General features: G+C 41.6%; 2 protein-coding genes and 1 pseudogene across 2 annotated transcripts; 2 read left to right on the top strand and 1 right to left on the bottom strand.

The window, feature by feature from the left end:
• The first annotated feature begins 12,932 nt into the window (after nucleotides 1-12,932).
• Nucleotides 12,933-15,034, top strand: LOC117129814. Its single transcript, XM_033283051.1, has 2 exons — nucleotides 12,933-13,589; nucleotides 13,671-15,034. Exons 1-2 carry the CDS (start codon nucleotides 12,981-12,983, stop codon nucleotides 14,715-14,717), a joined length of 1,656 nt encoding a protein of 551 aa, XP_033138942.1. The 5' UTR covers nucleotides 12,933-12,980; the 3' UTR covers nucleotides 14,718-15,034.
• An 87-nt stretch (nucleotides 15,035-15,121) lies between these two features.
• LOC117129813 lies at nucleotides 15,122-17,973 on the top strand. The gene is made up of 2 exons (XM_033283050.1): nucleotides 15,122-16,130; nucleotides 16,212-17,973. Exons 1-2 carry the CDS (start codon nucleotides 15,522-15,524, stop codon nucleotides 17,301-17,303), a joined length of 1,701 nt encoding a protein of 566 aa, XP_033138941.1. The 5' UTR covers nucleotides 15,122-15,521; the 3' UTR covers nucleotides 17,304-17,973.
• Nucleotides 17,974-36,930: 18,957 nt separating this feature from the next.
• Nucleotides 36,931-53,492, bottom strand: LOC117129812 (annotated as a pseudogene).
• Nucleotides 53,493-58,176: the final 4,684 nt, after the last annotated feature.

Below are 58,176 nucleotides of genomic sequence, written 5' to 3'. Positions count from 1 at the left end.
TTGTTGAACCTGAAACATCACTCAAACTCTAGCAAAGATAAGTCACAATTGCATTGGGATCAATTCCTTGACTTCATCAAGTTTGATCACCAATGTCTCAAGCTTTATAACATTAGATAGAATCAAGACAATGTCAAGTTCTTATCTATGCAAAGCAACCATTCTCTAAATACTAAGCAAGACCTTATCAGATTCAAGTCAAAAGTATTTAGGCAATTTTATGCAACTTAGATTTTAATCTAAATGCAACAATACAAGGCAGTATGCATTAATCTTAATCAGTTTCTAACTCATGAAAGCAAGCATGATTAGATAATATAATCTATCATCTTAACAAGACAAGTTAATTTAGAACTGACATTAAGCATTTAACCATTTTCAGTCAGTAGTATGATGTCAAATCTTGATTAATAAATTATCAAGTTTGATTCCCAATATCACAAGCAATGCAACAGATAGACACAAGGCATTATCAAGTTCTATTCTTTGCAAGCTAAATCTCTAAGTACAAGTAAGATCCTAACAGATTCAAGACAAGTTACTTAGGCACTCTTAAGAGCTTCTTTACTCAGTACTTAGACATGAATCTAATACTTCAATGTAAGACAGCCACAAGACTATATGCAACAGCTTCAAATTCGGTTTCACTCCATGTATGCAAGCAGATTTAATTAATCACAACAAGCATCACTATGAACCGGAGCTAAGCATACTAAACAATTTCAATACCCAAACAAGACTCTTAAAGTATCCTGGGACAGATTCTAAAGCAACTTCATTTTAGCAATCTTTTAAACAATCCTCAGGTTTCCAATCACATCACAACCTGTTCATACACTCAAGCTTTATACAAGAGAAAGAGATTTCCTTACAGCCAAGGAACTAGTGTTAGTTCCTTGAAACTCCTTAGTACATGGGAAGATCCGAGCTGTTGGTGTCAACTCCTACATCTCCTTCTTTCATGGACCTTTCTCTTGAACCCACCATGCCTAAGACACCTCCTCTCTTCATTTTTGAGTCGCCATACCAGGTACAAGTTGAAAGCTTTCACCTTTCTTCTTGGACAGTGAATGGGAATGGCTTGGACATGCTTCCAATGGCCTTCTTTCTTCAGGACGACATGGAAGAGTGGAGAAACGACCAAGAAACAGCTTCTGGACGCCATTGATGAGCACACCTTCTTCTTGAAGAGGTTGAACAGCCAAATGACCATGAAGCTTCTTCTTGGTTTGGAAATGGCATGGGAGTGAGCTTTGAGCTTAGCAGAAGCTGGAACCTGTTGAGTTGAGTTGATTATATTGGTATGGAGAGAAGAGGAGTTGAAGAGGAGAAGAGAGAGAAGCTTAGGGGGTTTTGGTGGTGTGACTGGTACGGCGGCCGTACAAGGCCGTACATGGCCGTACCGTCCGTACCAATGGCGCGATCAAAACTTACCCAACTCGACCAAGTGAAACGGTAACAAGGAAATGTTACCTTGGGAGCTTAAGGAGAAGGGATCAGACCATTGAGTGGATAAGGGAAGAGCGTGCCAGGCTGGAACAGGCTGTAAAGAGGCAAAGCGTGTGAGCCTTATCATCCAATCATCCGGAAAGCAACCTTGACTCTACATGCTTCAATAGTGCCCATTTCGCCTCTTGTAAACCCTTATGCTTTCCATATAAATATGTAACCTCACTCATTAATAAGATCATTCAGTTCGAGCCTCTCTAATCTCTTAGACACTATGATTATCTCTTAGACTCTAAACGGCTCTATCTAATCACTTAATCTTTCACAAACTTCTCTTAATCACTTCTTAAACACTCTCCTTATTCTGATTACTCTAAGGATCTCTTAATCTCATATGGTATCAGAGCCAGGTTCATTTGAATTTGGGGTTTGATCTTTAGAGAGTTACAAGCTAAACGGCTTTGAAGCTACACGCGAGTAGCCTTGAAGGTGTTGAAGCCGTGATACGTTCTAGTTGAAGCTGTGCTACGTTCTGTGTGTTTGCGTGATTCTAGACTCAAGGTTGGTGTGTACGAGATTCAAGATTCAAGTTTTCAAGTCAAGCAAAGATGGAACATGGGATGAACATGAGGATGAAGGTAGCGGTTACTTTCAAAGGTAGCAACTACCTTGTGTGGTCTCGGATGGTGAAGACTGCGGTGGGAAGTAAGGGTTTGTGGGGGCACATCACAACAGGGGAGGCTCCGAAACTCATTACTCAGGGAGGAGATCAAGAAGAGGTCTCCAATGAAGCGGCTGTGGAGAAATGGCAACAAGAAGACATGCTGGTGATGACGGTTCTACACGCATCCTTGGACCCAGCTATCTTGGATGCCTACAGCTACTGTGAATCAGCCAAGGAGCTGCGGGACACGCTGAAGAAGGTATATGGGAACATTTCCAACCTCAGCCGTGTGTTTGAAGTAAAGCTAGCGATCAACCGTCTTGCACAAGAGGACATGGAGTTCACTAAGCATTTGGGGAGGTTCAGGTCCTTATGGTCAGAGCTGGAGATGCTGAGGCCGAGCACAACTGATCCAGATCAGTTGAATGAGAGGCGCGAGCAAGACAAGGTCTTTGGGTTGCTTCTCACACTGAACCCGGCCTACACTCACCTCATCCAGCACATGCTAAGGTCAGATAAGCTTCCGGACCTTGAGGAGGTATGTGCGCAAATCCAAAGGGAGCAGGGATCTATGGGGTTGTTTGGAGGAAAGGGGGAGCTCTCTCTTGCCAATCAAGCAGCTCATGAGGACTCAACCGAGGCTCCACAAGCAAACAAGGCATCTCACGGGAAGTATGAGGACAGGAAGTTCAATGGCAACTGTGATCATTGCAAGAAGCATGGTCATAAGAAGAGCCAATGCTGGATACTACACCCACACCTCAAGCCGGCCAAGTTCATGAAGGAGCGTGAGGGAAGGGCAAATGTGACTGAAGGTTCAAATGGAGCTGGTACCAGCAAGGCGAGTGAAGCGGATGGGCTTGGAGGCAATGATGGGAATGGGAAGTCTCTGGTGGCTTACACAGGCGCCTCAAGCTCACGCAGCAATGATGACTACATCAAGAGATCAGACCTTGATGCTCTCTTCAAAATGCTAAAGGAAAACGGTAACACTTATGGTTATTCCTTTGGAGCCTCTATGATTGCATACAAGGATGATCACTTGATTAGAGAACTAGTAGAACGGTTAGAAGCTAGGCATGAGTATAGAACTGCTCACATTGCTAGAACTGATAGGATGCATCCATTGCTTAGTAATCTATGTCTTAATGCTAAACAAGTAGGTAAACCATTGATTGTTGATTCTGGTGCATCACATCATATGATAAGTGATGAGAACTTGATTAAAGATATAGAACCTACGCATGGGCATGTGATGATAGCAAATGGGGATAAGATACCTATTAGAGGAATAGGAAAGCTTAAGTTGTTTAACAAAGAATCTAGAGCCTTTTACATGCCTGAATTCACATCAAACCTATTATCTGTGAAGAAATGTACTAATGATTTACAATGCAATGTTATCTTTAGTCCTAATGATGTGAAGTTTCAGGATATTGAGAGCAGCAGATTGATTGGGAAAGGAGTGACTAAGGGAGACCTCTATATGCTTGAAGAGCTCACTTCTGTTCCTGATTATAGTTGTTCATTTACTTCTGCTTCTTTATTGAATAAAAATGCATTGTGGCATGCTAGAGTAGGACACCCTCATGTTAAAGCTTTGAACTTAATGGTACCAGGTGTTGTGTTTGAGAACAAAGATTGTGAAGCTTGTATTTTAGGCAAGCATTGTAGAACTGTGTTTCAAAAGTCTACTACTGTTTATGATAATTGCTTTGATCTAATTCATTCAGATGTGTGGACTGCTCCTTGCTTATCTAGAGATAGTTATAAGTACTTTGTCACATTCATTGACGAAAAATCCAAATACACCTGGTTAACCTTAATTCAGACCAAAGATAGGGTACTTGATGCATTTAGGAACTTTCAAACTTATGTAACTAACCATTATCATGCCAGGATTAAAATTTTGAGATCAGATAATGGAGGAGAGTACACAAGTCATGCATTCAAGCAACACCTATCACAGCATGGGATCCTACATCAAACAAGCTGTCCGTATACTCCACAGCAAAATGGAGTGGCTGAGAGGAAGAATAGGCATCTCATGGAAGTGGCAAGGTCACTTATGTTTCAGAGTAATGTCCCAAAAAGATTTTGGAGTGATGCGGTTGCCACTGCTTGTTACTTGATCAACAGAACTCCAACCAAGGTTCTGAATGAGAAGGCTCCATTTGAAGTTCTGAACAGGTACAAACCAGCACTTGATTACTTGCGAGTCTTTGGATGCCTATGCTTTGTACTCAAACCAGGAGAGATGATCAACAAGCTAGAAGCAAGAAGTACCAAGGCTGTGTTCATAGGATACTCAGCTACACAAAAGGATACAAATGCTATGATCCTATAGCAAGGAGAGTACTTGTATCTAGAGATGTGAAGTTCTTGGAAGATAGAGGATACTATGAAGAAAAGAACCAAGAAGACCTGAAGGACTTAACATCAGACAAGGCAACCACCTTGCGGATCATCCTTGAAGGTCTTGGAATCAGTACATCCCAGGATCCAAGGAATCACGCAACTACACCTCCTGAAGTGGGTTCACCATCCCACCTTGATCATGAGGGAGGAGAAGAGCATGAGGAACCTATGCAAGAGACTAACCAGGATGAAGGAGGAGTAGAGAATGAAGGAGAAGAGAGCATAGGCTCTGATGGTCATGGTCATGATCATGGTGTGAGGCAAACAACACCTTCTCAAGATGAAGTGGTAGAAGAACAACAGGAAGAAGAACCGGTTGTGCAGCCACTAAGAAGGAGTACAAGGATAAGGAAGGATCCTTCTAGCTGGGTAAACACGAGAGTGTACTACAATGCCCAAGCTGTGGAGCATCCTTCTCAAGCCGTGTGCTCCTTTGCTCAGTATCCAGAAGAACATTGTGCCTTCATGGTTAACTTAGATGAGAACTACATCCCAAGAAGCTATGAAGAAGCAATCATGGATACAGAATAGAAGGAATCAGTTGGAGCTGAGGCAGGAGCTATGATCAAGAATGATACATGGTATGAAAGTGAGTTACCAAAAGGGAAGAAGGCTGTGACCAGTAGATGGATATTCACAATCAAGTACAAAGCGGATGGAAAGATTGAGAGGAAGAAGTCAAGGCTAGTTGCAAGAGGTTTCACTCAAACTTATGGAGAAGATTACATAGAAACCTTTGCACCAGTAGCTAAACTACACACAATCCGAATTGTACTAAGCTTGGCTGTGAATCTTGGATGGGGGTTATGGCAAATGGATGTGAAGAATGCATTTCTACAAGGTGAACTTGAGGATGAAGTGTATATGCATCCACCTCCAGGCCTTGAACACTTAGTGAAGAGAGGGAATGTGTTAAGACTGAAGAAAGCTATCTATGGGCTGAAGCAATCACCAAGAGCTTGGTACAACAAGTTGAGCACTACTCTGAATGGCCGAGGCTTCAAGAAGTCTGAACTAGATCACACCCTCTTCACACTCACTACTCCCTCAGGTATGATTGCTCTCCTTGTGTATGTTGATGATATCATTATCACAGGGAGTGATAAGGAAGGTATCATAGCAACCAAGGAGTTTCTTAAATCCATGTTTGAGATTAAAGACTTGGGAGAAATGAAATACTTCCTTGGAATTGAGATATGTAGATCCAAGGAAGGTTTGTTCATGTCTCAAAGGAAGTATACACTTGATCTTTTGAAAGGTGCAGGTGCTTATGGTGGCAAGACAGCAAGGATGCCTATGGAGGATGGCTACAAAGTCCCACGAGAGGGGGAGATTGAAGACAGCAAACCTTATCAGGATCCTAAACTCTATAGAAAACTAGTTGGCAAATTGATTTATCTTACTATAACTAGACCTGACATTTGTTTTGCTGTGAATCAGGTGAGTCAACACATGCAAGTACCTAAGGAACATCATTGGCGCATGGTGGAGAGGATCTTGATGTATCTCAACGGCTCACCTGATCAAGGAGTATGGATGGGCTGCAATGGAAGCACTGAAGTGGTGGGATACTGTGATGCGGATTGGGCTGGTGATAGAGCAGACAGGAGATCAACCACAGGCTATTGCACATTCATTGGAGGCAACTTGGTGACTTGGAAGAGCAAGAAGCAGAAGGTAGTGTCATGTTCAAGTGCAGAAGCCGAGTATAGAGCCATGCTGAAGCTTACCAATGAGTTGGTATGGATCAAAGGCATCTTGAAGCACTTGGAGATTGATCAAGCAACTCCAATGACAATGCATTGTGACAATCAAGCTGCCATCCACATTGCATCCAACTCGGTGTTTCATGAGAGGACCAAGCACATTGAAGTTGATTGCCACAAGGTGAGACAGATGATTGTGCTAGGGGTGATCTTGCCATGCTATACAAGGAGTTAAGATCAGCTAGCGGATGTGTTCACCAAGGCTGCAAGGCAAAAGACTATGGAGTCCATTCACATCAGATTGGGACTCATAGATCTTGGGAAGAGAAGGAGCTAATCCCCTTAGCTGCAAGGTCTTTACTCTTTTTCCCTCATCAAAGTTTTATCCCATTGGGTTTTCTTTGGTGAGGTTTTTAATGAGGAAGATCTTGTAGCTTTCCAAGCTTAGGCTTAAACAAAGCTAAGCTTGAGGGGGAGTGTTGAGTTGAGTTGATTATATTGGTATGGAGAGAAGAGGAGTTGAAGAGGAGAAGAGATGGAGAAGCTTAGGGGGTTTTGGTGTGAATGGTACGGACGGCCGTACAAGGCCGTACATGGCCGTACCGTCCGTACCAATGGCCGCGATCAAAACTTACCCAACTCGACCAAGTGAAACGGTAACAAGGAAATGTTACCTTGGGAGCTTAAGGAGAAGGGATCAGACCGTTGAGTGGATAAGGGAAGAGCGTGCCAGGCTGGAACAGGCTGTAAAGAGGCAAAGCGTGTGAGCCTTATCATCCAATCATCCGGAAAGCAACCTTGACTCTACATGCTTCAATAGTGCCCATTTCGCCTCTTGTAAACCCTTATGCTTTCCATATAAATATGTAACCTCACTCATTAATAAGATCATTCAGTTCGAGCCTCTCTAATCTCTTAGACACTATGATTATCTCTTAGACTCTAAACGGCTCTATCTAATCACTTAATCTTTCACAAACTTCTCTTAATCACTTCTTAAACACTCTCCTTATTCTGATTACTCTAAGGATCTCTTAATCTCATAGAACCAAGTTCTAATGAACCTGGCTCTGATACCATATGAGATTTAAGAGTACTCAGGTTGTATGTGTGTATGAAACCCAAATGGGTAAAGAGAGAGAGCTTGGAAGCGATTTGAGAGAAAGGAAGTTTGATGAGTGTTTGTGTGTCTAAGTGTTTAAGAGATTAGTAACAAGACTGAGAACGTGTATAGAGATTCAGGATGAGAGACTAGAGAGACTAAGAAAGTGTTTCAGATTAGAGAAGGAGAAGGGAAACCCCCTTACTCACTTAAGAGTTACAAAACATCACTTATGAGCTTATATATGCTCTTTACAACTTGCAATCATAAAAATAAATCTAAGGGCTGTTATAACTTGAATTTAAATGAATGGATGAGATGGAGAGATGGTCTTGGTCGTGGCTGTGCTGTTCCTGATGGATAATTGGTCCATTTGAATCTGGTCAAGGGAAGGCTGGCTCCTTATTGGCTAGCTAAAGGCTCCCATGAATCTGCCCACTTCTTTTGCTAGATACATGGTCTCCTTTTGCTTTTACTTTACAGCAAGAGACTCTCCTTTCCAGCCTGTCACTCGCCAGCCTCTCCTTTATCTTCTTCTCTTAAGAGTTTCACCAGTGCCCTATTTTTGCACCAACTTCAAATGTGCTCAAATGGTTGACTGGTGAACTTTCGGGATGTCTCGGTCCGTACGGATCCGTACGGTCCGTACAACGTCCATACCAAATCCGTACAGCCAGTCCCTAAGTTTGCACACTCGCCCAAATACTCTTCTAAGTCCCTCCTGGACTTGGCCCTATCTTTGCACCACACTTCCATCTTCTCTCTAACTCCTTCAAAGCCCTCACATGATCAGTCTAAGTCTTTCCTAGACTTATCTTCACAAGATAACTTCTTCAGAACACTTCTGAAGCTTGATTGAACTCTTCTAGACATCTTCTAGAGCTTGCCCTATCATTGTACAAGCTCCATCTTCTCTTCAGTTCAACATGAACAAATGACTAGATCTTGTACTGAGAACTCACGCAGCTCTCCAGAACACACCTTCACTCTTGAGTCCTCAAATGAACCCTCAAAGTATCACCAAGTCACAAAGAGTCGACCTTGAGCTTGGAACTTCAAAGATATGAGATTTAAGAGTACTCAGGTTGTATGTGTGTATGAAACCCAAATGGGTAAAGAGAGAGAGCTTGGAAGCGATTTGAGAGAAAGGAAGTTTGATGAGTGTTTGTGTGTCTAAGTGTTTAAGAGATTAGTAACAAGACTGAGAACGTGTATAGAGATTCAGGATGAGAGACTAGAGAGACTAAGAAAGTGTTTCAGATTAGAGAAGGAGAAGGGAAACCCCCTTACTCACTTAAGAGTTACAAAACATCACTTATGAGCTTATATATGCTCTTTACAACTTGCAATCATAAACCTAAATCTAAGGGCTGTTATAACTTGAATTTAAATGAATGGATGAGATGGAGAGATGGTCTTGGTCGTGGCTGTGCTGTTCCTGATGGATAATTGGTCCATTTGAATCTGGTCAAGGGAAGGCTGGCTCCTTATTGGCTAGCTAAAGGCTCCCATGAATCTGCCCACTTCTTTTGCTAGATACATGGTCTCCTTTTGCTTTTACTTTACAGCAAGAGACTCTCCTTTCCAGCCTGTCACTCGCCAGCCTCTCCTTTATCTTCTTCTCTTAAGAGTTTCACCAGTGCCCTATTTTTGCACCAACTTCAAATGTGCTCAAATGGTTGACTGGTGAACTTTCGGGATGTCTCGGTCCGTACGGATCCGTACGGTCCGTACAACGTCCATACCAAATCCGTACAGCCAGTCCCTAAGTTTGCACACTCGCCCAAATACTCTTCTAAGTCCCTCCTGGACTTGGCCCTATCTTTGCACCACACTTCCATCTTCTCTCTAACTCCTTCAAAGCCCTCACATGATCAGTCTAAGTCTTTCCTAGACTTATCTTCACAAGATAACTTCTTCAGAACACTTCTGAAGCTTGATTGAACTCTTCTAGACATCTTCTAGAGCTTGCCCTATCATTGTACAAGCTCCATCTTCTCTTCAGTTCAACATGAACAAATGACTAGATCTTGTACTGAGAACTCACGCAGCTCTCCAGAACACACCTTCACTCTTGAGTCCTCAAATGAACCCTCAAAGTATCACCAAGTCACAAAGAGTCGACCTTGAGCTTGGAACTTCAAAGATATGAGATTTAAGAGTACTCAGGTTGTATGTGTGTATGAAACCCAAATGGGTAAAGAGAGAGAGCTTGGAAGCGATTTGAGAGAAAGGAAGTTTGATGAGTGTTTGTGTGTCTAAGTGTTTAAGAGATTAGTAACAAGACTGAGAACGTGTATAGAGATTCAGGATGAGAGACTAGAGAGACTAAGAAAGTGTTTCAGATTAGAGAAGGAGAAGGGAAACCCCCTTACTCACTTAAGAGTTACAAAACATCACTTATGAGCTTATATATGCTCTTTACAACTTGCAATCATAAACCTAAATCTAAGGGCTGTTATAACTTGAATTTAAATGAATGGATGAGATGGAGAGATGGTCTTGGTCGTGGCTGTGCTGTTCCTGATGGATAATTGGTCCATTTGAATCTGGTCAAGGGAAGGCTGGCTCCTTATTGGCTAGCTAAAGGCTCCCATGAATCTGCCCACTTCTTTTGCTAGATACATGGTCTCCTTTTGCTTTTACTTTACAGCAAGAGACTCTCCTTTCCAGCCTGTCACTCGCCAGCCTCTCCTTTGTCTTCTTCTCTTAAGAGTTTCACCAGTGCCCTATTTTTGCACCAACTTCAAATGTGCTCAAATGGTTGACTGGTGAACTTTTGGGATGTCTCGGTCCGTACGGATCCGTACGGTCCGTACAACGTCCGTACCAAATCCGTACAGCCAGTCCCTAAGTTTGCACACTCGCCCAAATACTCTTCTAAGTCCCTCCTGGACTTGGCCCTATCTTTGCACCACACTTCCATCTTCTCTCTAACTCCTTCAAAGCGCTGACATGATCAGTCTAAGTCTTTCCTAGACTTATCTTCACAAGATAACTTCTTCAGAACACTTCTGAAGCTTGATTGAACTCTTCTAGACATCTTCTAGAGCTTGCCCTATCATTGTACAAGCTCCATCTTCTCTTCAGTTCAACACTCCCCCTCAAGCTTGACTTTAGGAGATCCTAAGCCAAGCTTGGAACTCTGAAGAGTCTCCCTCATTAAAAACCTTATAAGGAAAACCCATTGGGACAAAACCTTGCAAGGGAAAAAGAGTAGAGCTCTCCAAAGCCTAGGGATTGGCCAGTGAGCTCTTGTGCCTTAGAACCAGTGTGGCTGGACACAAGAAGCTCTGGATCACGGCCTAATAGGTGCAGCAACTCTTCACAGCTTTGCGCACACTTCAGCTTCACCTCTTCATGGAACCGGTTTGAAGTCTCCCCCTCTCAACTGACTTCTCAGCCATCTTAGAGAAGCTAGGACACGACCAGATCATCTTCAAAACACCAGTGAGGTTGATCAACACTTCACACACGGCTTTCCCTCTTCATAGAACTGGTTTGAATCTCCCCCTCTCAACAGACTTCACAGCCACCTTAGAGAAGCTAGAAATGACCAGGAACACCTTTAGTGAGGCTCAAGCAATGGTACCTGATACATTATCCCAAAGGTGCATCAGTACCTATCAAAAACAAGAAAATGAATATCCTGCATCACACTTGATGCACACAATCTCACAATTCAATCATAATCATTTTACGTATCTTTTCAAGCACAAGCAATGAATAAGATGAATAAAAAGGTTTTAAAAGTCTAAGGGAACTTCCCTTGTGTTTTTGTGAGTTTCCTAACTCGGTCAATGCACCATCTTCATGGCATCACCAACTTCTTGGAAAGGCAGAATGGATTCATCAGCTTCTCCTCAATCACCTCTCATTGAAGCCGCATTGATGGAGAGCGTTCTTCTTCACTCGCCAAGACTGCTCTGAACAGCCTCTTGCCTAGACACGCCACTATCTTGGTCCGGTTGATGATCCTTGTAGAAGCCTGGTATGATAAAAACTATTTGCAGAGATAATGAAGGAGAGTCAGGAGGTAACACGTCCTTTATCAGGTTCATAACTGACCAGAACAAGCTGAGAAGAGATAAACAGGAACTGGTGGTGGTTAAAGAAAAGCCAGAACTGGAGGATGAGTATGGGGACCAAACCACACGACCACCTGACCAGAAGGATGTTAAACTGAGAGTACATTGTCTCATGCTCATGAGAAGGACGTGGGTAGGATCATCCTGGAGAGAAGCATTCAACTGCAAACTCAACAAAGTGGAGAAATCATCTGCCTTAGAAGCCACATGCAGTGAGGAAAGTTCCAAGATGTTGCTGAGACATGAAGAAGGACTGCAGAGCTTTGTGTTTCTTCCTGGAGGGACTAGAGAGGTGATGATATATCTCATGGCCAGGTCAGGAACTTTGGAGTTAAATTATCAAGGTTCTATCATCCTACAGAGCTTGGATTTGAGGACAAATCCTTTTAAAGGAGGAGGGGATGGTGTGATCCTGATCAGGATTGGAATCAATGGATTGAAGCCAATGTATGGGTCAGCTATACCACTGATCATGGTGCAGTTTAATGGACAGTATCATACTCTTATTGGCATGATCTATGAGGTTCTGGATAGAGAGAAGAGAAGAACTGTTGGTACTGCCTTGAAACAGCTTGAACAAAGAGGATTCAACCAACTGAGCTTAACAGGAGCTATGGAGACCATTCACCTCGTCCAAATATGTATGGAGAACAAGGAAAACATGTCAGAAAGTTTCTGGATTGGGCTACATTTGGATCTAGGCGAAATAAGGCTTTTTCGGTCCAGAAAAAGAGTTTCAGCCAGAATCTTGATCCACTTGCTTTCTAGCTGGCCTAACAGGACGTGGAGGATCTAAAGTTCATTAGGAGACACTCCAAATCAAGTTCAAGTCGTGGCCCATCATAAACCAAAGAAGAACCAGCTTGTTGGTTTGATTTAATTGTAATGTAATGGGTTTAGTTTATTGGGCTTTCATTTAATTTAAACCAAAGACAATTAGGAATTAGAGTAAACCAGATTTGGGTAGATTAGTATTTAAAATTAACCAATTTCGAATTGGATTAGGAGATTAAACCATCTTGGCTTAAATTTAGGGTTTTCAGTTTTATTCTTTTAACATATGTAGCCACGTTTTGGCATGGAGATCAATCAATCGACATTTTTTTCAACTTCTTTGTTTTGAGTTTTCTCTCAATTCAGCTGGTGTGTAATATCCAGCTTGGGTTCTCTGATTTGGTGTGTCATATCCAGATCAGAAGCCTTGGAGTATCAGGAGGCGAGCCATCTCTCTTGTGTCCCACATCAATCCACAAACCTTGATACAGATCGAGTCTTTGATTCTCTGTTTGCAAGGATTATCTCCGTGATCCATCCTAGACACTAAGCAGGGTGATCCTGTGTCTGTGGAGCAGAAAAAAACATCTTTATAGCATCCCATAGTTCTAAGGAGAAGACCATATCCATCACCTTTCATCCACCCACGCCCCTTCAAGTGATCCAGGGAGAGACAGCCATTCCAGGGCTGCACCAAGTGGTATCAGAGCCTCTTGAGGGTTAGGGTTTGAAGCTTTAACAAGGGAGCACGAAATCTATCAGTTAACAAACTGTATTCTATGTCTGGATATGAAGAAGAGCTTACAATTCCATTCTTCTATGGGAAGATTGATACAGAGGCATACCTTGATTGGGAAAAGAAGATGGAGTTTCTCTTTGGACTCCTATACTACACTGAAAAGAAAAAGGTATGTCTAGCAGTCAATGGACTCTGTGGAAGTGCATTCTCATGGTGGCAGAGGGTTTCTCAGACTAGGAGATTTGAAAAAAAACCACAAATTATTTCATGGGTGGAGATGAAGACCTTGATGAAGAAGAGGTTTGTCTCGCAGTGGAAACTTCCAAAACTAAAACCAGAAGCAGCAACAAAGCTTACTACTTTAGATCAGCCTGCCTATTGGTCTGAATTGCCATTAAAACCGGCTGAGAGAAGATCTGTGGTTCCTGTTCTATCATTGAAACAAGAGGAGGAAAAGCTGCAAGCTTCTATATTAGCTTCTCCAATAAAACAGATTGAGGAGAGTCATAAAACTGAACCAGAACCAACAACTCTTTGTTTAAAACTAGAGGAGGAGGCAGAAGTTGCAGAAGCTGAGTGTGGCCACGTGCCTGATCAAATAAAACAAGAAGAAAAAGTTCCTGGAGGGTCATCTAAAGCTCTTGAATTGGTTCTTCCTACTGTTGAGCAAGGTGATAACTTTAAGTCTTTAGCTTGTGAGTTACTAATCAGACCTTTGGTATGTCTTCAGCTCAGCTTAGTGGAACATCTGAGAGTTGTTAAGGGCCTGCAACAAGTTGTTTTTGAACCAGGAGGAAGCTTGTGTGTGGTTAGAAGAAATAAACAAATTTTGGATCAGAAAGCAACAGCATACAAGCTCAATTTCCAAGGTTCTTTCACTCTTGAAAAACAAGATTTGTGGTCAAATCTTTTTAAAGGGAGAGAGAATGGTATGATAAAAACTATTTGCAGAGATAATGAAGGAGAGTCAGGAGGTAACACGTCCTTTATCAGGTTCATAACTGACCAGAACAAGCTGAGAAGAGATAAACAGGAACTGGTGGTGGTTAAAGAAAAGCCAGAACTGGAGGATGAGTATGGGGACCAAACCACACGACCACCTGACCAGAAGGATGTTAAACTGAGAGTACATTGTCTCATGCTCATGAGAAGGACGTGGGTAGGATCATCCTGGAGAGAAGCATTCAACTGCAAACTCAACAAAGTGGAGAAATCATCTGCCTTAGAAGCCACATGCAGTGAGGAAAGTTCCAAGATGTTGCTGAGACATGAAGAAGGACTGCAGAGCTTTGTGTTTCTTCCTGGAGGGACTAGAGAGGTGATGATATATCTCATGGCCAGGTCAGGAACTTTGGAGTTAAATTATCAAGGTTCTATCATCCTACAGAGCTTGGATTTGAGGACAAATCCTTTTAAAGGAGGAGGGGATGGTGTGATCCTGATCAGGATTGGAATCAATGGATTGAAGCCAATGTATGGGTCAGCTATACCACTGATCATGGTGCAGTTTAATGGACAGTATCATACTCTTATTGGCATGATCTATGAGGTTCTGGATAGAGAGAAGAGAAGAACTGTTGGTACTGCCTTGAAACAGCTTGAACAAAGAGGATTCAACCAACTGAGCTTAACAGGAGCTATGGAGACCATTCACCTCGTCCAAATATGTATGGAGAACAAGGAAAACATGTCAGAAAGTTTCTGGATTGGGCTACATTTGGATCTAGGCGAAATAAGGCTTTTTCGGTCCAAAAAAGAGTTTCAGCCAGAATCTTGATCCACTTGCTTTCTAGCTGGCCTAACAGGACGTGGAGGATCTAAAGTTCATTAGGAGACACTCCAAATCAAGTTCAAGTCGTGGCCCATCATAAACCAAAGAAGAACCAGCTTGTTGGTTTGATTTAATTGCAATGTAATGGGTTTAGTTTATTGGGCTTTCATTTAATTTAAACCAAAGACAATTAGGAATTAGAGTAAACCAGATTTGGGTAGATTAGTATTTAAAATTAACCAATTTCGAATTGGATTAGGAGATTAAACCATCTTGGTTTAAATTTAGGGTTTTCAGTTTTATTCTTTTAACATATGTAGCCACGTTTTGGCATGAAAAAAATCAATCAATCGACATTTTTTTCAACTTCTTTGTTTTGAGTTTTCTCTCAATTCAGCTGGTGTGTAATATCCAGCTTGGGTTCTCTGATTTGGTGTGTCATATCCAGATCAGAAGCCTTGGAGTATCAGGAGGCGAGCCATCTCTCTTGTGTCCCACATCAATCCACAAACCTTGATACAGATCGAGTCTTTGATTCTCTGTTTGCAAGGATTATCTCTGTGATCCATCCTAGACACTAAGCAGGGTGATCCTGTGTCTGTGGAGCAGAAAAAAACATCTTTATAGCATCCCATAGTTCTAAGGAGAAGACCATATCCATCACCTTTCATCCACCCACGCCCCTTCAAGTGATCCAGGGAGAGACAGCCATTCCAGGGCTGCACCAAGTGGTATCAGAGCCTCTTGAGGGTTAGGGTTTGAAGCTTTAACAAGGGAGCACGAAATCTATCAGTTAACAAACTGTATTCTATGTCTGGATATGAAGAAGAGCTTACAATTTCATTCTTCTATGGGAAGATTGATACAGAGGCATACCTTGATTGGGAAAAGAAGATGGAGTTTCTCTTTGGACTCCTATACTACACTGAAAAGAAAAAGGTATGTCTAGCAGTCAATGGACTCTGTGGAAGTGCATTCTCATGGTGGCAGAGGGTTTCTCAGACTAGGAGATTTGAAAAAAAACCACAAATTATTTCATGGGTGGAGATGAAGACCTTGATGAAGAAGAGGTTTGTCTCGCAGTGGAAACTTCCAAAACTAAAACCAGAAGCAGCAACAAAGCTTACTACTTTAGATCAGCCTGCCTATTGGTCTGAATTGCCATTAAAACCGGCTGAGAGAAGATCTGTGGTTCCTGTTCTATCATTGAAACAAGAGGAGGAAAAGCTGCAAGCTTCTATATTAGCTTCTCCAATAAAACAGATTGAGGAGAGTCATAAAACTGAACCAGAACCAACAACTCTTTGTTTAAAACTAGAGGAGGAGGCAGAAGTTGCAGAAGCTGAGTGTGGCCACGTGCCTGATCAAATAAAACAAGAAGAAAAAGTTCCTGGAGGGTCATCTAAAGCTCTTGAATTGGTTCTTCCTACTGTTGAGCAAGGTGATAACTTTAAGTCTTTAGCTTGTGAGTTACTAATCAGACCTTTGGTATGTCTTCAGCTCAGCTTAGTGGAACATCTGAGAGTTGTTAAGGGCCTGCAACAAGTTGTTTTTGAACCAGGAGGAAGCTTGTGTGTGGTTAGAAGAAATAAACAAATTTTGGATCAGAAAGCAACAGCATACAAGCTCAATTTCCAAGGTTCTTTCACTCTTGAAAAACAAGATTTGTGGTCAAATCTTTTTAAAGGGAGAGAGAATGGTATGATAAAAACTATTTGCAGAGATAATGAAGGAGAGTCAGGAGGTAACACGTCCTTTATCAGGTTCATAACTGACCAGAACAAGCTGAGAAGAGATAAACAGGAACTGGTGGTGGTTAAAGAAAAGCCAGAACTGGAGGATGAGTATGGGGACCAAACCACACGACCACCTGACCAGAAGGATGTTAAACTGAGAGTACATTGTCTCATGCTCATGAGAAGGACGTGGGTAGGATCATCCTGGAGAGAAGCATTCAACTGCAAACTCAACAAAGTGGAGAAATCATCTGCCTTAGAAGCCACATGCAGTGAGGAAAGTTCCAAGATGTTGCTGAGACATGAAGAAGGACTGCAGAGCTTTGTGTTTCTTCCTGGAGGGACTAGAGAGGTGATGATATATCTCATGGCCAGGTCAGGAACTTTGGAGTTAAATTATCAAGGTTCTATCATCCTACAGAGCTTGGATTTGAGGACAAATCCTTTTAAAGGAGGAGGGGATGGTGTGATCCTGATCAGGATTGGAATCAATGGATTGAAGCCAATGTATGGGTCAGCTATACCACTGATCATGGTGCAGTTTAATGGACAGTATCATACTCTTATTGGCATGATCTATGAGGTTCTGGATAGAGAGAAGAGAAGAACTGTTGGTACTGCCTTGAAACAGCTTGAACAAAGAGGATTCAACCAACTGAGCTTAACAGGAGCTATGGAGACCATTCACCTCGTCCAAATATGTATGGAGAACAAGGAAAACATGTCAGAAAGTTTCTGGATTGGGCTACATTTGGATCTAGGCGAAATAAGGCTTTTTCGGTCCAGAAAAAGAGTTTCAGCCAGAATCTTGATCCACTTGCTTTCTAGCTGGCCTAACAGGACGTGGAGGATCTAAAGTTCATTAGGAGACACTCCAAATCAAGTTCAAGTCGTGGCCCATCATAAACCAAAGAAGAACCAGCTTGTTGGTTTGATTTAATTGTAATGTAATGGGTTTAGTTTATTGGGCTTTCATTTAATTTAAACCAAAGACAATTAGGAATTAGAGTAAACCAGATTTGGGTAGATTAGTATTTAAAATTAACCAATTTCGAATTGGATTAGGAGATTAAACCATCTTGGCTTAAATTTAGGGTTTTCAGTTTTATTCTTTTAACATATGTAGCCACGTTTTGGCATGGAGATCAATCAATCGACATTTTTTTCAACTTCTTTGTTTTGAGTTTTCTCTCAATTCAGCTGGTGTGTAATATCCAGCTTGGGTTCTCTGATTTGGTGTGTCATATCCAGATCAGAAGCCTTGGAGTATCAGGAGGCGAGCCATCTCTCTTGTGTCCCACATCAATCCACAAACCTTGATACAGATCGAGTCTTTGATTCTCTGTTTGCAAGGATTATCTCCGTGATCCATCCTAGACACTAAGCAGGGTGATCCTGTGTCTGTGGAGCAGAAAAAAACATCTTTATAGCATCCCATAGTTCTAAGGAGAAGACCATATCCATCACCTTTCATCCACCCACGCCCCTTCAAGTGATCCAGGGAGAGACAGCCATTCCAGGGCTGCACCAAGCCTTTGCAAAGACTTGTTACTGACCATGGATCATATGCATTAAGACTCCCCCTCAAGCTTAGAACCAAGACTAGAAGGAGCTAAGCTTGTGATGATCCTATGCATCTCCATGGTCTAATAACTTTCATCTTTTATGATAGCTTTCTTCTTGTGAGTTTTCTCTCTTCCTTAACCAGGAATTAGGGTGTTTGAATCACCATAGAGAGTCTCACAAGACACGCCTCTCATTGCATAATGACCCATGCTACACTTCCTGTAGACTAAGGACTAGATATGTCCAATGGTATTATGCAATGGCCATCTCTCATTGCATACTCAATCACACTACACTTCCTGTAGATTATGGACTAACATGTCCTAGTGATGATATGCAATGGCACAAGATCTTTGTCTTTACATTCTTGGTTGTTGGCGAGTTTCATGTATCACATTCCTTGTGTACCTAACACCACCACAACTCAATGCAAGATCAGATCATCCCATTGGGATCAAACCAAGATTATCCATCCTGTTTGATCACCAATGCCACAATAATATAGGATACTTGAGACAAGCTAGACAATCAAGACAATCAAGCAAAGACAATCAATTCAGTTTTGTTTTCTTCTTTTTTTTTTTAAATGCAACAATAGATGAATGCATTAGGTTACACACTAACTATATGAATGAAACAGATTCAATCCAAATGGAACACAAGTCTAGATGATACTTATGCAATCAAGACGACAAGAGTGACTCAATTCATGCTTATGCTCACTAGTTTTATCAAAGCCAATGATTCAAGTAGCTTAGACATACTACTATTTGCTTATAATACATCACTGATGGATTTAACTATGGCATAGCAACAATCAGAACTGGACTGAGTCAAGACAAGCAGATTTCAATTTCTAACAATGACAATGCAAGTTCTATACAGTTCTCTAAATGCAAAGCTTATATCAGTACATTTGCAATTTAGGCTCATTTTTAAATGCATTACTACATGAATGCACAATCTTAAAGCATTAGCTATATGAATGCAATAGGTTCAATCCATGAGTAATATTAAAGCTCTGCACAACAGTTTCAATCAGAACCAATGATGCAAGCAACTTAGACAATTTCTAATTGATGCAAGACTTTCATTGATGGATTAAACATAGGCAATAGCATCAGATAACACTAGGATTGAACTTAGACAGTATGAGATATGCTAAGTATGCAAAATAACTTATCAATCATGATGCAAGCAGCAGAGACATTCTACTCAATTCTACAACACATTCATGAAGATTCAAGCTATGACAATACTCAAGACAATGCAATAAACAGAACATGAGATTCTGGGACTCTAGACATTACTTACTATTAATAAGACAATGCAGCAGCAAAACAATCTCAGTGCAATTAGCCTAGACATTCTACTTAGAAGCTATAAACTCTTAATGGAATTAGGAAAAGCACATAGTATAATCAGGAGATAAACCTATCAAGACATATTAAGATAGATGAGACTAGGTTTACTCCCTTGTTTAAGGTGATGAGGAGTGGTCGTTGCCACTTGAATCCTCACTTCTTCTTCTTCTCTTATTGCAATCACCCTTCTGAATTTGCCACCATGATGGAATGCTTGTGGATGCTTCAGCTACTTCTTCAATCACCTCACAATAGAAGTCGCCTTCATAGAGTAGCCTTCTTCTTCACACAGCCAAGAGTGCTCTGTCTTAGTTTGAGCACCCTCTTGAATAGGCACGCCACTGCCTAGACCCAGTTAGCTTCTTCTTCAGGTACTTGCAATGTTAAGGAGAAGAACACCAGTGAGTTTTACAACCATCTGTGCTTCTCCCTTTTTGTAACACTTCTCCATTGTACACACAATGGGCATCATTCTTTCTCTTTCAACTCGGATTTGATGATGAACTAGGAACACCTTTTGTGAACCTGAAACATCACTCAAACTCTAGCAAAGATAAGTCACAATTGCATTGGGATCAATCCTTGACTTCATCAAGTTTGATCACCAATGTCTCAAGCTTTATAACATTAGATAGAATCAAGACAATGTCAAGTTCTTATCTATGCAAGCAACCATTCTCTAAATACTAAGCAAGACCTTATCAGATTCAAGTCAAAGTATTTAGGCAATTTTATGCAACTTAGATTTTAATCTAAATGCAACAATACAAGGCAGTATGCATTAATCTTAATCAGTTTCTAACTCATGAAAGCAAGCATGATTAGATAATATAATCTATCATCTTAACAAGACAAGTTAATTTAGAACTGACATTAAGCATTTAACCATTTTCAGTAGTATTGATGTCAAATCTTGATTAATAAATTATCAAGTTTGATTCCCAATATCACAAGCAATGCAACAGATAGACACAAGGCATTATCAAGTCCTATTCTTTGCAAGCTAAATCTCTAAGTACAAGTAAGATCCTAACAGATTCAAGACAAGTTACTTAGGCACTCTTCAGAGCTTCTTTACTCAGTACTTAGACATGAATCTAATACTTCAATGTAAGACAGCCACAAGACTATATGCAACAGCTTCAAATTCGGTTTCACTCCATGTATGCAAGCAGATTTAATTAATCACAACAAGCATCACTATGAACCGGAGCTAAGCATACTAAACAATTTCAATACCCAAACAAGACTCTTAAAGTATCCTGGGACAGATTCTAAAGCAACTTCATTTTAGCAATCTTTTAAACAATCCTCAGGTTTCCAATCACATCACAACATCACAACCTGTTCATACACTCAAGCTTTATACAAGAGAAAGAGATTTCCTTACAGCCAAGGAACTAGTGTTAGTTCCTTGAAACTCCTTAGTACATGGGAAGATCCGAGCTGTTGGTGTCAACTCCTACATCTCCTTCTTTCATGGACCTTTCTCTTGAACCCACCATGCCTAAGACACCTCCTCTCTTCATTTTTGAGTCGCCATACCAGGTACAAGTTGAAAGCTTTCACCTTTCTTCTTGGACAGTGAATGGGAATGGCTTGGACATGCTTCCAATGGCCTTCTTTCTTCAGGACGACCATGAGAGAGTGGAGAACGACCAAGAACAGCTTCTGGACGCCATTGATGAGCACACCTTCTTCTTGAAGAGGTTGAACAGCCAAATGACCATGAAGCTTCTTCTTGGTTTGGAAATGGCATGGGAGTGAGCTTTGAGCTTAGCAGAAGCTGGAACCAAGTTCTAATGAACCTGGCTCTGATACCATATGAGATTTAAGAGTACTCAGGTTGTATGTGTGTATGAAACCCAAATGGGTAAAGAGAGAGAGCTTGGAAGCGATTTGAGAGAAAGGAAGTTTGATGAGTGTTTGTGTGTCTAAGTGTTTAAGAGATTAGTAACAAGACTGAGAACGTGTATAGAGATTCAGGATGAGAGACTAGAGAGACTAAGAAAGTGTTTCAGATTAGAGAAGGAGAAGGGAAACCCCTTACTCACTTAAGAGTTACAAAACATCACTTATGAGCTTATATATGCTCTTTACAACTTGCAATCATAAACCTAAATCTAAGGGCTGTTATAACTTGAATTTAAATGAATGGATGAGATGGACAGATGGTCTTGGTCGTGGCTGTGCTGTTCCTGATGGATAATTGGTCCATTTGAATCTGGTCAAGGGAAGGCTGGCTCCTTATTGGCTAGCTAAAGGCTCCCATGAATCTGCCCACTTCTTTTGCTAGATACATGGTCTCCTTTTGCTTTTACTTTACAGCAAGAGACTCTCCTTTCCAGCCTGTCACTCGCCAGCCTCTCCTTTGTCTTCTTCTCTTAAGAGTTTCACCAGTGCCCTATTTTTGCACCAACTTCAAATGTGCTCAAATGGTTGACTGGTGAACTTTCGGGATGTCTTGGTCCGTACGGATCCGTACGGTCCGTACAACGTCCGTACCAAATCCGTACAGCCAGTCCCTAAGTTTGCACACTCGCCCAAATACTCTTCTAAGTCCCTCCTGGACTTGGCCCTATCTTTGCACCACACTTCCATCTTCTCTCTAACTCCTTCAAAGCCCTCACATGATCAGTCTAAGTCTTTCCTAGACTTATCTTCACAAGATAACTTCTTCAGAACACTTCTGAAGCTTGATTGAACTCTTCTAGACATCTTCTAGAGCTTGCCCTATCATTGTACAAGCTCCATCTTCTCTTCAGTTCAACAAAAGAAACCTTCAACGCACTCACTAGACCTCTCAAAGATTTCAACCTTGAATCTTTAAGAGAGCTACCAAAGAACTCAGATTGTAATCAACCTGGCTCTGATACCATATGACTTTTAGGAATATAAAGATTAATCTGAGTTTAGAATAAGATTAAGGAAGAGAATAAGAGATTTAAGAGACTGATTAGAGGCTAATGGAGAATCATGATGAAATGAGTAAAGAGAAAGATTGTTTAGAACTGTCTAATCTTTCATTAAGGACATGAGTTACAATATATAGTGTGAGCATACAAGGGTTTTCGAAATCAAGAGAAGACTAAAGCATGTGAGGTCAATCAGGAGAGGATAAGCTCATTTGGACTAGCCAATTAGCTTCTCCACATGCGCGGAGCATCTAGCATCTTGGACCGAGATGCTCTTGCCTTTCCAGCTGTTCCAGCCTGTCAAGGCGCGCTCTACCTTATCCCTAAACGGTCTGATGCATCCAGGTAAGTTCCTTCCCTTCACCTAAGTTACCGCAAGTAACTTCTTTACCCTTGTCAAGGTTTCACCCATCTTCATGTGTACGGTCATGTACGGATTGTACGGACTTGTACGGACCTTGCCCAAACCTTCCCAAGCTTCAACTCATCTCCTTAGTCTCAACTCCTCACTTGCTTCACACTTATACTCAACTCAACTCAACAGTTATCCCACTTTCAAATCAGGTGATTCCAGTTTTCCAGTTTGGGAATAGGACAGCTTCTTCGTCGTTCCAATCAAACCAGAATGAATCACTTTGTGAGAAGCTTGATTTGGATACATAAAGTGGTGGAGAATCACCAGGAAGTTGAATAAATCTCATAGGAGTTGGAAAGAAGAAGTTATCCCACTTTCAAATCAGGTGATTCCAGTTTCCCAGTTTGGGAATAGGACAGCTTCTTCGTCGTTCCAATCAAACCAGGATGAATCACTTTGTGAGAAGCTTGATTTGGATACATAAAGTGGTGGAGAATCACCAGGAAGTTGAATAAATCTCATAGGAGTTGGCAAGAAGAAGTTATCCCACTTTCAAATCAGGTGATTCCAGTTTCCCAGTTTGGGAAAAATACAGCTTCTTCGTCGTTCCAATCAAACCAGGATGAATCACTTTTTGAGAAGCTTGATTTTGATACATAAAGTGGTGGAGAATCACCAGGAAGTTGAATAAATCTCATAGGAGTTGGGATGAAGAAGTTATCCCACTTTCAAATCAGGTGATTCCAGTTTCCCAGTTTGGGAATAGCACAGCTTCATCGTCGTTCCAGTCAAACCAGGATGAATCACTTTGTGAGAAGCTTGATTTGGATACAAAAAGTTGTGGAGAATCACCAGGAAGTTGAATAAATCTCATAGGAGTTGGAAAGAAGAAGTTATCCCACTTTCAAATCAGGTGATTCCAGTTTCCCAGTTTGGGAATAGGACAGCTTCTTCGTCGTTCCAATCAAACCAGGATGAATCACTTTGTGAGAAGCTTGATTTTGATACATAAAGTGGTGGAGAATAACCAGGAAGTTGAATAAATCTCATAGGAGTTGGGATGAAGAAGTTATTCCCCTTTCAAATCAGGTGATTCCAGTTTCCCAGTTTGGGAATAGCACAACTTCATCGTCGTTCCAATCAAACCAGGATGAATCACTTTGTGAGAAGCTTGATTTGGATACATAAAGTGGTGGAGAATCACCAGGAAGTTGAATAAATCTCATAGGAGTTGGAAAGAAGAAGTTATCCCACTTTCAAATCAGGTGATTCCAGTTTCCCAGTTTGGGAATAGGACAGCTTCTTCGTCGTTCCAATCAAACCAGGATGAATCACTATGTGAGAAGCTTGATTTGGATACATAAAGTGGTGGAGAATCACCAGGAAGTTGAATAAATCTCATAGGAGTTGGCAAGAAGAAGTTATCCCACTTTCAAATCAGGTGATTCCAGTTTCCCAGTTTGGGAATAGGACAGCTTCTTCGTCGTTCCAATCAAACCAGGATGAATCACTTTGTGAGAAGCTTGATTTGGATACATAAAGTGGTGGAGAATCACCAGGAAGTTGAATAAATCTCATAGGAGTTGGCAAGAAGAAGTTATCCCACTTTCAAATCAGGTGATTCCAGTTTCCCAGTTTGGGAATAGGACAGCTTCTTCGTCGTTCCAATCAAACCAGGATGAATCACTTTGTGAGAAGCTTTATTTTGATACATAAAGTGGTGGAGTATAACCAGGAAGTTAAATAAATCTCATAGGAGTTGGGATGAAGAAGTTATCCCACTTTCAGATCAGGTGATTACAGTTTCCCAGTTTGGGAATAGCACAGCTTCATCGTCGTTCCAATCAAACCAGGATGAATCACTTTGTGAGAAGCTTGATTTGGATACATAAAGTGGTGGAGAATCACCAGGAAGTTGAATAAATCTCATAGGAGTTGGGATGAAGAAGTTATCCCACTTTCAAATCAGGTGATTCCAGTTTCCCAGTTTGGGAATAGCACAGCTTCATCGTCGTTCCAATCAAACCAGGATGAATCACTTTGTGAGAACCTTGATTTGGATACAAAAAGTGGTGGAGAATCACCAGGAAGTTGAATAAATCTCATAGGAGTTGGAAAGAAGAAGTTATCCCACTTTCAAATCAGGTGATTCCAGTTTCCCAGTTTGGGAATAGGACAGCTTCTTCGTCGTTCCAATCAAACCTATGACTTTTAGGAATGTAAAGGATTATCTGAGTTTAGAAAGGATTAAAGAAGGAGAATAAGAGATTAAGAGACAACTTAGAGACTAATGGAGAATCATAGTGAAATGAGTAAAGAGAAAGATTGTTTAGAACTGTCTAATCTTTATTAAGGGATGAGATTACATATATATAGGTCCATACACTTAGGGTTTTCGAAATCATAAAGCTAAGTAAGCATGTAGAGTCAAAGAGGAGCCTAAGCTTTAATTTGAACCGGCCAATGAGTGTCTTCACACGTTTGGAGCATCTTCTTGATCCAAGACTAGATGCTCTTCCTTTCCAGCTCTTGCCAGCCTGTCCTAGCTGTCAAGCCGCGTCTCCCTTATCCTCTCAACGTTCAGATAAGGTCTTGGCCGAGTGTAACTTAAGCTCAGTACATGGGAGTTATTTGGATAGTTACTTTGACCCCTTTTACCTTGTACGGATGATCACTTGTACGGCCTTGTACGGATGATCAACCCATTCCTCCTCTTCACCTCTTTGCTCTCTTTATGTTCTCAACTCCTTTGTGTCTTTACCTCAAACGTCTCAACTCATTTCAACACTCCCCCTCAAGCTTAGCTTTGTGAAAGCCTAAGCTTGGACAGCTATGAGATCTTCCTCATTAAAAACCTTACCAAGGAAAATCCATTGGGATAAAACCTTGATAAGGGAAAAAGAGTAAAGACCTCACAGCCAAGGGGATCAGCTCCTTCTCTTCCCAAGATCAATGAGGCCCAACCGTATGTGAATGGACTCCATTGTCTTCTGTCTTGCAGCCTTGATGAACATATCCGCTAACTGATCTTCACTTCTTGTGTAGCATGGCAAGATAACTCCTAGGATGATCATCTGCCTCACCTTGTGGCAATCAACTTCAATGTGCTTGGTTCTCTCATGGAACACCGAGTTGGAGGCAATGTGGATAGCTGCTTGGTTGTCACAATGCATGGTCATTGGTGTGGCTTGATCAATCTCCAAATGCTTCAAGATGCCTTTGATCCATACTAACTCGTTGGTGAGCTTCAGCATAGCTCTATACTCAGCTTCTGCACTTGAGCAAGACACCACCTTCTGCTTCTTACTTTTCCAAGTCACCAAGTTGCCTCCAATGAATGTGCAATAGCCTGTGGTTGATCTCCTGTCTGCTCTATCACCAGCCCAATCCGCATCACAGTATCCCACCACTTCAGTGCTTCCATTGCAGCCCATCCATACTCCTTGATCAGGTGAGCCGTTGAGATACATCAAGATCCTCTCTACCATGCGCCAGTGATGCTCCTTAGGCACTTGCATGTGTTGACTCACCTGATTCACAGCAAAGCAAATGTCAGGTCTAGTTATGGTAAGATAAATCAATTTGCCAACTAGTTTTCTATAGAGTTTAGGATCCTGATAAGGCTTGCTGTCTTCAATCTCCCCCTCTCGTGGGACTTTGTAGCCATCCTCCATAGGCATCCTTGCTGTCTTGCCTCCATAAGCACCTGCACCTTTCAAAAGATCAAGTGTATATTTCCTTTGGGACATGAACAAACCTTCCTTGGATCTACATATCTCAATTCCAAGAAAGTATTTCATTTCTCCCAAGTCTTTAATCTCAAACATGGATTTAAGAAACTCCTTGGTTGCTATGATACCCTCCTTATCACTTCCTGTGATAATGATATCATCAACATACACAAGGAGTGCAATCATACCTGAGGGAGTAGTGAGAGTGAAGAGGGTGTGATCTAGTTCAGACTTCTTGAAGCCTCGGCCATTGAGAGTAGTGCTCAGCTTGTTGTACCAAGCTCTTGGTGATTGCTTCAGCCCATAGATAGCTTTCTTCAATCTTAACACGTTCCCTCTCTTCACTAAGTGTTCCAGGCCTGGAGGTGGATGCATATACACTTCATCCTCAAGTTCTCCTTGTAGGAATGCATTCTTCACATCCATTTGCCATAAACCCCATCCAAGATTCACAGCCAAGCTTAACACAATCCGGATTGTATGTAGTTTAGCTACTGGTGCAAAGGTTTCTATGTAATCTTCTCCATAAGTTTGAGTGAAACCTCTTGCAACCAGCCTTGACTTCTTCCTCTCAATCTTTCCATCTGCCTTATACTTGATTGTGAATATCCACCTACTAGTCACAGCCTTCTTCCCTTTTGGTAACTCAATCTCATACCATGTATCATTCTTGATCATAGCGCCTGCCTCAGCTCCAACTGACTCCTTCCATTCTTTATCCATGATTGCTTCTTCATAGCTTCTTGGGATGTAATTCTCATCCAAGTTAACCATGAAGGCGCAATGTTCTTCAGGGTATTGAGCAAATGAACACACGACTTGAGAAGGATGCTCCACAGCTTGGGCATTGTAGTACACTCGCGTGTTTACCCAAGAGGAAGGATCCTTTCTCAGCCTTGTGCTTCTCCTCAATACTGGTTGTTCTTGCTCTTGAACCGGCTCATCTTGTGTAGTCGGTTCTTGTGCTTCACTCTGATGTTCTTCCTCTCCTTGGTCTTGCTCACCTTGATGATGAGAACCTGAGTTGAACTCTCCTCCTTCCTCACTCAAGCCGACTCCTTCTTGGCCATTTTCTTGAGTTTCAGGTTCACTTCCCCCCTCATGATCAAGGTGAGGTGTTTGAGCAGCTCCACTTGGTGCAGTTGAGCTCTCTTCTTGTCTTCCACTTCTTGTGGATTGGTCCTGGTTCATCTTGATACCGAGACCTTCCAAAATGATTCTTAAGACTCCAGCCTTATCTGATGTGAGATCCTTTAAATCTTCTTGATTCTTCTCCTCATAGTATCCTCTTATACACTTTTGTGTATTAGAGCATGATTCAAATAATCAGAGATAATCAGATGAAAAGATTAAAGAGATTAAGAGATTTTAGTGAGAGAATAAAGAGAGAGACTCAAAACTCCATTAATTAATAAAGATGAGGTTTACAACATACTTATATGAGAGAGACAATCAATTTCGAAATCAATAGATAAGGTAGAGGTTCAGGGCATGTGTAGTCAAAGAGAGCCATCCAAAAGCAGCCAATGGGAGTCTTCACATGCTTGATCCCTTTGGCATCTTTTACTAGATGCTGTCTACTTTACAGCCTGTCTCCAGCCTCTCTAGCTGTGAGGAAACCTTATCCAGACTGCTCCTCCCTTATCCATACAGCTCTTGGTCGTGGCTTACTCTCCAATGTGAGCCAAGGTAACTTTCCAAGCTTTAACTTAGTTACCACAGTAAAACCAAAGTTACTGTGGTAACTCCAAAGTTACTGTCTGTCTCAATCCTCTTTCTCTATCAATGTAGTCACTCTTTATTACCTCATCTCAACACTCCCCCTCAAGCTTGACCATGTGGAACAAGTCAAGCTTGGAAACCATGAAGACCTCCCTCATTAAAAACCTCACCAAAGAAAACCCATTGGGATAAAACTTTGATGAGGGAAAAAGAGTGGAGACTCCATGGTTAAGGGGCTCAGCTCCTGGGAGTAAGATCAATGAGTCCAAGCCTGGATAGTATGGACTCCATTGTCTTTAATCTCGCTGCCTTAGTAAACACATCTGCAAGCTGATCTTCACTTCTTGTATAACATGGCAGAATCACTCCTAAGATAATCATCTGCCTCACCTTATGACAATCCACCTCTATGTGCTTTGTTCTCTCATGAAACACTGAGTTGGAGGCAATGTGGATAGCTGCTTGATTGTCACAATGCATAGTCATAGGAGTACTCTGCTCAATCTCTAGATGCTTCAAGATCCCCTTGATCCACACCAACTCGTTTGTCAGCTTCAGCATGGCTCTATACTCAGCTTCAGCACTTGAACAAGAGATAACCTTCTGCTTCTTACTCTTCCAAGTAACCAAGTTTCCTCCAATGAATGTACAATACCCAGTAGTTGATCTCCTGTCCACTCTATCTCCTGCCCAATCAGCATCACAATACCCAACCACTTCTGTACTGCCATTACAACCCATCCAAACCCTTGTCCAGTCGTCCCACTCAGATACCTCAGTATCCTATCAACCATCTTCCAGTGATGGACCTTTGGTGCCTGCATATGCTGACTCACTTGGTTCACAGCAAAACATATATCTGGTCTGGTGATGGTCAAGTAGATCAGCTTGCCAACCATCTTCCTATACAGCTTAGCATCCTCAAACAACTGGTTCTCTTCAACCTCCCCCTCACGTAAGACCTTATACCCCTCTTCAAGAGGTGTCTTGGCTACCTTTCCTCCAAGTACATCAGTCTCCTTCAACATATCCATTGTATACTTCCTTTGACACATAAACAAACCCTCCTTGGATCTGCATATCTCAATCCCCAAGAAATACTTCATCTCTCCCAAGTCTTTGATATCAAACACAGACTTGAGGAACTCTTTAGTGGCTTTAATCCCAGCCTTATCACTCCCTGTGATAATCAAATCATCCACATATACCAGTATCACAATGATCCCTGATGGAGTAACCAAAGTGAAGAGTGTATGATCCAGTTCAGACTTCCTGAATCCTCTCCCATTGAGAGTTGTACTCAGCTTTCTGTACCAAGCTCTAGGAGACTGCTTCAGCCCATATATTGCCTTCTTCAATCTCAAAACATTTCCTGGTTTTACTAGATGCTCAAGACCAGGAGGAGGAAGCATGTATACCTCATCTTCTAGCTCACCTTGTAAGAAAGCATTCTTCACATCCATCTGCCACAAATCCCACTCCAAGTTTGTTGCAATGGACAACACAATCCGAACTGTGTGCAGCTTAGCTACTGGTGCAAAGGTATCAATGTAATCCTCTCCATAGGTTTGTGTAAATCCTCTTGCAACCAGTCTGGTCTTCTTCCTATCAATCTGTCCATTTGCTAGATACTTGATTGTGAAGATCCATCTACTAGATACAGCCTTCTTTCCCTTAGGCAGCTCACTCTCATACCATGTATCATTCTTGATCATAGCACCTGCTTCAGCTCCCACTGATTCTTTCCATTCCTTGTCTAACATAGCTTCTTCATAAGTCCTTGGCACATAACTCTCATCCAGACTAATCATAAAGGCATAATGCTCCTCTGGAAACTCAGCAAAGGAACACACGGCTTGAGAAGGATGCTCCACAGCCTGGGCATTGTAGTACACTCTCGTGTTTACCCAGTTGGAAGGATCCCTCTTTATCCTTGTGCTCCTCCTCAAAGCTTGCACCTGATCTTCAGTTTGCACACTAGCCGGCTCCACTTGCTCTTCTTCTGAACTGGCCGGTCCGACCTGTTCTTCTCCACTAGACTGAACCTCATCTACTTCTCCACTAGACTGAACCTCATCCACTTCTCCACTAGACTGAACATTGTTCTCAACTTGATCATGAAGACCTGAATCCTCTTGGTTTTGCTCTTGCTCACCAGATTCAGTTCCATTCCCCCTCTCATGATCAAGAGGAGTTGTTCTTCCAGCTCCACCAGTCTGATTGGAAGACTCTCTCCTGCCGGGTTCCTGATCCTGGGACACCCCTATCCCGAGCTTCTCCAACAACACTCTCAGTATTGTTGCCTTATCAGATGGAGCTTGAGACAAATCCTTCAGATTTTCCCACTCCTTTTCTTCATAATAACCTTTTGTTTCAACAAACTTCACTTCTCTAGATACCATCACTCTCCTTGCTTCAGGATCATAGCACTTGTACCCTTTCTGAGTGATAGAGTAACCAATGAACATAGCCTTAGTACTCTTTGCCCCCAGCTTGTTTCTCTGCTCTCCTGGAACCATGACATAGCACACACACCCAAAGACACGTAGGTGATCAATGACAGGTTTGCTCTTGTTCAACACTTCAAATGGAGACAGATTCTTCAATATCTTGGTTGGAACCCGGTTGATGAGATAGCAAGCAGTCTGCACAGCATCACTCCAAAAACGTTTTGGGACATTTGCATGAAACATCATTGATCTAGCAACCTCCATCAAGTGCCTGTTCTTCCTCTCAGCTACACCATTCTGCTGTGGTGTATAAGGACAGCTAGTCTGATGCACAATCCCATGCTTGGCTAGATGACTCTTGAAGGCATTGCTGATGTATTCACCTCCATTATCTGATCTCAGTACCTTCACAGTAGCATTGTATTGATTAGATACATATGCTTGGAAGTTCATAAATGCTTCTAGCACCCTATCTTTAGATGGAAGCAATGTAAGCCAAGTATACTTAGACTTCTCATCAATGAATGTCACAAAGTACTTCTGGCTATCTCTAGACAAACAAGGAGCAGTCCACACATCTGAATGAACTAGATCAAAGCAATGCTCATAAGTAGTTTCTGATGTTGGAAAAACAGTCCTACAATGCTTTCCTAATATGCATGCTTCACACTCCAAGTGATTAAATGACATATTAGGAATTATCAATTCAATAGCACGAGCATGAGGATGACCCAATCTAGCATGCCAAGTAATACTATCAATCTTCTCATAAGTACTACTCAAACACATAGAATCAAAGGGTTTAGAAATCTTAGCCAATTGGAGCTGGTATAGATTATTCTTGCTGTCTCCTCTCCCAATGACCCTTCCAGTCTTCAAATCTTGGAACTCAACATCATCTGGCCTGAATACTACTTGACAGCCAAGATCAATTGTGGCTTTCCTTACAGATAGTAGATTTGAAGCAAACTGTGGCATGTAGAAGGCATCTGAGTCTTTATCAAATAGCTTGAGCTTTCCAACTCCTTCTATAGGAATCCTATCACCATTAGCTATCATCACACCCCCAGTAGCTTTCTTTACATCACTCATTAAGCTTCTGTCACTAATCATGTGATGACTTGCTCCAGAATCAACAATGATGGGTTTGTTGGATGTGGATGCTTTGGCAGGAGCACCCTGTCTCCGGGTCGTAGCCAAAGCATACACATACTTGACAAACTCATCCCATTCCTCCTTTGTGACACGCTCATCCGCTCCTTTGGTCTCTAGCTTCCTCATAACCCCACTGCTCTCTACAGATTCTCCCATGTAAGCTGAGTAAGAACACTCTCCCATAAGAATCTGTTGTGCTTCTACTCTGCCCATCTTCATAGTACCATAGCTACCTTGATAACCAGACAGTATGCTTCTCTTCCAACACCTTCCTCTTCTGATCTGAGCCTTAGAACGTCGTCTCAGCCTTCCCTTCTTCCTTTTAGCACCCTCCTTACTCCAAGTTATCTCTTTGTTCTCTTCCATCACTTGATGAAGCCTCTGAACAAGTACACACACTTCTTCCATGTTGGGTAGCTTCTCTTCCTTGAGAATAAGCTTTACCAACCAGCCATAAGATGAATCCAAGCTTGCAAGGAGGCTGAAGACAACATCTTGCTCTCGCCACTCTTCTAGCACTCTCGGATCACAACTTCTTGGTCTCAAGCTTTGTAACTCCGACCACAAACATCTCAGCTTCTTCACATGCTGATTGAAACCTTCTTTCCCTTGTTTCAACTCACAGATCATCTTCCTGACTTCATACATCCTCCTTAGATTGATCTTGTTCTCATAAACATCTTCAATCTTCTCAAGAGATATACTTTCTTCAAGACTCAACTGATCTTCACATTTCAACCTTGCTGTCTGACCCCCATCAGCAGCTCTCTCCATTAAAGGTTCTCCCTTTACTTGATTACTCCAAATCTCACAGCTTCCCAAAGCTGTCTTTACCCATCTTGGCCAAACCCACTTGTTTTCTTCTTGAATCTTCACTGCTCCACTAGATTCGTGCTTCATATCCATGTTTCCACCAGAGAATCTCAAATAAACCCAGCCACAAAAGAATAGACAACACACATACCCAGAAACCTCAATAATCCCAAGAACACTCAAGAACACTCAAGAACACTCTGATTTTGAGAAAAAGAAATCACACTCACCCCCTTTTTGCCAACCTGGCTCTGATACCATATACACTTTTGTGTATTAGAGCATGATTCAAATAATCAGAGATAATCAGATGAAAAGATTAAAGAGATTAAGAGATTTTAGTGAGAGAATAAAGAGAGAGACTCAAAACTCCATTAATTAATAAAGATGAGGTTTACAACATACTTATATGAGAGAGACAATCAATTTCGAAATCAATAGATAAGGTAGAGGTTCAGGGCATGTGTAGTCAAAGAGAGCCATCCAAAAGCAGCCAATGGGAGTCTTCACATGCTTGATCCCTTTGGCATCTTTTACTAGATGCTGTCTACTTTACAGCCTGTCTCCAGCCTCTCTAGCTGTGAGGAAACCTTATCCAGACTGCTCCTCCCTTATCCATACAGCTCTTGGTCGTGGCTTACTCTCCAATGTGAGCCAAGGTAACTTTCCAAGCTTTAACTTAGTTACCACAGTAAAACCAAAGTTACTGTGGTAACTCCAAAGTTACTGTCTGTCTCAATCCTCTTTCTCTATCAATGTAGTCACTCTTTATTACCTCATCTCAACACTCCCCCTCAAGCTTGACCATGTGGAACAAGTCAAGCTTGGAAACCATGAAGACCTCCCTCATTAAAAACCTCACCAAAGAAAACCCATTGGGATAAAACTTTGATGAGGGAAAAAGAGTGGAGACTCCATGGTTAAGGGGCTCAGCTCCTGGGAGTAAGATCAATGAGTCCAAGCCTGGATAGTATGGACTCCATTGTCTTTAATCTCGCTGCCTTAGTAAACACATCTGCAAGCTGATCTTCACTTCTTGTATAACATGGCAGAATCACTCCTAAGATAATCATCTGCCTCACCTTATGACAATCCACCTCTATGTGCTTTGTTCTCTCATGAAACACTGAGTTGGAGGCAATGTGGATAGCTGCTTGATTGTCACAATGCATAGTCATAGGAGTACTCTGCTCAATCTCTAGATGCTTCAAGATCCCCTTGATCCACACCAACTCGTTTGTCAGCTTCAGCATGGCTCTATACTCAGCTTCAGCACTTGAACAAGAGATAACCTTCTGCTTCTTACTCTTCCAAGTAACCAAGTTTCCTCCAATGAATGTACAATACCCAGTAGTTGATCTCCTGTCCACTCTATCTCCTGCCCAATCAGCATCACAATACCCAACCACTTCTGTACTGCCATTACAACCCATCCAAACCCCTTGTCCAGTCGTCCCACTCAGATACCTCAGTATCCTATCAACCATCTTCCAGTGATGGACCTTTGGTGCCTGCATATGCTGACTCATTTGGTTCACAGCAAAACATATATCTGGTCTGGTGATGGTTAAGTAGATCAGCTTGCCAACCATCTTCCTATACAGCTTAGCATCCTCAAACAACTGGTTCTCTTCAACCTCCCCCTCACGTAAGACCTTATACCCCTCTTCAAGAGGTGTCTTGGCTACCTTTCCTCCAAGTACATCAGTCTCCTTCAACATATCCATTGTATACTTCCTTTGACACATAAACAAACCCTCCTTGGATCTGCATATCTCAATCCCCAAGAAATACTTCATCTCTCCCAAGTCTTTGATATCAAACACAGACTTGAGGAACTCTTTAGTGGCTTTAATCCCAGCCTTATCACTCCCTGTGATAATCAAATCATCCACATATACCAGTATCACAATGATCCCTGATGGAGTAACCAAAGTGAAGAGTGTATGATCCAGTTCAGACTTCCTGAATCCTCTCCCATTGAGAGTTGTACTCAGCTTTCTGTACCAAGCTCTAGGAGACTGCTTCAGCCCATATATTGCCTTCTTCAATCTCAAAACATTTCCTGGTTTTACTAGATGCTCAAGACCAGGAGGAGGAAGCATGTATACCTCATCTCCAGACTGCTCCTCCCTTATCCATACAGCTCTTGGTCGTGGCTTACTCTCCAATGTGAGCCAAGGTAACTTTCCAAGCTTTAACTTAGTTACCACAGTAAAACCAAAGTTACTGTGGTAACTCCAAAGTTACTGTCTGTCTCAATCCTCTTTCTCTATCAATGTAGTCACTCTTTATTACCTCATCTCAACACCTCTTTCTTCAATGAACTTCACATCTCTCTAGATACAAGCACCCTTCTAGCTTCTGGATCATAACACTTATATCCTTTTTGAGTTGTTGAGTAGCCAATGAACATTGCCTTTCTGCTTCTTGCTTCTAGCTTGTTCCTCAACTCTCCTGGTACTAGAACATAGCATAAGCATCCAAACACTCTCATGTATTCCAAGGATGGCTTGCGCTTGTTCAGAACTTCAAATGGTGCTTGATCCTTCAACACTTTGGTAGGCATCCTGTTGATTAGATAGCACGCAGTAGATACAGCATCACTCCAGAATCTCTTAGGTACATTAGCTTGGAACATTAGTGACCGAGCCACTTCCATCAAGTGCCTGTTCTTCCTCTCAGCTACACCATTCTGTTGTGGTGTGTAGGGACAGCTTGTTTGATGAAGGATTCCATGGTGATCTAGATGACTCTTGAATGCATAGCTTGTGTACTCTCCTCCATTATCTGATCTCAAAATTTTAATCCTAGCATGATAATGGTTAGTCACATAAGCTTGAAAGTTCTTGAAAGTTCTTGAATGCATCTATCACCCTATCTTTTGATGGATAGTGTTAACCAGGTGTATTTAGATTTTTCATCAATGAATGTGACAAAATACTTATGATTATCTCTAGAAAAACTAGGTGCAGTCCACACATCAGTATGAATCAAATCAAAGCAATTTTCATAGACAGTAGATGTTCTTGGAAACACATTCTTACAATGCTTGCCTAAAATGCAAGCCTCACACTTATTATTTTCGAAAACCACACCTGGTAACATCAAGTTTAAAGCCCTCTCATGGGGATGACCTAATCTAGCATGCCACAATGCATTTTTATTCAAACTAGAAGCAGAAGTAAATGAGCAGTTATAATTGGAAACAGGATCAAGCTTCTCAAGCATGTATAAGTCTCCCTTTGTAACTCCTTTTCCAATCAATTGGCTGCTCTCAATATCCTGAAACTTCACATCATTAGGACTGAATATAACATTGCAATTCAAATCAGTAGTGCATTTCTTAACTGAAAGAAGGTTTGATGTGAATTTCGGAATATAAAATGCTCTAGTGTGTTGAACTGAAGAGAAGATAGAGCTTGTACAATAATAGGGCAAGCTCTAGAAGATGTCAAGACGAGTTCAATCAAGCTTCAGAAGTGTTCTGAAGTAGTTATCTTGGGAAGTTAAGTCTAGGGAAGACTAAGACTGATCATGTGAAGGCTTTGGAGGAGTTAGAGAGAAGATGGTCCAAGGTGCAATTATAGGGCGGCCTTGTACGGCCTGGTACGGCCAAGGGCGAACCAAAGAAGATGGTGGATCGACCAAAGAAGTGAGAAAGAGTGTTGGGCAAATATAGGGCGAGTGGTACGGACAGGAGGTCCGTACCATCGACCGTACTGCCAATCATCTCGCCCACACATCCGGTTTAAGCAATGTTGAAGAAGTGCAAAGTCTGGGCGTGTTTATCTTGGCTATGAGGACCGTTGGGAGCTACAGGAAACAAAGGGAATATCCCTTAGGATCAGAGTGATCCAAGAGACAGGCTGGAAAGAGAAAAGCACTTTACCTTTCCAGCCACCTTTCCACATGAGTCCATCTTAGCCTTTCATTCAAAATGGATCAATCCCACCTTCCATTCAGTCAAGGCACGACCACACTTTCCAGCTAGCATCAAGACCAGTCTACTCTCATCCTAGCCATCCATTCTATCATTTATTTACAACCTTAGGATGTAGGGTTTATGAGTGTAATGTAAAGGCATATAAAAGCCTTGTATATGTGATTGTAAACACTTAAGTGAGTAAGGGGGTTTCCCTTCTCCTTCTCTAATCTGAAACACTTTCTCTTAGTCTCTCTAGTCTCCCATCCTGAATCTCTATACACGTTCTCAGTCTTGTTACTAATCTCTTAAACACTTAGACACACAAACACTCATCAAACTTCCTTTCTCTCAAATCGCTTCCAAGCTCTCTCTCTTTACCCATTTGGGTTTCATACACACATACAACCTGAGTACTCTTAAATCTCATATGGTATCAGAGCCAGGTTCATTAGAACTTGGTTCCAGCTTCCGCTAAGCTCAAAGCTCACTCCCATGCCATTTCCAAACCAAGAAGAAGCTTCATGGTCATTTGGCTGTTCAACCTCTTCAAGAAGAAGGTGTGCTCATCAATGGCGTCCAGAAGCTGTTCTTGGTCGTTCTCCACTCTCTCATGGTCGTCCTGAAGAAAGAAGGCCATTGGAAGCATGTCCAAGCCATTCCCATTCACTGTCCAAGAAGAAAGGTGAAAGCTTTCAACTTGTACCTGGTATGGCGACTCAAAAATGAAGAGAGGAGGTGTCTTAGGCATGGTGGGTTCAAGAGAAAGGTCCATGAAAGAAGGAGATGTAGGAGTTGACACCAACAGCTCGGATCTTCCCATGTACTAAGGAGCTTCAAGGAACTAACACTAGTTCCTTGGCTGTAAGGAAATCTCTTTCTCTTGTATAAAGCTTGAGTGTATGAACAGGTTGTGATGTTGTGATGTGATTGGAAACCTGAGGATTGTTTAAAAGATTGCTAAAATGAAGTTGCTTTAGAATCTGTCCCAGGATACTTTAAGAGTCTTGTTTGGGTATTGAAATTGTTTAGTATGCTTAGCTCCGGTTCATAGTGATGCTTGTTGTGATTAATTAAATCTGCTTGCATACATGGAGTGAAACCGAATTTAAAGCTGTTGCATATAGTCTTGTGGCTGTCTTACATTGAAGTATTAGATTCATGTCTAAGTACTGAGTAAAGAAGCTCTTAAGAGTGCCTAAGTAACTTGTCTTGAATCTGTTAGGATCTTACTTGTACTTAGAGATTTAGCTTGCAAAGAATAGAACTTGATAATGCCTTGTGTCTATCTGTTGCATTGCTTGTGATATTGGGAATCAAACTTGATAATTTATTAATCAAGATTTGACATCAATACTATTGAAAATGGTTAAATGCTTAATGTCAGTTCTAAATTAACTTGTCTTGTTAAGATGATAGATTATATTATCTAATCATGCTTGCTTTCATGAGTTAGAAACTGATTAAGATTAATGCATACTGCTTTGTATTGTTGCATTTAGATTAAAATCTAAGTTGCATAAAATTGCCTAAATACTTTGACTTGAATCTGATAAGGTCTTGCTTAGTATTTAGAGAATGGTTGCTTGCATAGATAAGAACTTGACATTGTCTTGATTCTATCTAATGTTATAAAGCTTGAGACCTTGGTGATCAAACTTGATGAAGTCAAGGATTGATCCCAATGCAATTGTGACTTATCTTTGCTAGAGTTTGAGTGATGTTTCAGGTTCACAAAAGGTGTTCCTAGTTCATCATCAAATCCGAGTTGAAAGAGAAAGAATGGTGCCCATTGTGTGTACAATGGAGAAGTGTTACAAAAAGGGAGAAGCACAGATGGTTGTAAAACTCACTGGTGTTCTTCTCCTTAACATTGCAAGTACCTGAAGAAGAAGCTAACCGGGTCTAGGCAGTGGCGTGCCTATTCAAGAGGGTGCTCAAACTAAGACAGAGCACTCTTGGCTGTGTGAAGAAGAAGGCTACTCTATCAAGGCGGCTTCTATTGTGAGGTGATTGAAGAAGTAGCTGAAGCATCCACAAGCATTCCATCATGGTGGCAAATTCAGAAGGGTGATTGCAATAAGAGAAGAAGAAGAAGTGAGGATTCAAGTGGCAACGAACACTCCTCATCACCTTAAACAAGGGAGTAAACCTAGTCTCATCTATCTTAATATGTCTTGATAGGTTTATCTCCTGATTATACTATGTGCTTTCCCTAATTCCATTAAGAGTTTATAGCTTCTAAGTATAATGTCTAGGCTAATTTCACTGAGATTGTTTTGCTGCTGCATTGTCTTATTGATAGTAAGTAATGTCTAGAGTCCCAGAATCTCATGTTCTGCTTATTGCATTGTCTTGAGTGTTGTCATAGCTTGAATCATCATGAATGTGTTGTAGAATTGAGTAGAATGTCTCTGCTGCTTGCATCATGATTGATAAGTTATTTTGCATACATAAGCATATCTCATACTGTCTAAGTTCAATCCTAGTGTTATCTGATGCTATTGCCTATGTTTAATCCATCAATGAAAGTCTTGCATCAATTAGAAATTGTCTAAGTTGCTTGCATCATTGGTTCTGATTGAAACTGTTGTGCAGAGCTTTAATATTACTCATGGATTGAACCTGTTGCATTCATATAGCTAATGCTTTAAGATTGTGCATTCATGTAGTAATGCATTTAAAAATGAGCCTAAATTGCAATTGTACTGATATAAGCTTTGCATTTAGAGAACTGTATAGAACTTGCATTGTCATTGTTAGAAATTGAAATCTGCTTGTCTTGACTCAGTCCAGTTCTGATTGTTGCTATGCCATAGTTAAATCCATCAGTGATGTCTTATAAGCATTTAGAAGTATGTCTAAGCTACTTGAATCATTGGCTTTGATAAAACTAGTGAGCATAAGCATGAACTGAGTCACTCTTGTCGCCTTAATTGCATAAATATCATCTAGACTTGTGTTCCATTTGGATTGAATCTGTTTCATTCATATAGTTAGTGTAACCTAATGCATTCATCTATTGTTGCATTTTAAAAAAAACTGAATTGATTGTCTTTGCTTGATTGTCTTGATTGTCTAGCTTGTTTCAAGTATCATATATTATTGTGGCATTGGTGATCAAACAGGATGGATGATCTTGGTTTGATCCCAATGGGATGATCTGATCTTGCATTGAGTTGTGGTGGTGTTAGGTACACAAGGGAAGTGATACATGTAACTCGCCATCAACCAAGAATGTAGAGACAAAGGTCTTGTGCCATTACATATCATCACTTGGACATGTTAGTCCATAATCTACAGGAAGTGTAGTGTGATTGATTATGCAATGAGAGATGGCCATTGCATAATACCATTGGACATATCTAGTCCTTAGTCTACAGGAAGTGTAGCATGGGTCATTATGCAATGAGAGATTTGTCTTGTGAGACTCTCTATGGTGATTCAAACACCCTAATTTCTGGTTAAGGAAGAGAGAAAACTCACAAGAAGAAAGCTATCATAAAAGATGAAAGTTATTAGACCATGGAGATGCATAGGATCATCACAAGCTTAGCTCCTTCTAGTCTTGGTTCTAAGCTTGAGGGGGAGTCTTAATGCATATGATCCATGGTCAGTAACAAGTCTTTGCAAAGACTTCTACAAGGATCATCAACCGGACCAAGTCAGTGGCGTGTCTAGGCAAGAGGCTGTTCAGAGCAGTCTTGGCAAGTGAGGAAGAAGGCTCTCCATCAATGCGGCTTCAATGAGAGGTGATTGAGGAGAAGCTGATGAATCCATTCTGCCTTTCCAAGAAGTTGATGATGCCATGAAGATGGTGCATTGGCCGAGTTAGGAAACTCACAAAAACACAAGGGAAGTTCCTTTAGACTTTTAAAAACTCTTTTCAATCCTTTTTCATTCATCTTAGTCATTGCTTGTGTTTGAAAAGATACTGAAAATGTTTATGATTGAACTGTGAGATTGTGTACATCAATTGGGATGCAGGATATTCATTTTGTTGGTGTTGATAGGTACTGATGCACCTTTGGGATAATGTATCAGGTACCATTGCTTGAGCCTCACTAAAGATGTTCCGGGTCATCTCTTAGCTTCTCTAAAGAGGCTGTGAAGTCAGTTGAGAGGGGGAGACTTCAAACCGGTTCCATGAAGAGGTGAAGCTGAGTTGTTTAGTGCGCAAGGTCTTGATGAGTTGCTGCACCAGTTTAGGCCGTGATCCAGAACTTCTTGTGTCCAACCACGCTGGTTCTAAGGCACAAGAGTTCACTGGCCAATCCCTAGGCTTTGGAGAGCTCTACTCTTTTTCCCTTGCAAGGTTTTGTCCCAATGGGTTTTCCTTGTAAGGTTTTTAATGAGGGAGACTCTTCAGAGTTCCAAGCTTGGCTTAGGATCTCCTAAAGTCAAGCTTGAGGGGGAGTGTTGAACTGAAGAGAAGATAGAGCTTGTACAATAATAGGGCAAGCTCTAGAAGATGTCAAGACGAGTTCAATCAAGCTTCAGAAGTGTTCTGAAGTAGTTATCTTGGGAAGTTAAGTCTAGGGAAGACTAAGACTGATCATGTGAAGGCTTTGGAGGAGTTAGAGAGAAGATGGTCCAAGGTGCAATTATAGGGCGGCCTTGTACGGCCTGGTACGGCCAAGGGCGAACCAAAGAAGATGGTGGATCGACCAAAGAAGTGAGAAAGAGTGTTGGGCAAATATAGGGCGAGTGGTACGGACAGGAGGTCCGTACCATCGACCGTACTGCCAATCATCTCGCCCACACATCCGGTTTAAGCAATGTTGAAGAAGTGCAAAGTCTGGGCGTGTTTATCTTGGCTATGAGGACCGTTGGGAGCTACAGGAAACAAAGGGAATATCCCTTAGGATCAGAGTGATCCAAGAGACAGGCTGGAAAGAGAAAAGCACTTTACCTTTCCAGCCACCTTTCCACATGAGTCCATCTTAGCCTTTCATTCAAAATGGATCAATCCCACCTTCCATTCAGTCAAGGCACGACCACACTTTCCAGCTAGCATCAAGACCAGTCTACTCTCATCCTAGCCATCCATTCTATCATTTATTTACAACCTTAGGATGTAGGGTTTATGAGTGTAATGTAAAGGCATATAAAAGCCTTGTATATGTGATTGTAAACACTTAAGTGAGTAAGGGGGTTTCCCTTCTCCTTCTCTAATCTGAAACACTTTCTCTTAGTCTCTCTAGTCTCCCATCCTGAATCTCTATACACGTTCTCAGTCTTGTTACTAATCTCTTAAACACTTAGACACACAAACACTCATCAAACTTCCTTTCTCTCAAATCGCTTCCAAGCTCTCTCTCTTTACCCATTTGGGTTTCATACACACATACAACCTGAGTACTCTTAAATCTCATATAGTGTTCTTATCAAATAGTTTTAAGTTTCCTATTCCCTTAATAGGTATCTTATCCCCATTTGCAATCATCACACATCCATTAGTAGGTTCTATATCTTTAATCAGGTTGGTGTCACTAATCATATGATGAGATGCACCTGAATCTATAATCAATGGTTTGGATGTATTGCTAGCACTATGGCAGATGCTAATTTGTGATCTATATGCATTCATCCTAGCATTTCTATCAATGCAATGCTCAATTCCAGTCTTACTATCAATCCTAGCAATCTCAGCCACATTAGGAGTCATTTCTATAGTTCTAGCAATCATAGAACCACCAAATGAATACCCATGAATGTTACCATTATCCTTGAGCATTTTGATGAGTGCATCCATCTCGGATCTCCTGATGAAGTCTTGATCATTGCCTCGGGGGTTGATAGCTCCAGTGTAGGTCACCAAAGCCTTTCCATCTCCTTCACGGTTCTCCACTTCAGCTCCACGGTTGGATGGCCCTGCTCCGCTTGATCCTTCAGTCATGTGAGCTTTTGCCTCTTTCTCCTTCATGAACTTAGCCGGCTTCAAGTGGGGATGGAGTATCCAGCACTGACTCTTCTTGTGTCCATGCTTCTTGCAGTGATCACAATTCCCATTGAACTTCCTATCCTCATACTTGTTGTAACCAGCTTTGTTGGCTTGTGGAGGCTCTTCCCGGTCAGGTTGCACAGCATTTGCAAGAGATAAGTCTCCCTTGCCTCCAAACAAACCCATTGAGCCCTGCTCCTTCTGTATCTTAGCGCACACCTCTTCAAGGTCAGGCAGCTTCTCAGACCATAGCATGTGCTGGATAAGACCACTGTAGCTTGCATTCAACGTGAGCAGCAACCCAAAGACCTTGTCCTGCTCGCGTCTCTCATTTAGAAGCTCTGGATCAACCGTGCTTGGCCTCAGCATCTCCAACTCAGACCAAAGAGACCTGAACCTCCCCAAGTGCTTAGTGAACTCCGTGTCATCTTGAGTTAACCCATTGATTGCCTTCTTGACTTCAAACACTCGGTTCAGGTTAGAAGTGTTTCCATACACTTTCTGTAGAGTATCCCACAGCTCCTTGGCTGTCTCACAGTAGCTATAAGCATCTAGTATAGCCGGCTCCAAAGAGGCATGAAGGACTGACATCACCATCATGTCTTCTTGTTGCCACTTCTCTACAACACTCTCCTCGGGACTCTCCGTTTCATCCCCCTGAGTAATCACCTTTGGAGCCTCACCAGATGTGATATGCTTCCACAAACCCTTGCTTCCCACAGCAGTCTTCACCATCCTAGACCAGACTAGGTAGTTGGTTCCTTTGAATGTCACCGCGACCTTCATCTTCATGCCACTCTCCATCTTGAACAGCTTTGACGTCTATAGCTTGAACAACCGGTTAGATCTTGTACTGAGAACCCACGCTGCTCTCTAGAACACAGATTCACTCTTGAGTCTTCAAATGAACCTCCCACGGACCACCAAGACACACACAAAACACCTTGAGCTTTTGAACTCTCAAGAAACTCTCAAACACACTCACTTGTTCTTTTAAAGTTTCAAACTTGAATCCTTAAGAGAATCACTCACGAACTCAGATTGTAATCAACCTGGCTCTGATACCATATGACTTTTAGGAATGTAAAGGATTATCTGAGTTTAGAAAGGATTAAAGAAGGAGAATAAGAGATTAAGAGACAACTTAGAGACTAATGGAGAATCATAGTGAAATGAGTAAAGAGAAAGATTGTTTAGAACTGTCTAATCTTTATTAAGGGATGAGATTACATATATATAGGTCCATACACTTAGGGTTTTCGAAATCATAAAGCTAAGTAAGCATGTAGAGTCAAAGAGGAGCCTAAGCTTTAATTTGAACCGGCCAATGAGTGTCTTCACACGTTTGGAGCATCTTCTTGATCCAAGACTAGATGCTCTTCCTTTCCAGCTCTTGCCAGCCTGTCCTAGCTGTCAAGCCGCGTCTCCCTTATCCTCTCAACGTTCGGATAAGGTCTTGGCCGAGTGTAACTTAAGCTCAGTACATGGGAGTTACTTGGATAGTTACTTTGACCCCTTTTACCTTGTACGGATGATCACTTGTACGGCCTTGTACGGATGATCAACCCATTCCTCCTCTTCACCTCTTTGCTCTCTTTATGTTCTCAACTCCTTTGTGTCTTTACCTCAAACGTCTCAACTCATCTCAACAAAACCAGAATGAATCACTTTGTGAGAAGCTTGATTTTGATACATAAAGTGGTGGAGAATAACCAGGAAGTTGAATAAATCTCATAGGAGTTGGGATGAAGAAGTTATCCCACTTTCAAATCAGGTGATTCCAGTTTCCCAGTTTGGGAATAGCACAGCTTCATCGTCGTTCCAATCAAACCAGGATGAATCACTTTGTGAGAAGCTTGATTTGGATACATAAAGTGGTGGAGAATCACCAGGAAGTTGAATAAATCTCATAGGAGTTGGGATGAAGAAGTTATCCCACTTTCAAATCAGGTGATTCCAGTTTCCCAGTTTGGGAATAGGACAGCTTCTTCGTCGTTCCAATCAAACCAGGATGAATCACTTTGTGAGAAGCTTGATTTGGATACATAAAGTGGTGGAGAATCACCAGGAAGTTGAATAAATCTCATAGGAGTTGGCAAGAAGAAGTTATCCCACATTCAAATCAGGTGATTCCAGTTTCCCAGTTTGGGAATAGCACAGCTTCATCGTCGTTCCAATCAAACCAGGATGAATCACTTTGTGAGAAGCTTAATTTGGATACATAAAGTGGTGGAGAATCACCAGGAAGTTGAATAAATCTCATAGGAGTTGGGATGAAGAAGTTATTATGATTTTAGAGAGTTGAACAGGTATTGAGAGATTTAGAGAAAGATTAAAGTGAGATGAGATGATTTATGAAATGTAGAAGAGAAACATGATGAACTAGAGAGAGAATATGATGAACTCGTGTTAATCATTAATCAAGACAGAGTTTACAATATATAGAGAGAGACATTAGGGTATTCAGAAGCACTAAGCATGTGAGGTCAAGGATAAGGTTGCTTTAATTTGAATGTAAACGAATGGGGATGATCACACGCTTAAGGCATCTTTGGGTGAGACTCCTTTTGCCTTTACAGCCTGTGCCAGACTGTCAGGATAAGCCGCGGTCACTCTATCCATCCAAACAGTCATATCTTCTATGGTAAATCCCCTTTGGCCGTTTACCTCTCTTACCCGGGTAACTTCTCTTCTTGGCCGAGTTATGGATCGACCCGGACAGTACGGACGGTATGGCCAGTACGGCCTCTTGTACGGCCTGGTCGATCCCTAACCTTCCTTCCCTTTGCCTCCACATTCTCACATCCTTAACTCCCTAAGCCATCTTCTCACATATTGATCAACTCATTTCAACACTCCCCCTCAAGCTTAACTTAATAACTTAGTTAAGCTTGGAACCACCATGAGATCTTCCTCATTAAAAACCTCACCAAGGAAAACCCAATGGGACAAAACCTTGATGAGGGAAAAAGAGTGAAGACCTCATGGCAAAAGGGGATCAGCTCCTTGGGGAAAGATCTATGAGTCCCAATCTGGTATGAATGGACTCCATAGTCTTTTGTCTCGCAGCCTTGGTGAACACATCCGCAAGTTGATCCTCACTCCTTGTATAGCATGGCAAGATCACTCCCAAGACAATCATCTGCCTCACCTTGTGGCAATCAACTTCAATGTGTTTGGTTCTCTCATGGAAGACAGAGTTGGTTGCAATGTGTATAGCCGCTTGATTATCACAATGCATAGTCATTGGAGTTCCCTGCTCTATCTCCAAGTTCTTCAAGATTCCTTTGATCCATACCAACTCATTGGTAAGCTTCAGCATTGCTCTATACTCAGCTTCAGCGCTTGAACAAGACACCACCTTCTGCTTCTTACTCTTCCAAGTCACCAAGTTGCCTCCAATGAATGTACAATATAGCCAGTGGTTGATCTCCTGTCTGCTCTATCTCCAGCCCAATCCGCATCACAGTATCCCACCACTTCAGTGCTCTTGTTGCATCCCATCCACACTCCAAGGCTTGACGTCCCATTCAGATACAAGAGAAGTCTCTCCACCATGCGCCAGTGATGATCCTTTGGGACTTGCATATGCTGGCTCACTTGGTTCACCGCAAAGCATATGTCTGGTCGTGTGATTGTGAGGTAGATAAGCTTCCCTACTAGCTTCCTGTACAGCTTTGGATCATGAAAGGCCTTGCTGTCTTCAATCTCCCCCTCACGTGGAACCTTGTATCCATCTTCAAGAGGCATCTTTGCTGTCTTGTCTCCTTGTATACCTGCATCTTTCAAAAGATCAAGTGTATACTTCCTTTGGGAAATGAACAATCCTTCCTTAGATCTACACAACTCAATTCCAAGGAAGTATTTCATTTCCCCTAAGTCTTTGATTTCAAACACAGATTTCAAAAACTCCTTTGTGGCTTTTATACCAGCCTTATCACTACCTGTTATGATAATGTCATCAACATATACAAGTAGACAGATGATACCTGAAGGTGTAGTGAGAGTGAAGAGGGTGTGATCCAAATCTGACTTCTTGAACCCATGCCCATTCAGAGTAGTGCTCAGCTTGTTGTACCATGCTCTAGGTGATTGCTTTAACCCATAGATTGCCTTCTTGAGTCTCAATACATTCCCTGGTTTCACCAGATGCTCTAGGCCTGGTGGTGGATGCATATACACTTCATCCTCTAGCTCTCCTTGAAGAAAGGCATTCTTCACATCCATCTGCCAAAGCTCCCACTCAAGGTTCACAGCAAGAGACAATACAATCCTTATTGTATGTAGCTTGGCAACAGGAGCAAAGGTGTCAATGTAGTCTTCCCCATATGTTTGAGTGTATCCTCTAGCCACCAGTCTTGTCTTCTTTCTCTCAATGGTTCCATCAGGTAGATACTTAATGGTGAATATCCACTTGCTGGTTACTGCCTTCTTTCCTTTTGGTAACTCACTTTCAAACCAAGTGTCATTCTTTATCATGGCATTTGCTTCATCTCCAACAGATTCCTTCCAATCTTGATGTAGCATTGCTTCTTCATATGATCTTGGTATACTGCTTTCATCTAGGCTCATCATGAATGCGCAATGCTCCTTTGGATAACAAGCAAATGAACACACAGCTTGAGAAGGATGCTCCACAGCCTGGGCATTGTAGTACACTCTCGTGTTTACCCAGTTGGAAGCATCTCTCTTCAGCCGTGTGCTTCTCCTTAATGGTACCTCAGCTGGTGCTTGCTCTGGTGCTTCTACTTCAGTAGCTTCCACTCCTCCTTGTTCTGGTAGCTCATTAGGCTCTTCATTACTTGGTTCAGCTCCACCTTGATCAGGATGATCCGCAAAATCTTGATTCTCATCCGGCTCAATTCCATTCCCTCCCTCATGATCAAGGTGAGATGGTTCTTCAGCTTCTTGTCTTTCAGATGACTGATTCTCTGTCGACTCCTGGGACATTCCAATTCCAAGACCTTCTAGTATCTGTCTCAAGCTTGTAGCTCTATCTGAAGGTTGTGAAAGATCCTCCAGCTCTTTCCAATCTTTATCTTCATAGTAGCTCTTCTCTTCAAAGAACTTGACATCTCTTGATACAAGAACTCTCCTTGACTCAGGAACAAAGCACTTGTATCCCTTCTGTGTGGTTGAGTAATGAGATCCTAGGACCCTTCTCTGGATGGTTTGGATAGATCCTTGCATAAACGAATCAAAGACTCAAGTTTATCAAGGCTGTGGATCGAATGGTGACACAAGAGGCTGCGGAAAGGCTCCTTGATACTCCTAGGCTTAGATCGGATATGACACACCTTTCTAAAGCCCTTGGGCGTTGGATATTACACACCAACAGACTGGATACTACTCACCAGACACTCTCTTAACTCGTGAAAGCAAGGGAGAAGAAAACACAAGGTTTAAACAAAAGATAACTTAGATTAGAATGAGGGTTTGTGATACACTTAAATAGAGAGATCCTTGTACATGCACAAGGTCTCGAAAACATAAGAAAACTTAAAGGAACAGGCTCCACACGGTTTCAAAGTAATAACACAACACTTAGACTAAAACATAATATAAGATAGATGATGAAGTCGGTCCAAGATGCCTTAGGCCGAGTTGCATCCAAGATACATCAACTAGGAATGTGTAAGTGAACTTGATACCTCATTAAAAACCTTGATTAGAAAACCCAGTGGGACAAAACTAATCAAGGGAAAAAGAGTATACCAAGCCACTTGCCTAGATGATGATCAGCTTGATGGTAAGATCACATGAATGGTGATGAGTGTGTCTTGGTGGCTCAAGCTTCTACCAAGACAGTCTTCTTGCTTCTTAGAGATCTTCAGTATGTTTCCAACGGCTTCCTTGAGTCTCCTTGTCATTGCACGAGTGATAGGACCTGTGGGAATGGCTAAGACAGCTTCCTCTTCAGCTAGTGTATCTTTAGTCTCTCCTTCTTCATCTTTATCAACTAGCTGGTCCATGATCATATCATCCCCTCCCACTTGAAAAGGATTTGTCCTCAAATCTGGCTCATCTGCAATAAAAGGGATCAAGTCAGTAACATTGAAGCTATTACTCACATCATACTTACCTTGCAAATCCAGTTTGTAGGCATTGTTGCTGATCTTCCTTATGACCTTAAAAGGTCCATCAATCCGCGGCATCAGCTTGGACTTCCTTTCATTGGGAAACCTCTCTTTCCTTAGGTGAATCCAAACCTGATCACCCACTTCAAAGACCATCTCACGCCGTCCTTTGTTAGCATGCTTAACATACTGTTTGGTTGTTGCCTCAATGTTGAGCCTAGCCTGCTCGTGGAGTTGTTTCACCATCTCTGCCTTCTTTTTGCCATCAACGCTGACCCTTTCACACTCAGGTAAAGGAATTAAATCTAAAGGAGAGTTGGGATTGAACCCATAAACTATCTCAAAAGGAGAAAACTTAGAAGTAGAATGCACAGCATGATTGTATGCAAATTCACAATGAGGCAAATAGTCTTCCCATGATTTCAAGTTTTTCTTTATGAATGCACGCAAGAGTGTTCCAAGAGTCCTATTAACTACTTCAGTTTGTCCATCAGTTTGTGGATGACAGGTAGTAGAAAACAAGAGTTTAGTACCTAGCTTAGACCAAAGAGTCTTCCAAAAATAACTAAGAAACTTAGTATCTCTATCAGAAACAATAGTCTTAGGCATGCCATGTATGCGCACAATCTCTTTAAAGAACAAGTTAGCAATATGCAATGCATCATCAGTTTTGTGACAAGCTATGAAATGTGCCATCTTTGAGAACCTATCCACAACCACAAAGATAGAATCCTTTCCAGTCCTAGTTCTAGGCAAGCCAACAATGAAATCCATAGATATGTCATTCCAAGGATGATAAGGTATAGGGAGAGGAGTATACAAACCGTGAGACTGAACCTTAGACTTGGCTTGTTTGCAAGTTGCACATCTCTCACATAGTTTCTCCACATCTCTTTTCATCCGAGGCCAAAAGAAATGATCCTGCAAAGTTTTAAGAGTCTTTGCAATACCAAAGTGACCCATGAGACTTCCTCCATGAGATTCCCTAACAAACAAGTCTCTCAAAGAACAGTTAGGCACACACAATCGATTATCATAGAAAAGAAAACCATCATGCCTAAAGTAGTGTCCCTCAGCAAATTTCTCACAAGAGTTGTAAGCTTCTTTAAAATCAGGATCATTCTCATACATTCCTTTAATCTGCTCAAATCCTAATAGCTTAGCATCAAGAGTGTTCAAGAGAACATACCTTCTGGATAGTGCATCAGCAACTATGTTTTCCTTACCTTGTTTATACTTGATGACATAAGGAAATGTCTCAATGAACTCAACCCACCTTGCGTGTCTCTTGCTGAGTTTGTGCTGTCCTTTGAGGTATTTGAGAGACTCATGATCTGTGTGTATGACGAACTCTTTAGGCCAGAGGTAGTGTTGCCAAGTCTGCAAGGCTCTCACCAAGGCATATAGTTCTTTATCATAAGTTGCATAGTTGAGGGTAGCTCCTCCAAGCTTCTCACTGAAGTATGCAATGGGTCTCTTCTCCTGCATCAATACAGCACCAATTCCAATTCCTGAAGCATCACATTCTATTTCAAAAGTTTTATTAAAATCAGGAAGTATAAGAAGAGGGGCATTAGTAAGCTTCTCTTTTAGGCATTGAAAGGCAAGTTCTTGTGCTTCTCCCCACTTGAATCCGACTTCTTTCTTGATTACTTCAGTCAAGGGAGATGCTATGGTGCTGAAGTCTTTCACAAAGCGCCTATAGAAACCAGCAAGTCCATGGAAGCTCCTTACTTCACTCACTGTCTTAGGAATTGGCCATTCTCGTATAGCTCTTACTTTCTCTGGATCAACTTTAACCCCATCTGCACCCACAATAAAGCCTAAAAAGACCAAGTGATCCGTTCCAAAAGTACACTTCTTAAGGTTAGCAAAAAGAGATTCCTTTCTAAGCACATCAAGAACAGCTCTAAGATGTTCTATATGATCATTAAAGCTCTTACTGTATACAAGGATGTCATCAAAGTATACCACAACAAATATGCCAATGAATGATCTAAGAACATGATTCATTAATCTCATGAATGTACTAGGTGCATTGGTTAATCCAAATGGCATGACTAACCACTCATATAGACCATGTTTAGTTTTGAATGCAGTTTTCCATTCATCTCCTTCTTTCATCCTAATCTGATGGTATCCACTTTTCAAATCAATCTTAGAAAATATGCAAGAACCATGCAATTCATCAAGCATATCATCTAATCTAGGAATAGGATGGCGATACTTTACAGTGATATTGTTGATGGCTCTGCAATCAACACACATGCGCCAGCTCCCATCTTTCTTGGGCACAAGTAGCACTGGAACAGCACAAGGACTCATGCTCTCTCGGATATGCCCTTTCTCCATCAGTTCCTCTACTTGCCTTTGTAGTTCTTTGGTCTCCACCGGATTGGTTCTGTATGCTGGCCTATTGGGAAGTGTAGAACCGGGCACAAAATCAATTTGGTGCTCAATCCCTCGCACTGGTGGTAGTCCATTGGGACTATCTTCTGGAAAAACATCTTGATATTCCTGTAAAAGATTGACAAGTTCACTCGGATACTCCGGTGCAATGTTAGTAGTAGTCAAGAGGGATTCCTTATAGATAAACAAAAGATAGGAAGGTTAGAGCAGAGAGATCTTTTAACATCACCAGACTTGGCATAGAAGTTTAGTTGCTTTGTTGATTCAGCGGGAAGATCTATCTCTTTCTTCTTTTGTAGCTGAAGCTGATCAACCTGAACTTCCTTAGGAGTCATAGGCACAAGAACTGTTTTTCTCCCTTTAAACTCAAAGGTGTGCTTGTTGGCATACCCATCATGTATCACACGTCTATCTGATTGCCACGGCCTTCCAAGGAGAATGTGTCCAGCTTCCATAGGCAACACATCACAAAGAATCTCATCTTCATATTTACCAATGGCTAAGGGAACCATAACCTGAGTAGATACTCTCATCTCGCCCTCTTCATTGAGCCATTGGAGCCTATATGGTTTAGGATGCTTCTGGACCTTCAAACCCAACTTTTTAACCATAGTCTCACTCGCAACGTTGACACAACTGCCTCCATCCACAATAAGACTACAGACCTTTCCTTGCACTAGACATCTAGTATAGAAGAGATTCTCTCTTTGCTCCATTTCTTCGGTCTTGCTTTGAAGACTCAAGGTTCTTCTAGCAACTAGCAACCTTCCAGCAACCGGGTTGGCAACATACTCCTCTTCTGAACTGTGATCTTCTTCGGCCTCTGTCTCATCATCAGCAGATTCATATTCTCCATTGGCATGAAGGATCATCACACGTTTGTTGGTACACTCATTAGCATAGTGCCCACGTCCTTGGCACTTAAAACACTTCACATCTCTTGCACGCGAGCTTGTAGCTTCCACTTTCCCCTTATCTTTGTTGTAGATGCTACTAGACTTGGCTTCTTCTTTTGGCTGTGGCTTGCTCTCCTTTTGATAGCTCGGTTTATCTTCCTTAGAGGTCTGGTATCTATTGGAACCATAGCTGCCACGCGCATGACTTCTTCTCTTAACTTGTTGCTCCACCAAGATAGCTTTGTGTAGCATCTCCTCTATTTCCAAGTAGTGTTGCATCTCCACTCTATCTTGTATCTCACGGTTGAGTCCACCAAGAAATCGTGCCATGGTAGCTTCACTGTCCTCAGATACACAAGCTCTTAGCATAAGCAACTCCATCTCTTGAAAGTATTCCTCTACAGACTTTGATCCTTGTGTGAGCAGTCTCAGCTTTTGATGAAGATCACGGTGATAATGGCTTGGTACAAACCTCTTGCGCATCACAGCTTTCATCTCTGCCCATGTTTCAATGGGAAATTCACCATTGCGCCTCTTGTTTGTAACCAACTGATCCCACCAGCTCAATGCATAGTCATTGAACTCGGTAGCAGCTACTTGAATCTTCTTAGTCTCTGAGTAATGCTGACAGTTGAAAACGAGTTCGATCTTCTTCTCCCACTCAAGATAGGCATCTGGATCAGCTTTACCATGGAAAGGAGGGATCTTAAGCTTTAACCCTGATAGCTCATTGCGTCTATGCCTCCGGCCCTCATGATCACGTCGAGATCTTCTACTGCTACGTCTTGAACCGGAGCTATGGCTACTTCTCTCATAGAAGTTATCAGTCTCTTCTGATCCAGCATGCTCACGCTGACCTTGTCTGTTTCTTCTTGGCTCATGTCTTGAACCAGATGCTTGTCCTTGCCCATCATGCGGTCTCTGATCATACTTCTCTTCTAGTAACTTCACCATCGCTTCCATCACTTGTTTGGTGATTGCTTCTTGCAGCAATCTATTCCTTCGCACAAAGGTTTCATCATCTTCCTCAGACCCCATTGCTTCCTGATACACGAAAAACTTGAACCAGTAAGTAGTTCAAAAGAATCAGAACTCAAGATTCAAAGAAACAAAGTATTCAAACAAAGCGGCAAATGAAGATACTTGATCAACACGCGACGATTTGAATTCTATCTTTTCGAAATTGAAACAATAACAGATCAGATTCAACGGATGATGAAATGAGATAATCAAATCCTGATCTATGAATCTAACAACAGATCGAGTCACACAATCACAAGAAACTTTCGGATCAAGTAAAACGATAACGTAATCGACAAGAATGTGAAAAGGTTTTTGTTCAAAACTTGATCGAAATTCTTAGATCTATCAATATGAGATACGAAACAATCAGATCTAGCAATCCTGATAATGAAACAAGCAGATCAAATGAGAATAAACACACAAGAACCGATTGATCAACAAAATATGAATCGACAAAGAGTAGATCTTAAGAAATCGCAAAAGAGAAATCGAAACTCCCCTTCCAGAGTGCTCTGATACCACTTAATGAGATCCTAGGACCCTTCTCTGGATGGTTTGGATAGATCCTTGCATAAACGAATCAAAGACTCAAGTTTATCAAGGCTGTGGATCGAATGGTGACACAAGAGGCTGCGGAAAGGCTCCTTGATACTCCTAGGCTTAGATCGGATATGACACACCTTTCTAAAGCCCTTGGGCGTTGGATATTACACACCAACAGACTGGATACTACTCACCAGACACTCTCTTAACTCGTGAAAGCAAGGGAGAAGAAAACACAAGGTTTAAACAAAAGATAACTTAGATTAGAATGAGGGTTTGTGATACACTTAAATAGAGAGATCCTTGTACATGCACAAGGTCTCGAAAACATAAGAAAACTTAAAGGAAACAGGCTCCACACGGTTTCAAAGTAATAACACAACACTTAGACTAAAACATAATATAAGATAGATGATGAAGTCGGTCCAAGATGCCTTAGGCCGAGTTGCATCCAAGATACATCAACTAGGAATGTGTAAGTGAACTTGATACCTCATTAAAAACCTTGATTAGAAAACCCAGTGGGACAAAACTAATCAAGGGAAAAAGAGTATACCAAGCCACTTGCCTAGATGATGATCAGCTTGATGGTAAGATCACATGAATGGTGATGAGTGTGTCTTGGTGGCTCAAGCTTCTACCAAGACAGTCTTCTTGCTTCTTAGAGATCTTCAGTATGTTTCCAACGGCTTCCTTGAGTCTCCTTGTCATTGCACGAGTGATAGGACCTGTGGGAATGGCTAAGACAGCTTCCTCTTCAGCTAGTGTATCTTTAGTCTCTCCTTCTTCATCTTTATCAACTAGCTGGTCCATGATCATATCATTGAGTATCCTATCATCATAGCTTTGATACTCTTTGCTTCCAGCTTGTTTCTCATCTCTCCCGGATAAGGGAACATAGCTTACACACCCAAACACTCTTAGGTGATCTAGGACTGGCTTGCTGTTGTTGAGAACTTCATAAGGAGCTTTATCTTCCAGGATCTTGGTTGGAATCCTATTGATTAGGTAGCAAGCCGTGATCACAGCATCACTCCAGAATCTCTTTGGCACTCTCATCTGGAACATCATTGATCTAGCCACTTCCATAAGATGTCTGTTCTTCCTCTCAGCCACTCCATTTTGTTGAGGTGTATAAGGGCAACTCGTTTGATGGAGTATCCCATGTTGAGCTAGATGGTTTTTGAATGCATGGCCAGTATACTCTCCACCATTATCAGACCTGAAAATCTTAATCTTGGCATTATACTGGTTAGAAACATATAATTGAAAGTTTCTAAATGCATCTAGAACCCTATCCTTTGTTTTAATTAGTGTTATCCAGGTGTATTTGGATTTCTCATCTATGAATGTGACAAAGTATTTGTAATTGTCCCTAGATAAGCATGGAGCAGTCCATACATCAGAATGAACAAGATCAAAGCATTTATCATAGATAGTAGTAGATCTCTTGAACACAGTCTTACAATGTTTTCCCAAAATACAAGCTTCACACTCATTATTTTTAAACATGACACCTGGTAACATTAAGCTTAAGGCTCTAACATGTGGATGTCCTAGCCTAGAATGCCACAATGCACCTCTACTTAAAACGGAACTCAACAAGCAACTAGAACTAGAAATGAAAGAAAGGTCTTCAAGTAAATAAAGGTCTCCTTTGGTTACTCCTTGCCCAATCAACTTACTGCTTTCAATATCCTGAAATTTCACATCATTAGGACTGAAAATAACATTGCATTGAAGATCATTGGTACACCTCTTAACAGATAATAGATTAGAAGTAAACTCAGGCATGTACAAAGCTTTAGAATCCTTATTAAACAGTTTCAAGTCTCCTACACCTCTAATAGGAATTCTATCACCATTTGCAATCATTACATGTCCATGAGCCGGTTCTATGTTCTTTATAAGGCTATCATCACTTATCATATGGTGTGAAGCACCTGAATCAATAATCAATGGTTTTATTCCTTGAGCAATATGATTCCTAGGTGATTCTTTTACCATTTTCAGTTTATCAATGAGATCAAGCAATGTGGATTCATTTCTAGACATCCTATCAGCAGCAAAAGTTGTATATCTACTTGTTCATTTCCCATTCTATCAAAGTTTCCTAGCAAGCTATCACAAGTTCTAGGCAACACATGAGCAGTATAAGAATAACCAAGGGCGTTACCAGACTCCTTAAGGGCTTTGATCAAGGCATCAATGTCTGACTTCTTGATCACCTCATGATCCATGTTCTTCACAGCTACTTGGTGGTGAGAGGTTAAGGCTCTTCCTTCACTTTCACCCGCAAGACCAGATGAGCCAGCTCCTGATGCGCCAGCTTCACTTGTCTCTGCAGAAAGGTGAGCTCTTCCCTCTCTCTCCTTGTTGAACTTGGCCGGCTTCAAATGGGGGTGTAGGATCCAGCACTGACTCCTCTTGTGTCCCGGCTTCTTGCAATGGTCACAGTTTCCACTGAACTTCCTTTCCTCTCCACGGTAAGCAGCCTTGTTTGCTTGGATTGCTTCAGCCTTGTTGGACAGAGCCATGTCTCCTTTCCCTCCAAACATACCAAGTGACCCCTCTTCCTTCTGAATCTGCGCACACACTTCCTCCATGGATGGAAGACTCGGCATCCTCAACATGTGCTTGATCACATCATTGAATGGAGGATCTAGTGTCAACAGCAATCCAAACACCTGATCCTGCTCCCTCCTCTCCATGAGTAGCTCTTGATCCGCGGTGCTTGGCCTCAATGATTCAAGCTCAGACCACAAGGATCTATACTTGCCCAAATGCTTGGTGAACTCTTCCCCATCTTGTACCAGTGTGTTGATGGCCTTCTTAATCTCAAACACACGGTTCAGATTGGTAACGTTCCCAAAGGTCTTCTGAGTACCTCCCACAGGTGTTTTGGAGTCTCGCAGTAGCTGTAGGCCTCCAAGAGATGCTCTTCAAGGGACCCTTGTAGCACTGAAAGCACCATCAAGTCTTCTTGAATCCACTTCTTCTCGGCCGCAGCAACTTGATCTCCCACACCCTCATCTCCTTCTCCGTCTTTAGCCACTGGCTTGGTTGCATCATCCGTGATGTGACTCCACAGCCCTAGCCTCCCAATGGCTGTCTTCACCAGCCTTGACCACAACAGGTAGTTACTACCACCCTTCAACGCAACAGGAACCGTAATGACCTTGTAGTTTCCCTCCATCTTGCTTTGTTAGAACCGAAAAGAAAGTATGAACTAGTATGAACTGAAGCTGAAGAACACTCTAAATCTCAATACCAAAGCCAACCTGGCTCTGATACCATATGATTTTAGAGAGTTGAAACAGGTATTGAGAGATTTAGAGAAAGATTAAGTGAGATGAGATGATTTATGAAATGTAGAAGAGAACATGATGAACTAGAGAGAGAATATGATGAACTCGTGTTAATCATTAATCAAGACAGAGTTACAATATATAGAGAGAGACATTAGGGTATTCAGAAGCACTAAGCATGTGAGGTCAAGGATAAGGTTGCTTTAATTTGAATGTAAACCAATGGGATGATCACACGCTTAGGCATCTTTGGGTGAGACTCCTTTTGCCTTTACAGCCTGTGCCAGACTGTCAGGATAAGCCGCGGTCACTCTATCCATCCAAACAGTCATATCTTCTATGGTAAATCCCTTTGCCGTTTACCTCTCTTACCGGGTAACTTCTCTTCTTGGCCGAGTTATGGATCGACCCGGACAGTACGGACGGTACGGCCAGTACGGCCTCTTGTACGGCCTGGTCGATCCCTAACCTTCCTTCCCTTTGCCTCCACATTCTCACATCCTTAACTCCCTAAGCCATCTTCTCACATATTGATCAACTCATTCAAAGTTATCCCACTTTAAATCAGGTGATTCCAGTTTCCAGTTTGGGAATAGGACAGCTTCTTCGTCGTTCCAATCAACCAGGATGAATCACTTTGTAGAAGCTTGATTTGGATACATAAAGTGGTGGAGAATCACCAGGAAAGTTGAATAAATCTCATAGGAGTTGGAAAGAAGAAGTTATCCCACTTTCAAATCAGGTGATTCCAGTTTCCCAGTTTGGGAATAGGACAGCTTCTTCGTCGTTCCAATCAAACCAGGATGAATCTCTTTGTGAGAAGCTTGATTTGGATACATAAAGTGGTGGAGAATCACCAGGAAGTTGAATAAAATCTCATAGGAGTTGGCAAGAAGAAGTTATTCCACCGTCAAATCAGTGATTCCAGTTTCCCAGTTTGGGAATAGGAGCTTCTTCGTCGTTCCAATCAAACCAGGATGAATCACTTTTTTGAGAAGCTTTATTTTGATACATAAATGGTGGGAGAATAACCAGGAAGTTAAATAAACTCATAGGAGTTGGGATGAAGAAGTTATCCACTTTCAGATCAGGTGATTACAGTTTTCGCAGTTTGGGAATAGCACAGCTTCAACGTCGTTCCATCAAACCAGGATGAATCACTTTTTGAGAAGCTTGATTTAGATACATAAAGTGGTGGAGAATCACCGGAAGTTGAATAAATCTCATAGGAGTTGGGATGAAGAAGTTATCCCCCTTTCAAATTAGGTGATTCCAGTTCCCAGTTTGGGAATAGCACAGCTTCATCGTCGTTCCAATCAAACCAGGATGAATCACTTTGTGAGAAGCTTGATTTGGATACAATAAGTGGTGGAGAAATCACCAGGAAGTTGAATAAATCTCATAGGAGTTGGCATGAAGAAGAAGTTATCCCACATTCAATCAGGTGATTCCAGTTTCCCAGTTTGGAATAGCACAGCTTCATCGTCGTTCCAATCAAACCAGGATGAATCACTTTGTGAGAAGCTTAATTTG

This window comes from Brassica rapa, unplaced genomic scaffold (assembly GCF_000309985.2).
Source record: "Brassica rapa cultivar Chiifu-401-42 unplaced genomic scaffold, CAAS_Brap_v3.01 Scaffold0169, whole genome shotgun sequence".
NCBI lineage: Eukaryota > Viridiplantae > Streptophyta > Magnoliopsida > Brassicales > Brassicaceae > Brassica > Brassica rapa.
The sequence above is the reverse complement of the archived record's forward strand: the minus strand, read 5'-3'. Positions and strand labels throughout refer to the sequence as shown.

Coding starts and splice junctions, on each gene's coding strand:
- LOC117129814 (XM_033283051.1), top strand. CDS start 12,981: ATGTCTGGATATGAAGAAGAGCTTACAATTCCATTCTTCTATGGGAAG. Junction 13,590..13,670: donor CATCTAAAGCTCTTGAATTG/GTTCTTCCTACT, acceptor GTATGTCTTCAG/CTCAGCTTAGTGGAACATCT.
- LOC117129813 (XM_033283050.1), top strand. CDS start 15,522: ATGTCTGGATATGAAGAAGAGCTTACAATTTCATTCTTCTATGGGAAG. Junction 16,131..16,211: donor CATCTAAAGCTCTTGAATTG/GTTCTTCCTACT, acceptor GTATGTCTTCAG/CTCAGCTTAGTGGAACATCT.